Here is a 72,089-nt window from a genome sequence, read left to right on the forward strand (position 1 = left end):
TATATTGTTAAGATTTAAACTTTAAGTCAGAGACTTGTAGATCATCTAATCGTGTTGCCATCATGGAAAAGTAATGTTTCTTCCCAATGAAGAGGCATATCTGTGAGAATTAAAAGATTTGTTGTTTGGTGAAAGTGAAATCCACATACGTGAGTGGGAGAGACGTGAAGTGGCTGGTGAGCGAAGAGAGTCATCTGTATGAAAATGTGCTACAGAAATAAATGTTTTGTTGTTGTGGAAGCTCCACAAGGCTTATTCTCAACTGAACCAACCTGGTAGCACTGTGAGGATTCTGTTTTTTGATTTCTTCACTGCCTTCAATACCATCCAGCTACCTCTGTTAAGTTATAAACTCATGAGCCTATGGTGTCCTGGATAATGGACTAGATCTGTCAGTCAGACCGCAGTTTGTGAGGCTCAATGAACTGTGATTCTGATCCGGATGTGAGCAACACTGGAGCAGCACAAGGAGCAGTCCTGTCTCCTTTTCTCCTTATAATACCAGGTCATGTCAGTTGCAGAAATTCTCAGGTGATTCTGCACTTATGGGATGTATTGGGGTGTATTAAGTGGTATGAGACAAAGTATAGGAGTCAGGTGGAGAATTTGTTTTTTTGTGCAAAAAGAATTGTCTGTACTGTACCTTAAGATCAGCAAAACCATAGAACTGATTGTTGACTTTCGTTGCACCAAAGAGCCTCTATGTCCAGTCACTATTCAGGAAGTGGATGAAGAGGTGGTGTACTGCTACAAGAATTTGGAGGTCCACATTAATGACAGGTTTGACTGGTCACAGAACACAAAGGAACTATAGAAAAAAGGACAGAGCAGGCTCCTTTTTCTTAGGTAATTGCATTCCTTTACTAGAGTAGTGACATCCTTCACATCTTCTTTAACTCTGTGATGGTCAGTGCAATTTTCTACACTGTGGTGTGCTGTGCTGGCAACATCAGTTCAAGAGAAGTCCACGGAAACAGCAAATTAATTAAAAGGGCAGGCTCAGTTATAGGATGCACTCTGGACCCCCGGAGGTCATAGCAAAGGAGATAATTAAACCAAAACTGAGTCCCATTATGAACAATGCTGCACATCCTCTCTGTGTCACACCAACACTGAGGACTTTCAAACAATGAATTACTCAGCAGAAGTGTGCCAAGAAATGCAAGTGGGGCTCCTTTATGTTAACAGCAATACACCTGCATGATGACTCACTGGGACTGGGACAGCCAAGTCAGAAGGTTTCTTGTTTTATAGTCATTCTGGTGTGTATCTATCTATCTATCTATCTATCTATCTATCTATCTATCTATCTATCTATCTATCTATCTATCTATCTATCTATCTATCTATCTATCTATCTATCTATCTATCTATCTATCTATTTTAAAGAGTTAGTCAAACAGCACCAGTTCATCTCAGACGAAGATGCAATTGTAAGGAACTCGAGAAAGCAATGTACAACAACAGAATATGAAATTGGTAAAGAAGGTTACACTTCCAATCTTTAATGCCTTAAAGCACCTTAGTGGATGACCATAGATTAATTTTTAAGCAAATACTGATCTCACTATCTCTATGTGAAAAACTGCATGATTCTGTCTTTGACATGTTTTAAAGCACTTTGAGTTACATTATTAATTGTGCTAAAGAAATAAATGTTTCTGTTGCTAATTCTCCATAAAGCTTAGTTTAGTACTATTTGAGACAACCACATTTTATTCAACAGCTCATAATGTGGATCATATTAACTAACCTTTATAAAGACATCAGAACGATGAATAACAACTCATTATGTTGCTGAACATGTCTGTTGTTACAGGTTGTATTTTTTGTTTGATGATTAAGTGCTTTTTGTGTTTGCTTAGGATAGCAAGAAGTGATGGATTTATGAGTCAGGACTCCACATAGGTGTACTGAGGAAACCACAGAAATGCGTGCATATAATGTCAAAGCTTAGGAGTAGCTAAGACTTGAAGAGCCAATGCACAAGATCAGCAACAACAACAACAAAAATATTTATTTATATAGCACATTTTCATACAAATGATGTAGCTCAAAGTGCTTTACAGGAAGAAAAAAGAGAAAAAAAAGACAAAATATAAGAATAAAATTAGGCAATACTAATTAACATAGAATAAAAGTAAGGTCCGATGGCCAGGGAGGACAGAAAAAACAAAACAACAAAAAAAAACTCCAGAGGGCTGGAGATAAAAAAAGCAAATCTGCAGGTGGTCCGAGGCTACAAGACCACCCGACCCCCACTGGGCATTCTACCTAACATCAATGACCTCAATCAGTCCTCATGGTTTTCAGGCTTCTCATGGAAGAATTTGATGATGATGGTCATGTGGACATCTGGCCTTCAATCCATCAATGTAGGGACATCATGATACTGTGATGGGGTGGTGGTGCCACAGATCGCCACCACAGAAAACCGGAAAAAGAACAGCAAAGAAATTAGGGGTTAATATGGATTTGCATGTAGTGGGAAAGTAGGTAAGAGGGGTAAGGATAGTCAGAGACAAACAAAAAAGAACACCGAAACAGCATCTGAGATTAGCAGTGATAAAGAAAAGATAAAGAGTGTGTTATGTCAAAGCTTAAAATTACACTTGATAGCCATCAGAGCACAATATGCCATGTCAGATATTAAAAACAATGACAGCCTGAGCCTTCAACTGTCGATTTTAACAGAAGGAGAGAGAGAAGAAAAATATCTTAAAACATTATTCTATCACCTAATTATTTTCACAACATCAAGTATTTTCAGCTGTTAAGGTAAAACTAAGAAAAAAGGAAAACAAAAATAAATTTTATAAAAATTAAATGAAATAAAAATAAAAACAAACTCTATCAGCAAATTTCGGTTTTGATCACTTTGTCAGTTATGGATACTTTTGTTAAGTTACCAATATACTTTACTTGTAAAGCTACTGCCAATGTGGCACTATGATCACATTTTTGGGATAATGTTTTGGTTTTCTTTTCATTCATTACCTATGGTAAAGTTCTTCTGGGTTGCTTTAAACTAAAGGATAAGTTCAGTATTTTGCAAGTTGAAGTTATTTCTTCACAAACATTTCCCATGCAAAGTTATGTTTCAAAGTCCAGGATTTTCCTGCGTTCGCTTCCCGGGTCCTCCCTGCGTGGTTTCCTTCAGGTGCTCCGGTTTCCTTCCACAGTCCAAAGACATGCAGGTTAGGTGCATTGGTGATTCTAAATTGTCCCTAGTGTGTGCTTGGTGTTTGTGTGTGTGTGTGTGTGTGTGCCCTGCGGTGGGCTGGCGCCCTGCCTGGGATTTGTTCCTGCCTTGTGTCCTGTGCTGGCTGGGATTGGCTCCAGCAGACCCCCATGACCCTGTGTTAGGATATAGCGGGTTAGACAATGACTGACTGACTGACTGACAGTCCAGGATTTTGTATAAATTTTAAAAAATATCTTGCCCACAATGGCACTTTAAAATGGAGGCAATGGGGCATTAAGCACCATGAGAAAATAAAAGCCTCAGGTTTAGTAAACACATCCCTCTTTGAGATTCGATAAAAGGAAATATGCCTTCCATGTTTGTAACAAGAATAGGGATATGAAAATAATCATTTTATCTCTTATTCCTGATACTATTTTTCTCAAGGTAAGGATACTTTTTTCATTTGTTTGTGTGAGTTGGCATATAAATATGGAAGTAAATTAAAACAAAACCATTTGGTCTGATTTGGAGGAAACCACAAGTGCCGACCTATCATGCACCACATTTTTTTTTGTTCAAAAACGACATATACAGTAGAAGGTTTTTTTACAATGTGTGTGTAATTGCAACATGCAGTTCAATACTCAGGAAAAATGAATGTATTCTGTGAACTTTAGGGCTTCTGTTTTCTGGCTATACCCCTGACCCATTAACTCCAATGTTAAATACCAATGCTAGCAAGATATTTTTAAAACGTATAATGACTTTGGAACACAATGCACATAACAAATGCATATAATACCATGTTTGTGAAGAAATAACTTTGACTTGTAAAATACCAAACCTATTCTTGAAATCAAGAGAATAAAACATTCCTGTGGCAACCAGTAGAGGGAGCAGTATGGCACAGTTACAAATGAGTGTCGTGACACAGAAAGGCAGCGCAATTTCACTGTCTCAGTTATTTCCTGATTGCAGGTGGGTGAAATAGGGTTTAGTCACACTAATTGTCATGAACACACATGGTGACACTTTGAAATAAAGTTATTAATAGTTATAGTGCAAAATTGCCTATTTTGTCCCATCGATGAATTCCAAGGTTACACTTTATTTTGTTAAAGGACTCAGACTTTCCCGGTGTTAGCAGTGCGTGGCTTTCTTGCCTACAGACAGTATTTCATATGTGTAAATTACTGTATATTTGTATCCTGTAACACTCAAATCTTAACAGTTTAATAATTCAATAGCTTTTAAATTAATGTGTTCTGTATTAAACATTTTTTAGTCAGATATATCTTAAAAAGTGGAAAGGTTCATGGTAATGGCTAAAGATGAAACATTTCATGAAATTGTTTCACAGCTTCTGTATATACAGAACATACTGTTTCATTGCTGTATTGCCCTGTGGTAATGTGCCTAGCGAGGCACTGCCAAAGTAAAAGAAAAATAGACAATTTTTTTTTTTAAAGTCAGGAAAGGAGAACAGAAAAGAAAGAAAGGCATTTGCCTTTTATGCTCAGCAGAACAAAAGGCAAGAAGATGCTTCCTCTAGCGTTTTAGTGCTGCTTCACTGGTGCAACACGACGAAAAGATGGCAGTCTGGGGGCAGTGTTGCCATTGAGGCCTATATGGCCTTGCACGTAGTCTGGTTCAAACTATAGTGGCCACTGAAGTAAGTAAAAGAATTCCCAAGCACTTATTTGAGGTTACCATGGAAAGTAAAAGGGATCCCAAAGGTTATTCTAAACAGAGATTTAGGAAGAGAGAGGTATCAATTTAACTTCAGCACAGAGTCAGAAAGTGCTCAAGCCTGATTCCTGATTGTGCTCACGCACTCCCACCAAGCTGCTTGTATTTTAATTGAGGCCTTGCATAAGGCGGGATGCAATGTAAAGCGTGGACATGCCCGGGTCACCTGTGATTGGCTAGAGGGAGATTTGGAGCTCCAGGATTGGTGCAGAACATAAAAGGCACTTCCTTGCCTGCAGAGGTCGTCTTTCGTCCAAGTTGTAGTGGTGAGTGTTTGGCGTTTCTCAGCCTTTAATGTACATCAAGCATAGCAGTGTGACATTGCGGGTTCCGCTTCATGCTCCCATCTCCATTTTGTGAACTCTTGAACCTGACACCATTGATAATGTAACCGGATGAGCTAGATAGTGAAGACACAACGAAGCAAGGAGATGGTGCAAAGTGCAGATGTACTTTTGTTAAAAACAACCAAAAGCAAAAACAGTGAGTAAAGTGCAGTGCAATCAAAATGTCAATAAATAAATAATCCATTAAAAAACTGTGAAAAAGTGGAGGTTACAATCCAAAGTAGATCCTTTAAAAACCGAGGTTAAAACAATGGCAGGAAGCAGTCCTTTTAAAAACAGAAACCTGGTGCCTTCTTTCTACTGGTGGCTCCCCTACTTCTCCCATCCAGACTTTGCACCAGGGGAGTCGCCCTACCTGCAGCTGTCCTTCTTCACGTCCGGTTGCCTTTTGGTCCCTGGCTCCATCAGACCGAGACTTAGGTTCCCCAACAGCCTGGCGCTCACTCTGAGGTTCACTCTCCAAAGTCTTCCTGACTCCCACTGGCCTTATGCGGAGAGCCAACCACCTTCCGGGTCACTCCAGCTCCTTGATCGCTCAGCTGGAGCAACCGCTTCCTTCAGCCCCACCAAGTGTTGGCCAAACACCCTTTCCAGGGGGCTCTCTTTCCAGCTGCCTGCAAAACACCAGCGACTCTGCTCTCGATCAGCTCACTCTCTCTCTGTCTCACACCGGCTCTTTACTTCTCCAGCCTTGCTTGTCTTCCTCCTCCCAACCCCTCTGTTCACTCCAATTCTTTTTTCCTCTTTTCCCCTTCCGCACTTGTGCTCCTACTATATATAATGAGGACGTGGCTCAGGTGTGTGGTGATTAGTAGCTCCCGGCATCAATTACGGATGTGGACGATTCCTCACCTGTGCAATTAATCTTGGAAACACCCGAATCACAAAGTGCCCGAGAACCGCTCTGGCCACACTACCACACCCCATCTTTAAGCCGCGAGTGCGGCGATTATTTATTTAAAACTGGCCTTTTCTTCTGAGCCATGGACCTGCTATACCACAAGCAGCTTGTGTCTTATTTGTGAATATATTTTCTTTCTATGCATATAGATAAATTTCTCCTAGTAATAGGATGGTTTTGGTGAAGTTATTTATGTGAATTGGGTTTGTGCATGTTTTTGTCCATTTTGTCTTTACCCTGATTTTAGTTTCTTTGTAAGTATTTTTGTTGGACCCATTTGACTGACTGTGTTCTTGTAGGATCTTTCTGTCAGCATTTTTATTGTGGAACACTGCCAGTTTTTGTGTATATACATTTATTATTCTTATTTCTTTCTTATTTGGGGGCTTGCTATGCTCACTGTAAATATTGTACAGTTTCATTAGTACTAGGGTGTTGTACCATTATGGATGTAGTGAAAAGTTAAGCAAAATGACCCCTTTTATTGGCTAACTAAAACGATAACAGTATGCAAGCTTTTGAGGTAACTCAGGCTCCTTCTTCAGGCAAGATTTAACACAGAAACTGGAGTTCCCTGTGTTTATATACACACAACGACATGAAACAGCATTGGTAAATCTTTAAGTGAGAAATCTTAAATATAAAAGATTAATAGATCTCTCCAGGCTAGGATTCATTTAGCAAGAGAGGAGAACAATGTATGGTCAAAGTCTTTTGATAAGATAACTGTCCAATAAAGTCTTTTGAAGTTTCTGATGAGTTTTTCCATACAGTGTGGGTCTGTAGACAGGTTGTCTGGGTCAGTCTGAGAGATGCAAACAATCCTCATATCTAGCCATAAAACTCTTGTCTCTATTTAAACCATGTTGTAATGTGTTAAATTTTAGCATGAGTTTAACTTCCCATTCTTTTCTCTCTTGCTGTGTTTTGAAGTTGCCCATAAGCACTGTGACTTTAAAGTCCCTCTCACAGTGTCCATGGCTGCTGAAGTGGGCCACTACAGGAACATCTGTGTGGCCATGTTTAATGTGGAACCTGTGTAAATTCATTCTTTGGCGGAGTGTTTGTCCAGTTTCTGCCCACATAGAGTGCAGTGTCAGGACATTTCATACAGAGAATTAGGTAGACCACATTAGATGATCTGCAGGAAAATGATCCCTTTATGCGATGTTCTAGTCGGCAGTGTGGTATAACTATACGGTCTGTATTATACTCCTTTATTGTAGGCAGGGAGTTGTGCCATTTTCTGTTGGTTCACATAGGGAGCTTCGGACAATTAGTTGCTGCTGGTTTGGTGGTACAGTTTCACTATTTTTTTTGGGTATTACTACTTTGTGTTTAATGTGCACATGTAAATAAAAACCCACTTTAGATTTTGAAAGCCAGCCTTTTTGTGTCTCTGCCTCCCTTTCTAACAGCCCTGATTTCTGATCCCAGTTGGTCTCAAATTACAAGATGCCCAGAGTGTAGTCTGTTACCATCTTTCCCACTACACGGGGTGACACATGCCCGGGGTGTCCGCAGCTGGCATTACCTCCTTGAACCCAGGTCATTGATAATCATACATCAAGATAACGAACAGGTACACACAGCAACAAGAGGCTGGTGCAAACAATGAATTGTGCATTTCATTCAAACAACCGCTTAAAATATACAAAGTGTCACACGCGTGCACATGGGAGGCAGGTAAAGGGCCTTAATGAGAGTAATTCCATGCCAGACCAGGGGGTGGCGGAGTGCACTATCTCTTTCTCTCACTTCTCTGTAGACCAGTTATGGGAAATTCCACCTGGCCCCAATGACGTCACTTCTGGTTCTGGCCTCAATGACAACACTTATGTTTTCCGGCCCCAGTGATGACATCACATCCAGTCCCGATACCACTTCCAGCCCCAGTGATGATACCATACCATACCATACCATTTTTATTTGTTAAGCGCTTAAAAACACAGCATTACAACTGACCGAAGTGCTGTACAGTTAAAACAAGCAAGACTAAAAGCAAAATATTAAAAACAAACATTAAGAGAGAATTAAAACAGAGACACTAAAAAACAGGTCAGGGGACCCAATAAAACAGAGAAATAGCAAAAAGCAAGTGGGAATAAGACAGGTTAAGAATTAAAAGCCAATGTGAAGAAGTGAGTTTTTAGGTGTGATTTGAATGTGGTGACTGAAGTGGCTTGCCTAACCACTAAAGGTAAGGAGTTCCAGAGCTTGGGTGCACAGACAGAAAAAGCCCTTTCACCACGAACTTTAAAATGTGCCTTGGGAACGGTTAGGAGCAGCTGATCTGCGGATCTAAGAACACGAGGGGGATTGTGACGATGGAGCAAGATGATGTCACTTCCTCCGCTCTCCCTTAAAGCCGCTATCTTTGTGCCAGCAAATCAGTTCAGTTATGGACTCGAACCTTTACAAATCATTACCTTACAAGTATCCATTGCAGCCAGAAACAATAGACAGGTGGCTGCCCCAAACCTCTTTTTTTGTGTGGCTCTTTGTCGTGCTTATGACAAATGCAATTTGATTCTTTAATAAATAAATAAATAATAAACCCAGTGTGCAAGATAAAATTCAGTAAATAATTTCAATAAATATATCCATTTAAAACACATCTCCTCATTGCCTTTTCTCTGTCTCGCTTTATCTCTCTTTCAATTTCTGATATCCCCTGCTCAATTTTCAAGGGTTTTGCAAGCGGGCTGAGATGACAGCAAACACAGCTAACCTTTTGGCTCTCCCTCATCCCAGCCACCTCAATCGGTACCCACTGGGATCTTCTTACTCCCATCCTTCAGAGTCTGCAGGCTTACTCAGTTCCCAATCTCTCTTGCTTCTCAACTCAGCAGAGGTGATTCGGTCCTGGAGCTCCGCCACAGTGTCTCCTGACCTCATCACATCCAGTCCTTCTGTCCTGCATTCAGCCCGATCCTGTTCTCTACCTTTTCCTCCTTTTTAGCCTTCTCTGTTCTTTTTATTTCTCTTTCTTCATCTCTGTCCTATTCAGGCTCCTTTTATCCTCTGAGGGTGCAGCTGAACTCCACCTAACGATCCACAGGACCTCAATTAGGAAACTCGCCGGGTCGATTGCAATTTCACGTGCAGAAGTGACCTCCTTAACGATTCTGGGGCCACACAGTGTCACATCTGCATGCAGCTACACCCACAGAGCCTGAGCTGTACTGTTGTGTTAAGTTTTGTCTTCTTTTGTTCCTGCTTTTTTTTTTAGGATTCTAATTTTTTTCTCTATTCTTTCTTTTCTTTTTTTTCTAGTTTGACAATTAAGTCATTTGTTGAAAAAGTTTGACTGCATTGTATGTAATGTTATTTTCTTCAAATAAAGAAATAAAATTAAAAACAAAACTTACACACACTTACTCTCTTTGCCATAATTGTGTTCTGTTTCAAAAGTTGGTCGGCTTATTTCTGTACAGTTTAATAAATGCTGACAATATAATAAGTACAGAAAGACAATTTACATTATTACTGTTATACTAGTTGTCAAGGCCGGATTAAGACCCCCACAGGCCACTGGGTGACTAAGCTCCATAACTGAGAGTCAATCATACTTATACAAATGCAGCAGAAGGATACCAGTATTTCTCACTGGTGATGGCAGCGTGAGACTCGATCACCTCATTGAGCAGATCCCCTTGGTCATTCCAATCACGGCATTGAACAAGATCGGGGCAACCTGCTCGGTCATTTTAACTCGCAGATACATGATCATTTCATCAAGGCTCTCGTGGGCTTAGGTCCCCATTGCTCACTATGGACACAGATATTACAGCGCAGTCTAAAATTCTGTTAGGGATCATGTATACATGATAAATATGCCTTGTGCCCTGGAAATCAATGAATGGCAGCTTAACGTTACCCAGCACTTTCATCACACTGTGCGTGTTCAGAAGTGGTATCAGAATTTACTGTGCCCTCCATAAAGCTTGAGACAGAGACACATTTTACTTTGATTTATCCCTCTGCTCCACAGTTAAAAACTACAAATCAAACAATTCAGGCGTGATTAAAATGCACATTACAGAAATACATTTAAGGGTATTTGCAGACATTTTAGTCACCCCATGTAGAAATGGCAACCATTTCAGGTATGTTTCATTGCTTCATTAGTGCAGACATAAGATACCTAAGCTTGCTTCTACCTACAGAGAGTATTGACACATACCACAGAAGACATTATGAACAGAAATACAGAGGCCACACTGCAAGATGCAAACCACCAGTTAGCCACAAAAACAGGATGGACAGACTACAGTTGTTATGCATATGTAAGAATTTAATACTAAATATAAGGTCTATTTAATGTTTCAAATAATTGCATTGAATGTGTGATGTGCCTGCACCCTGGTATTAAGGTGCACGTTATAGCTGGAACTTGTTTTATACATAAAATGGTGGAAGTTTGGTAATTGCTGTATTTGTGTCTGTCTTTATTAACTTACTATTATACTGTTGGTTTAAGTGTAAAAACACAACAACAGTCTGAGAAAAAGAATTCTAAAGAGCCTGCAGAATTCGGGAAAAAAGTCTTGTGGACAGTCGAGACAAAGATAAACCTGCATCAAAGTGATAGCAAGAACAAAATGTGGAGACAAAAAAGAGCTGCCCATGATTCAACGTGTACCATCTCATCTGTTAAACTTGGTTATGGGGATGTTATGGCTTAGGCCTGTATGGCTGACACCAGTATCGGCACACTTCTCTTGATTGTCAAAGAACGGTGAATTCTGAGGTGTATAGAAACATCTGCTCAAGTTCCAGTAAATGCCTCCAAAGTCATTGGACGGTGCTTTGTCCTACAACAAGATACTGCTAAGGCAACACAAGAGTTTTTCAATGCTAAAAAATGTAAAATTTATGAATGGCTAAATTGAGCATAAGATGAAGAAGGCCTGAAGAGAAAATGTAAGCCTCTGATAAAAGCAAGAGCTGCAGATGACTGTATTGGTGGCTTGGAAGAGCATCACTAGAGAAGATCCTCAGCACCTTGTGATGTGTATGAACCGCAGATGTCACGCAGTCATTGCATGAAAGGGATATGCGAAGAAGTTCTAAAAATGACTGCTTTAATAAATCTGCCATTGCTGTGTCCAAACGTTATGGGGCCTTGAAACGGGAGGGGGGCCTTATAGAACAACTGTTGTCTTTTCAACATTGTGTGACCACAATATGTGCAAATACTCTAAAATGAAAGTCTGCAATGTGCACTTTAATCACGTCTGATGTTTCATTAGTAATTTTAAACTGTAGAGCAGAGAGGTTGTAAGAGCCATTTGCTAGTTATTTAAGCTTTATTAAACTGCTTGCCTAAATATTAGTGTACTAGTCATTACAATAACGGGCGCTAAAACAGTAGTGCACAAACATTAGTAGGAACAGTCTATATTAAATGACATGGGACCTTGACCTCATTCTTTTTGTTGGTCGTATTTTTCTTTGTCTTTCAGTCTTTCTTTTGTTGATGTTTATTTGCTGAGCTGGCCGTTCTTCATGGGCTGCCGCCATGTATTGTGTGTCTTTAATTTTCTGTGCCAGTAATACTGTCTTGTACGTCTGCTGGCTTGAACGTCCATAATATACCTTTAATTTTCTCTGGCGGTAATACAGGCGTGTGCGTCGGTAATATGCCTTTAATCTCCTCTGACAGTAATACTGGCTTGTATGTGGCTGTAATATGCGTCACTGTATTGTGTACCTTTAATTTCCTCTCGCAGTAATACTGGTTTGTATTTCCATAAAACGCCTGTAACTTTCTCTGACAGTAACATCGCGCATCACACCGTGCCCCGCGCATGCGCACTTCAACAGAAGACACCCACACACACGGACACCTGGACGCACACAGGGATTTTATTAAAGAGGATAGTCTATGGGAGGTTTTTATAACCTCCTTTATTTGAATTGAATTGGCATATTCTAACTACTTTTTGCCCCTCTGACTATACAATAGCCTCAGTTAGTGACCTGCCTTGCTGTGTGTAAGGCATGGAGGGCACGCGGTTTTAAACCGTGCCTTATGTGCTCAATAGTATGAAAGTTAATGCGCTCTATTAAATGTGCAGTGCCGTATGTTAGAACGTACTGAATACGAAATAAAGCATCATTAAGTATAGAAACTACTGAGGTTTGACAAGAAAAGATAAGTATATAGAAAAAACACTTTTTCTCATTTTTTTTTTGTTTTTTATTCTACGTGTGTAACTACCTTTTTTCTTTATTCTTGTGTGGACTATTTGCTTTGAATTTTCACTAAATCTTTTCAAACAAACTTTTGGAATGAGAGATTTCTTGCTTTTGTGCTTGATCCTGCCTTATGCACCCGTAGCTACAGAGGTAAATCAAGGAAAAAACGTGTCTTTGTCCAAATCATTATGGAGGATTCTGTGCATCACACTGAAAACAGCACTCCTCAAGTGCAGAGACAAGAGCCATTTTTTACTGTTGCTTATTCAAGACACGTGCCTTCAATTTTCTAATGCTTGGCATAAACCAAAAATGTCACCAGGAAATACAGCATATTATAAAACCAGGTACTCTTATTAAGGGGCTAGGATGACAACAAAAAAGGCACTGAAGATAACAAAATGTCCAGGCCTACCACAGAATGTATTCTAGTCTAACAGAGCCAATAATTCTCATATTCTGGGGAAATACTTTGAAACAAAATATACATAATTGTTATAGAAAAGATGCCTTTTTGTATGGGGAATAGCTGGCAGGCTCTCACAGAGGGCATGTTTCTCTGCGTTCAGTAGTCCTCCTTTTGGCTTGCTGGAGGTAGGATGAGAATCTGTTGGGCTTTGTACACGTTTTTTGCTTTAGATTTTATTTAAATAGGATTAAATGAACAGTCCACTGTTAATAACATACATATGTTTTCACCACGTCTTCCATCCCACTGTGTACTGTAATGCAAACTGCACGTGCAGCATATAGAAACACACATTTATGGATCTTTTCTCTTGCAGGCAGTTTAATTGTAGCCCCCACTGAGATGCACAGAAGCTTTGGTTTATTAATTGTGTTTTACTTTCTCTGGTATTGTGTACATATTGTGATGGAGAAGCAGCAGTTCAAAATCGGGGGATGCTTTGGTTCCAAAGAAAATATACTTTCTGCCAAACTTAAGTTAGAAAAGGGCAGCATCAACTTTGCCAACATACAAGTCTCATATGTCACGGTATTAAGAGTCGGTGTAACTGCTTGATATTCTAATAGAGAAAGGCTTTCCCTGTTGTCTTTGACAGCCATGTCAAATGCAGTGTAGCTGCCCCCTGCGTGAGGACAACTCTGAAGATGACGTCTTTGAGTTTTATTAGGCCTAACAAGACAGAAGTGGAGTCAACGTGTTACTGAAGACTTATTCAGGTTTATTTTGTACTTTTTAACTCCACAGTTGTTCCAAGTTTGGAATAAAGTGACCTTTGGAAAAGGACCATTTATCATTTTTATTTGTGCAAGGCAGAGTCCAGATTGTGTCAACATATATTTGAATATATCATTTTTATGACTGATTGCAATTAGCATCATGTGAAAAATGTTATGGAAGATTAAATGCACTTTTGTATATAATATTTTTCTACAGTTCAACAACAACAACATTTATTAATATAGCACATTTTCATATAATGTAGCTCAAAGTGCTTTACCTGATGAAGAAAAGACCAAGTAAGAATTAAAATAAGACAACACTAATTAACATAGAATAAGAGTAAGGTCTGATGGCCAGGGAGGACAGAAAAAACAAAAAAAAACTCCAGATGGCTGGAAAAAAAAATAAAATCTGCAGGGTTCCAGACCATGAGACCACCCAGCCCCCTCTGGGCATTCTACCTAACATGAATGAACAGTCCTCTTTGTATTTTAGGGTTCTCATGGAAGAACTTGGTGATGATGGTCATGTAGACTTCTGCCTTTTAATCCATCAATGTTGGGACATCACGGTGCTTTGATTAGGTGGTGGTGGCGCAGGTCGCCACCACAGAAAACCGGGAAAAGAAACAGAAGAGAGAGTAGGGGTTAGTACGGATTTTAGAGCCACCATGAATAGTTATGATAATTAATTGAATATACAGAGCATCAGGATTAAACTAAATTGAAGTTATGAGAAAGCCATGTTAAAGTAATGTGTTTTCAGCCATTTTTTAAAGTGCTCCACTGTATTAGCCTGGCGAATTCCTACTGGCAGGCTATTCCAGATTTTAGGTGCATAACAGCAGAAGGCCGCCTCACCACTTCTTTTAAGTTTAGCTCTTGGAATTCTAAGCAGACACTCATTTGAAGATCTAAGGTTATGATTTGGAATATAAGATGTCAGACATTCCGATATATAAGATGGAGTGAGATTATTTAATGCTTTGTAAACCATAAGCAGTATTTTAAAGTCTATTCTGAATGACACAGGTAACCAGTGTAGTGACATCAAAACTGGAGAAATGTGCTCGGATTTTCTTTTCCTAGTTAGGATTCTAGAAGCTGCATTCTGCACTAGTTGCAAACGATTTATGTCTTTTTTGGGTAGTCCTGAGAGGAGCGCATTACAGTAATCTAGTCGACTGAAAACAAAAGTGTGAACTAATTTCTCAGCATCTTTCAATGATATAAGAGGTCTAACTTTTGCTATGTTTCTTAAGTGAAAAAATGCTGTCCTAGTCATTAATATGCGATTTACAGTCAACAGTTACCCCTAAATTCTTTACCTCCATCTTGACTTTTAATCCTAATGCATCAAGTTTGTTTCTAATAATCTCATTATATCCATTATTGCCAATCACTAAAATTTCTGTTTTCTCTTTATTTAGCTTGAGAAAATTACTATTCATCCATACAGAAACACAAGTAAGACATTGTGTTAGTGAAACAACAGAGTCGGGGTCATCAGGTGCTATTGATAAATACAGCTGTGTGTCATCAGCATAGCTGTGGTAGCTCACGTTATGCCCCGAGATTATCTGACCTAACGGAAGCATGTAGATCGAAAAGAGCAGCGGACCCAGGATAGAGCCTTGTGGAACACCATATAGAATATCATGTGTCTTTGAGTTGTATTTACCACAACTAACAAAGAATTTTCTACCTATTAGCGCTTTGAGTACTGAGAAAAGCGCTATATAAATGTAATAAATTATTATTATTATTAAGAGCTTTATTTATATTTGTTAATTGCTGCTTCAGTTTGTAGCTTAAATCTTGGAAGCAACCACAGAGAAGCTCACAAGTTTTGTTTTATGCATTGTGTTTTAGTCTCCCAGGGTATTGTAATAATAATGAAGAAGCATGGTGATTCAAAGAACTTGTTATGGGTGCTAGTCCACAGCATATCTGACTCTTACTGTAATTTAAGAAACAATAACCAAAAGATTATATTTGATGTTTTGTTACTTACAATAACATTTCTAAAACCTTCTGTCAAAGATATGATAAAAGAGTCACAAAAAGATTTGGGGCAGCCACCTGTATAATGATACCTGGCTGCAAAATGTGTAAATTAAGAGTACATTTGTGTACAGATTCGAGTCCAAAACAGAACTGTCTTGATGAGGCAAAGATGGCGGTTTTAAAGCAGAGGATAGGAAGTGATGTCATCAGAATCCGGAAGTGGAAGTGGCGTCATCAGGGCTGGAAGCAGAAGTGGCATCATCAGGGCTGGAAGTGATGTCATTGACACCAAAAACAGAAGTGACGTCATTGGACCCTAGAACCGGAAGTGGCGTCCTCAGGAACAGGTGGGATTTCCCATAATTGGACTGCAGTAGAAAGAGAGAAAAGGTCAGTACACTCCACCACCTTCTGGTCTGGAGTGGAATTACAATCATTCAAACCCTTTAGCTGCCTCCCATGTGCACGTGTGTGACACTTCATATATTTCAATTTAGGTCTGTGGGGTGCCAGAGACTAGCCTAGCATTATTAATTAAAACTACAGCTTTAACCAACAGTTGTTAACAATTGACAGACAAGCATCAGAAAACATTTATAATAATGTCAGGACTAATTAGAAGATAGACAATTCAGCCTAAATCCTTACTGCAAGAAAATTTGATAATCCAGGATCTTAATTGACTATTAAAATAAAATAGCATTATCCATCCATCCATTATATATCCCGCTATATCCTAACTACAGGGTCATGGGGGTCTGCAGGAGCCAATCCCAGCCAACACAGGGTGCAAGGCAGGAAACAAACCCCAGGCAGGACACCAGCCCACCACAGGGCACACACACACACACCAAGCACACACTAGGGACAATTTAGGTTCGCTAATGCACCTAACCTGCATGTCTTTGGACTGTGGAAGGAAACCAGAGCACCCGGAGGAAACCCACGCAGACACGGGGAGAACATGCAAACTCCACGCAGGGAGGACCTGGGAAGCGAACCCAGGTCTCCTAACTGCGAGGCAGCAGTGCTACCCACTGCGCCAAAATAGCATTATTCTTTTGTTAAATTACAGTAATATCTTTGCTTTTCTATAAGACTTGGAAATTCCTTAAATATCCCCTATGTACTTACTCACTTTAAGTAAAGGTTCCCAAAATTTTCAAACTCACAATAGTAATAAAAATAATTTTCAGTCTTAACATCTTAATACAAAGTTACTTTACCAAGTACCAAATAAACTTTTAACATAACTAACTACAAGTTCACTTAGACTTATTGCATTTCAAGCAATGCATTATGAATCTGGAATTAAATATACAAATGGCTTTACAAGGCAATGCATAAGAGAAAGATAAAAAATAAAATAAAAGGATAGTGCAGCTCCACAATTGTGTAGCCTTTGCTTTAGCATTTCAAAACCAGTAGTGTAAAATCTAAATCATGCAACTTAATGGACAACATCAAATTCCTAGTGTGTTCCCTTATTGACTTGTGTTTTTAATGATGATGCCTTATGTGGGTGATTTGTCTTTGCTACTATTGTCTTGTTTCTCTTCAACTGGCTCCTTTCTTTACTGACCACGTCTGAGTTTCGTCCTTGTTATTAGCACCCCACACTGTGAGCAGCATTCATTGTCCATTGTGTTCGTTTGTATGCTGTAAATGACACTTGTCCAACAACATCAAGTAAGCGTTTTCGGCATAAGACCACATACTTGGAAGGGCCCTATCTCTTCCTTTGTGTGTGCCATAACATGAAAAATAAAAAATATTCTGGAAAAATCAAATGACAGTTTGCTTGAATGTTAGCATTAGAAGGGAGAGAAAAAAATGGTATGTGTAGTATGAGTGAGTATACATGAAAAAGTAAAGGCAATTTGAAATGATGTGGTAACTGTAACAGATAGAAGCTGATACATTACAACATATCCATGATGGCTTAAGGGTAATTCAAACTGCCGTTAGTCTAGTTGAAGCAAAGGTCAAATGAACATGGATGCTCTGCTACAGGATTGCACTATTGTTGAACAATGTGCTATAGTGAGATTTCTTTGGGTAGAAAGAGTGAAACCTGCTGAAATTCTGCACAGAACTGCGTGTGTTCAAATTTCCCATAAGCCATCACGAATGCATTGTATTGAGTCCGCTTCTATCAGTTACTGCATCATTTTCAAATTACCTTTACATTCTGATTTCCTCTTGTAAACAGAAACACGCAAGACTTATTACTTCCCAGATAAAGGAAACATATAAAGGCTTTATGGGTGTGTGTGGTTTGGTCTTTGGAATAAGAGCGGGTGATGACATCATAAAGCGAAATGGGCCAATCTAAAACCTGGAGATAAAGGAATCGAGATATTAAAGCAAATCACTGAACTAGAATTGTAATTAAGAATCCTTACTTACTTACTTATGCCCTCCACCCCTGCCAGGGTGTGGGCCGCCAAAGGTAGATCTCCAGAAGTTTCTGTCCTTAGCCATTCTTTCTAGTTGACACCAAGTGTAGCCCATCCTTGTGATGTCTGCCTCGAGGTCGCGTCACCAGGTGTTTCTTGGACGGCCTCTCTTCCGCTTTCCTTGGGGGTTCCATCTGAGAGCCTGTCTGGTGATGCTGGTTTGCGGTTTGCGTAGGGTGTGCCCTATTCATCCCCATCTTCTCTTCCAGATTTCTGCTTCTACTGAATATTGGCAGGTCCTTTCTCATAGATTAGTGTTACTGATGGTGTCTGGCCAGAGAATGTGGAGGATCTTTCTGAGACAGGTGTTGATGAAAGTCTGGATTCTTCGGGTGGTGTTTTTGGTTGTCCTCCAGATTTCGGCCCCGTACTGACTTCACATTTGTGTTGAACAGACGGATCTTGGTGGTCAAGGTCAGTTCTCTGGAAGCCCAGATATTCTTGAGCTGGATAAAGGTGGCTCTTGCTTTGCCAATCCTTCCCTTGACAAGTAGTAAATTCAGGAACCAGCAGAGGTAAAACAACAGTGTGAGAGACTTTTTGGAGTTTTATCCACAGATTTGAATAGCATGGTTACTGAACTTCAATGTTATGAAGTGTTATGCGTGTGATTTTACAAAACATAACCTCCAAGAATACATCCCCAGCAATTGACCCAAATCGCCTTTGATAACATGACCACAAAATAGCAGCAAACCCCAAAATGAAAATGGAGCCACAATATAAACAAATTGTAATGTTAATAAAAATGAGCATGGCTCAAAATTAAAGAACACAAAATAAAAAAAAAATCTGAAGCTACAAGATTTGTAACTTTTTAATAGTACTGTGGAGTGTGGTGAAAAAATATTTTAAGCACAAAAAATATATAAAATCTGTAATGCTGTAACAATCTGACCCCACTAGGACAGCATGAGTGCATGCTTACATAGACTAGCTTCTAAAGAGCAAAAGAAAATACCACCAGATTGAAAATGAAGCAGATCAAAACGTGTTAAGAAAAACTCACAATATGCACAAAGACATTAACAATATATTAAGAAGTATATAATTTTCAAACTTAATCAGAAAGCTGACAGTGGTATCATGCTTTCAGGTGTCCTTTCTTAGGAGGAATAGTCACTGCTACATCACAATGTAATTCACACAGCCATGCCAATCATGCTAGGTAGCCAGTCCTCTGTGATTTTTGGGGAAATCTTTGACCTGAAAGGAAAAGGCAAGATAACTAAAGAGAAACAAAATGTATGAAAAACAAAGGAAATAATCCTGATGTCAGAGTAGACATCTCTTAATTTAAGGCTTTAGTCAGCTGTAGAGCTTGAAAGTTTGTTTCTACTGAAATGGGAGAAAGAATAATCTGTGATTGATATAAAGTGAAGGGACTGTCCAGATCTGTGTACCCTCTCATACCATATGTACTCATGCTAGGTGGGTGCATTTGCCCATCTCCAATGGCCTATGATTTTTGTGAACCTGCACATTGATTGTTGAATTTGTCCATTCCTTATGAAGCTGGAACCCTACACAATTTCCAGCAGTTTAGTGCTAATGTAGAATTCCTCTGGAGATTGCAATGTAAAAGTCCAAGTACGACTGTAATTGAAACTAAATTTATGTGTGCTTTCAGCCAAATTAATATCTGAAAATCCTCATAGTAATTGGTAATTAATTCTCCTTTTACAATTCATTTAATTATTGTAAATAAAATGTAAAAGCAGATTCTCATTCAAACTTTTGTTTCTCTTCTGCCATTGTCAAGGGCTGCATTTCCAGGTGAGTGGTTTTTGGAACTGATAAGCTTGTATTACAGGATCATAATTACAAGTATATTTTGAAGATAGTGCTATTTTTAATAAATATTTGCACTCAACCTGTTACATGCAAATATTACCGTTTTCTGTGTGCTTTCTAATTTATTTTTCATGGTTCACAACTTCAGCTACAGTAGCTGCTGCACTGTATTTCTGTTTCTTAAATAATTAATATTTCAGGTTCACATCAAATAAAGTGTATAGTTGTTTCAAATCTAATTATCAGTACAACGTTAGTTAATTTTTGAAAGACTTGAAAAAAATGTTAAAAAAGAACTTTTTATCTGAACACGTTGTGGTTTAATTACATTAAGGTCTTTATCATTTTCACATATGAAAAAACATACATTTATAGTACATATATTTAAATATAGTGCTTTCAGAAAGTGTTCAGACTCCTACATCTTTTACACATTTTGCTCTATTGTAACCTTATATTATTTTAAATTCTTTTTTTTTTCCTTCATTAGAAAACACTAAATACCTCAGAATGACAAAAAAACAAAACCAGGAATTTTTGCAAATTTATTAAATATAAAAAACTGAAATATTCCATTGGTACAAGTAATCAGGCTCTTTACTCAGCACTTTGTTGAACCATCTTTGGCAGTGATTCCAGCCCGGGGTCTTCTTGGGTATAATCTGACAAGCTTTGCACACATCACTTTGGGGTTTTTCTGCCATTCTTCACTGCAGATCCTGACAGACTCTGTCAGGTTGGATGGTGGCCATCAGTGGGCAGATAATTTCATGTCTCCACAGAAGTTCAGTTGGGTAAAAGCCTGGACTTTGGCAGGCCACCTCAAGGACATTCACAGAGTTGTCCCTAGGCCACTTCTGTGATGTATAGAATGGGAGGCCAAACAGCTCAATCTCAACTTCACCAGACCATGGTCTCTTTTTCCTCACAATCTGAGAATCCTTTAGTTGCCTTTTTTGCAAACTCCAAATGGGCTTACATGTGTCACAAAGCCCAGATTAGTGGAGTTTGGCAGTGATGGTTGTCCTTTTCGAAGTTTCTCTCATCTCTACATTGCTTGGCTGGAGCATAGCCAGAGTGACCAGGTTCTTGGTGACATATCTTACCATTCTCCCATGATTGCTCAGTTTGTCCAAGAAGCCAGATCTAAGAAGAGTTGTGGTTGCCCCAAACTTATTTCATTTAAGAATTATGGAGTCCGCTGTGTTCTGGGGAACCTTTAATGCTGCAGATTTTTTTTGGTAGCCTTTCCAGAACTGTGCCTTAACACAATCCTATCTCTAAGATTACCAGGCAATTCCTTCAACTTCATGGATTTGTTTTTGTCAACTTTGAGACCTTCTAAACACAAATATGTGCCTCTCCTAATCATGTCCAACCGGTTGAACTGACCACATGTGAACTCCAAACTAGCTGTAGAAACATCTCAACAGTAATCAAGAGAGTGGGATGCACAGCTGCCAAATTTAAGGTACCATAGCAAAGAGTTTGAATACTTTGGTCAACATGATATTTCAGTTTATTTTTTATTATATTTCTAAAAGTCAGTTTTTGTTTTGTCATTTTGTGATATTGAGTGTTGCTTAATGAGGGAAAAATGAATTTAAATGATTTTAGTATAAGGATGAAACATAACAAAATATGAAAAAAGTGAAGGAGGAGTGAATACTTTCTGATGGCACTGTATATCACACTTTATGTACCTTTGACTTTCCCGGCTTTTACTTATTCTACTAGTAAGAATAACAAATCCCAAATGACAAGTGATTACTATTGACCAATTTCTAATATCGGCTAACTGCCACAGTTTATAACAACTAAAGATGATGGGCACCGAAATGAAGCAATTTCTCTTGTGATAGGCCTAAAAGTATCTTTACTTTTATGGCACAGTAGTCCAAATGAATTGGAAAAGCTGTGGGTCAGATAGTTCTTGTAGTTAAAGACCATTTTATGAAAGCCTTTGGCTACAACATTTTAGACTGTCAAGGTCAACTTCTGAATGGCTATATACAATAATTTCATTGAACTGTTTGTTGGACTATTAGGTAGGCATGAACCGGTGGGGCATGTCCAAAATGTACAATGCCATAGCTTAGAACAAATTGGCTACTTGTGTCAAGTGAAAAGTTGTGGGAGACAGTCATTAGGAGTCACTAAGACCACCATTTATTGCTGTGGTTACGAGGTGTGAGCAACCATTTTAAAGATAAATGATGTGTAGGTAAATGAAGTTACCAAACCTTGTGGAAGCAAATAGAACTGAGTACTGTGATTCTTTGACAACACACGTAGACGTCTCAGTCAATGGAATGGATTCTTTCTCCAAGTGAAGACTACTACAATTACAATAACTGCATGTCGATGACAAGTGTGTAATACAAGACATTGGTGCTTGCAAGCCTGGAAGTGCAAAACTTTATACAAGATCTCTAAAAGTTATGAAAAACTAGACAGGCTACACACACACACTAACCTATTTAGAAATGAAATTACTAGTGGCTTTTTATGAATGCTCAAGAGGAAAAAAAAATGTGGTTCTTTGACTTTTTGAAAGTGACATTGCTCTCTTTGGAAAGCTGCAGGTGTAATAATTTTGACAGGCTGTATGGTTTGTTATAGAAAATCCTGTCACATGGCACCAAAAGTTTGAGCAAATGCATTATTTTTCCCTTTTAAAATGTTTCTACCACAGTTTTTGCAGTATGTCAAATGATTTATCCACTAGTTTTAACACCATGTATAAAATATTACAACATAATAATTCCATCACCTACATTGACAAATATTTCAAAATAATGAACTATTTTAACAATTTCTTTCTGATGGAAACCTGGCTAATAATTCTTTTTGTTGAAATAGCAAATTGCAGGCACTATGTGATCCATTTGCATTGGCAATTGGAAGGTTGCCAGGTTTGAATCCCATAAACACCCAAAGTGACTCCACTCCACCCTTGAGCCCTTAACCTGCAATTGCTTCATCCTGGGTGTGACGTTAATCTGCGTCCAGCACTACAAGCAGGTCCTCCAAGTTACAGGGAAAACTTGGGGTGGTGGCAGGATTGGCACTCCAGCCAATGTAAAAAAAACTCGTACTGTTCCAGTGTGGTGCTGAGGTGTCACCCATCACACTCAGGTCCCAATCCAGGTGGTTTGTCATGTGGTAGGATGCGGCAGCGTGCTATCAGCACATACTCCCAACCTCTATGATCCATGGCTTTGTTTTTTCAAACTTGGCCGCTATGGACAGGCTTTCCAAAAATTCACCCAAAGATCAGATTTTTTTTAGTACTCAGAGAAATCACAAAGTGCCCAAAAGCTACATCCAGGTATCTACAGACCTCTGTAAACATGGTAAACGTTACAGGTCATGACTGTCGTATTAGAAAAAGGCTGAACAAGCAGGACATTCACAGTTTTACAAATTTGGACCCCGTTAAAATGTTTTCTTATTTAAATTATTTTTTCCTTTTGCTCTATTGTGGGTTTTCTGGAAAGTTTTAACTTAGAGGAATATCACTACATGTGTGGTGAGTTTTAATAACTTAGTTATAAATCAGTATGAAATACTTTCATCATATAATTTCAAGTATGTGACGTTGCCATTTTGTCACTGTGTTGCTAGGAAAGTTACACTTTTGCTAGGGCCTGCAAACCAAAATAAAATGTGTGCCACTTCACCAATGTTTAACTTTAAAATCCTATGTGGCATTTAGTGTGATGTCCAAGATTGTGGATTCATCCCTTACACAACTTCAATTCTTGTGTTCTTTATGGTTTTAGTGACAATATCTCCTCTAGTTAACTACACCTGACAATATTTGTTTCAGCTTTGGTTCCGATTTAGCTCATTGATTTTTGGAAGTGGTCTCTCTAATTTTAAGGCCATTGACTCTCATTAGAGCTCCTTGAACATATGCACATCTCCTAGTCAGGTTAACACTGTTCTCACTGTTATTCACATTTCTTTTTGCTATATTGTTAGACATGGACACTATCCAGTGACCTGAGCCGAAGACTGGACTACTTTGGTACTGTGTCTCTCCAGAAAATCCTTGGGTACCGTTGGTTTGACTTTGTTGCTCATGAAGTTGCTTTGAAGCTCATGGCGGTTGCTCATGAAGTTCTGAATGAGGCACATTACCTGCATTGTGAAGGATCATCAGTTACGGCACTACGGCCATGTGGCCTGTTTCCCCGAGGGTGATCCGACTTGTAAGATCTTCATTGTTGGGGACCCAAGTGGCTGAACTAGGCCAAGGGGTCGCCAACGTAACACCTGGCTGCGGCAGATAGAGGGTCATTTCCGGAGGGTGCCTGGAGAGTTGCCAACCGGGATCCCAAGTTGTCTCATTGTGTAGTGGGTGCGGCAACGCACTGTACCAATGCATGCCCCCCAACTTTACTTGACTTGACTTGCAGGAAATTCAGGAAGATCAGCTGGAACTGAAAAAAAGTCGCTAGACCTATGCTGTGGTCTCGCTGATCCTCTTTGGATACTCGCAACTGACACAACACCGAGATATTGAAGGAGAGTCATTTCAAAGTTCCGTCTAACTAAAAAAAAATGATAAGTTGAATTTGAAGGAACAATATGTCTTGTAAAAATCAAACACAATGTATCACCATAAATACCTCATAACAATAATCGAGTTCTGTGGTGGAGGGTGATGATTTGGACCTACTTTGAAGTCAGAGGCTGTGGACGCCTATAATTCCATCAGAACTTTCTAAGAAAAATGTAAAGTAATATGTCTGAATTCCAGAAGAATTGACAAAATCTTGAAATAAATTGACAGGCATAATCAAACCTATTAGAATTTGGAAATTTGTGTAAATTAAAAAATTCTACCAACCCACTGGTATATACAAGGTGAAAAATAGGATTTTTCTTCTCATCTACTGTTTGACGGTTGTGGCTGACAGTAACTACACATCATATAAGACAGCCACATTGTGCCATCTGTAAGCTTCCAATTAAGGAAAAGAAAGCACGGGAGCCTGTGAAGTGTTAATAAATATGCCTTGTTGAAACATCATTTAATGCTTACCAAACTTTTTTTAAATTGTACTCCACATGTAGTATATTGTACATGCCTTGGTAGGAATACATAATAATTTTATTTCTGGCATTTTGAAAATATGTGCATACTTAAATATCTTTTGAGATCGATAACTCATATAAACTAACATGTCAAGTGCTTAGGGCTAGAATTTTTATCTGTAATATAACTTAATGGCAGTACTGGCTAATGTGCAATTATTTAAAATAAAATGAAGCCTTGGAAAAAAAAACTTATGTCAATAAAATATTTTAATTAATGAAGTATTCAGAAAGTATATTGAATAAATGGCAGATTATGACAATAAATGTAAATGAAAAATTGATCCAAACAAGGAAAAATGGAACAGAGGATTGTATTTCTGCCTTAACAATAAAAAGTCTAACATAAGAAAAAAAAAATAGGTTTAAGAATAACTGATTATATTAAGGAGATCATGTGATAAGTGCACATGTTTAGCCAGAACTGCCTGAGGTAGGAAATCAGACAAAGGGCACTGCCCACATGGCAAATAACAGAAGGCATCCAGGAAGAAGGAGAAGGCTACACTGCCTGCAGATGACGTCCTGGAGCAGCAGCTAAAGCGAGGCACACCCTTCATGGTGAATCACATGCTCACGGACACCAGTGGAAGTGAGCTAAGACTGGAACCGGGAAGCACTTGTTTACGCAGAGTTGTGGGAATTTATAATAAAATACTAAGACATGTAGCTGAAGCTAAGCAAGTTTCTCTTTTCTCTGTGATTTCACTTCGGCAACACAGTCGCTTTCTTTGAGCTTCATGCTGTAGCCTCACACTTCTGGGCAGGACAGACAGAAACACACACTTCAACGCGTAGATGTTTATATATAAGATATTGAGACATGTAACTGAAGCAGAAACCTTGACAATCTTTAAGGTCTCCTCTTGTGTGTCAGATTTCTTATGTTCTTATGTGTGTGTACCATGGAAGAGCAACAGACACCAACACCAATATGAGAAACGAAAGGAGCTTCAATCTGGATGGAAGTATGCTGTGGCTCTTCTGAATACTAAATGGCAGGCTATACAGCAGGCAATAGAGATTACTGAACAATATAATGTAGCACGTCCTCCATTGGGCTGTAATGAGTTGAAAACTCACAGAAAGGAAAATGGCACTGTTTATAAGAAATAGGAAATCCTGAGAGAAGTGAGTGCCTTGTGCTAATATGGAAAGCACAATATGAAATCTGTATAAGCCGGCTGGGAGAGACAATGAGGTAGAAAGAGAATTGTCAGGGAGCGGATGTGGAGGTGGTTCACTGCTACGGACACTTGGGGGTCCACATTAATGACCAGCTGAACTTGTCTAGTAATGCACAAGAATTATATTAGAAAGGACAAAGCAGATTCTTTTTTTTCTTGGGAGACTGTGATTCTTTAAATTGGTAGTGACATCCTTTACAGATTCTACAACTGTGAAAGTCTTTGTGTTCTTCTACACTTTGGGATGCTGTGCAGGTAGCACGACTGCATGAGAGGCCCACCAAATTAACAGGCAAATTAAAAAGGCACGCTCAGTTATTGGTGGCACTCTCAGCTACTTCCAAAGGAGTGAGTATCGAAGGACAGTATGAGTATCGAGTATCGAGGCACTATGAACAATGCTGCACATCCTCTCTATGACACACTAGTGTTAAATAATGTTAGCGAACGCATGATTCAATAGGAGAGTGTATGGGGCTCATTCATATCTACAGCAAAACTTCTTCATAATGCCGGCCTGTGTCTGTGCATTTATCTTTAGCCAAGTCAGAAGATTTTTTTTTCTTTTTTGTAATTTTTGTGTGTAAAATCTAAATTTCCTCTTTAGTCATATTGTTAATTATTCCAAGCTCTCCTCTAGTCTACATCTCTTCTCAGTATCCTGCAGGGACACTTGGTGCCACTGCTATATTCCAACCTGTGACTCCTGACCGTGGACCCCCAGAGGTTTGCTCTCTCAGATATGCTTTAGAAGGTAGTTTTATTTTCCTCACCTTTGTAGTTAGCTGGCCATTTTCTGGCCATGTTAATCATACTTAAATTGTAAAGTTGAGCAGTTTAGTGCTGTTGCATTATGGCTGTATATCTGTGAAAGTATTCAGAGTCTGTACTCAGTGAAAAATGCTATTTATTCAAAAATGAATTGAACTAAATGAGTTGAATTATTCAAGGTGAGGACGAATGCTTATCACAGTATATAGTCAAGATAGATAGACAGATACTTTATTAATCCCAAGGGGAAATTCACAAAAAGGATCAATTAATTTTAATAATAAAGTAATTATTAAAATTATTAAAATAAAATAATAAAATTAATTAAATTAATATTATTATAAAATTAAATAAATTAATTGTCAAAACAGATAAATTAACCCAACATGTTGTTACAAAAAAAGGTAAAAAATACTGAAGCATGAAAAAGACACTCAGAGAACAGAAAACTGAAATCACTTTGTCACCCAGAAGGCAACAGCCATACAGAACATATTACCTAGCCATGTTGCCGAAACAACTAGATGAGAAACAGCAGTGGCTTATTGTTAGAAGTCAGGATCATTTAGTCTGCGTTAATGCTTTCTTATATTATTATAAAAAAAAAATTATGAACAATCCCTGGACTGAAGGTTTATAGAATGTGGTGTACAGTGTGCATCTACTGTACATTTTATACACACCCTTCACATGTCCAGTTTCCTGATAATTAAATGGATGAATATTTAATGGAATTGTCATAAACCTACATTTCTGTTTTTATTGTTCACTTGCTTAATCTGAGTTGCATGGTGTGGTACGATGCCTTAAAAAGTATTCACCCACTTGGAAGTTTTCACATTTTATTTTTATACAACATGGAATATTGTATAAAATATTTTTAAAATACTGTAAATAAAGAGTTTAAGGTCCAAGATGACACAAAGGTTACATTAGGGCAGCTGAACCCATGATACTCAGCTGTGTACGCACTTCTGCTACTCATCATTAATTGACAGACCCCTGGGGTCTTTACTAATACAATCTGATTGTACTCTATCTCACATACAGTCATATGAAAAAGTTTGGGGACCCCTCTCGGCCTGCATAATAATTTACTCTACTTTCAACAAAAAAGATATCATTTCCTAGTAACATTTGAGTACTGGGGTGTTTTCCGAAAAAAGATTTTTAGTGAAGCAGTATTTAGTTGTATAAAATTAAATCAAATGTGAAAAACTGGCTGTCCAAAAATGTGGGTCCCCTTGTAATTTTGCAATTTTGCAAATTGGTTGGATTAGCTCATTAAGCATTGAACTTCATAGACAGGTGTGTCCAATCATGAGATAAGGTATTTAAGGTGGTCGATTGCAAGTTGTGGTTCCCTTTGACTCTCCTCTGAAGAGTGACAGCATGGGATCCTCAAAGCAACTCTCAAAAGATCTGAAAACAAAGATTGTTCAGTCTCATGGTTTAGGGGAAGGCTACAAAAAGCTGTCTCAGAGGTTTAAACTGTCAGTTTCAACTGTAAGGAATGTAATCAGGAAATGGAAGGTCACAGGCACAGTTGCTGTTAAACCCAGGTCTGGCAGGCCAAGAAAAATACAGGAGCGGCATATGTGCAGGATTGTCAGAATGGTTAAAGACAACCCACAGATCACCTCCAAAGACCTGCAAGAACATCTTGCTGCAGATGCTGTATCTGTACATCATTCTACAATTCAGCACTATTTGCACAAAGAACATTTGTATAGCAGGGTGATGAGAAAGAAGCCCTTTCTGCACTCACGCCACAAACAGAGTCGCTTGTTGTATGCAAATGCTCATTTAGACAAGCCAGATTAATTTTAGAACAAAGTGCTTTGGACTGATGAGACAAAAATTGAGTTATCTGGTCATAACAAAAAGTGCTTTGCATGGCGGAAGAAGAACACCGCATTCCAAGAAAAACACCTGCTACCTATTGTCAAATTTGGTAGAGGTTCCATCATGCTGTGGGGCTGTGTGACTAGTTCAGGGACAGGGGCCCTTGTTAAAGTCGAGGGTCGAATGAATTCAATCCAATATCAACAAATTCTTCAGGATAAAATTTCAAGCATCAGTCACAAAGTTGATGTTATGCAGGGGTTGGATATTCCAACAAGACAATGACCCAAAACACAGATCGAAATCTACAAAGGCATTCATGCAGAGGGAGAAGTACAATGTTCTGGAATGACTGTCACAGTCCCCTGACTTGAATGTCATCGAAAATCTATGGGATGATTTGAAGCAGGCTGTCCATGCTTGGCAGCCATCAAATTTATCTGAAATGGAGAGATTTTGTATGGAAGAATGATCAAAAATACCTCCATCCAGAATCCAGACACTCATCTAAGGCTATAGGAGGTGTCTAGAGGCTGTTATATTTGCAAAAGGAGGCTCAACTAAGTATTGATGTAATATCTCTGTTGGAGTGCCCAAATTTATGCAGCTGTCTAATTTTGTTATGATGCATATTGCATATTTTCTGTTAATCCAATAAACTTAATGTCACTTCTGAAATCCTACTGTTTCCATAAGGCATGTCATATATTAAGAGGAAGTTGCTACTTTGAAAGTTCAGCCAATGATAACCAAAAATCCAAAGAATTAAGCGGGGTTCCCAAACGTTTTCATGACTTTATCCCCGAGCTCTTGGTAAATTTAAAAGGCAGAACCATTTTTGTCAAATTAGAAGCCTGACCTGTAATTCCACCACACAATGGAGAGCTAAGACTGGCATTTTTGAAAATTGACCAAACCGGCAAACAAATGAAACAAACATACAATGTCAATGAAACATATTCACTCTCTTGAAAGTTTCTCATTTAATTATCATAGCACATTGAACCATGATGGATTTGATTTGGCTTTTTTGACACTGATCAAAAGAAAAAGACTTTTTAATGTCAAAGTGAAAAGAGAGAACATGGTTTGTGTGATTAATTAGTTTGTGATTTACGAGGTCGGTCAGTCATTTTCCAACCCGCTATATCGTAGCACAGGGTCACGGGGGTCTACGTGTGATCAAAAAATACGGTGAATGTTTTAAAAAAGAAACGTTTATTGCAGTAAAAGATTTACAACTGCTAGTCACCCTCAAAATACTCTCCTCCACTTCAAATGCACTTATCCCAACGCTCCTGCCACTTTGTGAAGCAGTTCTGGAAGTTTTCTTTTAAGAGTGTCTTTAGTTGGGCTATCATGGCTGCCTGGATGTCCTCAATGGATTGAAATCATTTGCCTTTCATGGTCATTTTCAATTTAAGGAACAGCCAGAAGTCGCATGGTGCCAGATCTGGCGAATAAAGTAGATGCGGACACAGCGTAATGTTTTTATTCAACAGAAATTGTCGTATTAGAAGGGATGTGTGACAAGGAGTGCTGTCAAGATGAAGAATGAAACTGTTTCAACATTTTCCTCGGTTATTGATGTTGAAGGACGTCCTGATCTTTTTCTCGTCTTCAACCGAGTCAGATCCATTATGAAATCGATCAAACCACTTGTAAACAGTCTTAATTAATTGTCGGTGTAGTGTCGCCATAAACCGATTTTAATATCTGATGGGTTTCCAGAGCTTTTTGCAATTTGAAACAAAATTTCATGTAAATTTCTTTGCTCGATATCCATTATTAATGACAAACTTCAAAAACACATTTGAACCCAACAGTGGCTCACCAATGACTGACAGCATCATACAAGTTGAAATTTGTCACAAACTCGGCTCTAGGATGGACATGTCAGAACCGGCATTGAATTGTTTTGCGTTGCTCTTGGATGGTGCTCTGCATCAACATTCACCGTACTTTTTGATCATACCTCGTATATATGGAATTTATTTAAATTACTTTCTCTCTGTATGTGATTAATTATTTTGTGATTTATATTTGGAATCTATTTAGAGTAATCACCTCCTTTAGTTTGGTTCTCTAGTCCTCTGTCATAAAGTATCAATAATCCAGAGGTCTTGAAAGAAAATCATTGTTTTTTTTTTTTTATTTGGCCAACTGGATCATTCCATGCTATACATGTTTTCAGTATCCCAATACATTATGTGCAAAGAGGCAAGTGTAATTTTAAATAGAGATGAGAAGATGAAATGTAAGTCTTCAAACAAGCTAAGGTCTTAAACTGTGGATCAGTCCTGTACTTGGTTGCAACCAGTTCACTAAACAAAAACGTGGTCAAATAATCATTGCAAACTTTCAAAAGTAAGACGACTGACTAACTAATAACAAGCCTTTGTGAAGTTTGAAGTTTATGTGCATGATCTCAGATAATCGAGAGGTGTGTGACTGCAACCTTTAAGCCATCATGGGTTACAACTTCCTCTGGTCCTGCTAGGAAGATTGTCCAAATGCGCATAAAATTACGGCAGCCATGAAAAACAAAATGGCATCATCCATTTTAACAACTGTTTAAACCTTAAATATGTATTTTTCATATTCCAAAACACCCAAAAAGTCACAAAGAACATTAAATAAATACCAAATGAATCAGTAAAAAATTAAGAAAAAGAATTATAACGATTATACGCTTGGACACATCTTCATTGCAGTTGGAGCTACCTGACTCCTTCAGCGGGATGCTTGGGAGTTAAGGGTGGTTAGAGTCACAAATATCCCTAGAAGCGAATTTGCGTTGGAGTATAAATTTCCTCTTCTAAACTGATTTTAAATTATTTTTTTAAAGCAAACAATTAAATTCATGTTTTGTACAGAAAAAAAACAACAAACAGCACAAGGGACAAAGGAAAGAAGTCATTACAGGTTGAGAGGGATTTAGCTAATTTAAAATTAAACAAGGCATCTACTGTATAATAATGTTCATAATTTATTCTCTTGTTCATCAATTTTGATCAAAATAATATTTGTATTTTCTTACATTATATAGTGTGTGCAGACATACAGAGACATACAGACGACAAAAGCGTGTTATTCTGTACCACAGTACAGTAGGCCTGCCAGCACTTAAAGCTATTACAGCTCTGACAACGGACAGCTGAATTCCAAGCATCAGCATCCAATTTAAAGGAACAGCAAATGTGGAAGACCTCAGTAACTGGTGATAAAAGCTGTGTAAAATGCATTTTTTGCAAGACATTTAAGCAAAAGTGCATAAGTAACATTATTTGCAACTAAAAGTGACACAGTGATTCAAAAGCAATGTGAAATTTCAGGTCAAAAAATGGAACAGCAATTTTTCTTTTTTTCATTTTGGTTTTATGGCTACTTTAGACATCCTCACATTTACGGCTTTTCTTTTTCATGCCAAGAGCAAAACAAAGCTCCATATTTTAAGTGGAAGTGACTTGTGGTTTTGTGACAGGGCAGCAGAAGCTTTTTTGCCGTCAGAATCAAATTGTTCTACTGGTCAGTTCTAATACAGCAATCGAGGGTAAAGCTACATTGTTACTTTATTTTTAATTTATGGTTTTAATATTAGAGTGCCTATAAAAGTATTCACACACTCAGAAGTTTTCATATGGTATTGTTTTACAACATTAACTCACTGTGGATTTAATCTGTCTTTTTTGACGCTGATCAACAGAAAAAGACTTGTCTAAAACTGAACATATGGTATAAAATGGATTCACCCCCTTCAAAGTTTCACATTTTATTATCGCAGCACATTGAATCAAAGTGGATTTAGTTTGCCATTTTTTAACATTGAATAACAGAAAAAAGACTCTTTAAAGTCAAAGTGAATATTGATTTTTGTGAAGGGGTTTAAATAAAACACAAAATAATAATTAAGTATTCATAACCCCTTTAATACAAAAAGTCCTGGACAAGCTTCAGACCTGAAGAAACACCTGGAAAATGCAGTTTAATGGAGAAGAGCACAAAGTGCTGCACATGGAGAGAAGGAGCATCAGTTATAAGTGCAAGATGGGAGACACTGTCAGACAGGAAGCAAACTCTGAGAAGGATTTAGGTGTTTATATTGAGACAACGTTTGCCATCGACTAAGCAATGCAATTAAAAAGGCAAATAAAATGTTAGGCTATATGTTAAAAACTTTTGAATTTAAATTTAGGAACGTTGTGCTCAAACTATATAAAGCACTAGCAAAGCAGTACTGTGTGTAGGTCTGGTCACCACAGTACAAGAAAGACATAGCAGCACTTGAAGCTGTGCAGAGGAGAGTAACCAGATGCTTCCCAGGACGTGTCCTACTGTGAAAGGCTCAGAGAATTAAACCTGTTTAGTCTCAAGCATAGGAGACAGTGTGAGGACCTAACCCAGGTCTTTAAAATCCTCCAAGGCATTAATAAAGTAGATCCTGTAACATTCTTTCAGCTTAAGGGCGAATCACATACTCAAGGACATCAGTAGAAATTAAGGGGAAGTGCATTTAGAAGTACTTCTTTACACAAAGAGTTGTGGGACCCTGGAACAAACTATTGAGACATGGAGTTGAAGCAGAAACCTCAACAGCCTTTAAGGAGAATCTGGATGAGCTATTGGGACGACTCAGCTGTCAGCTAAACAAACGAGCCTGATGGACTGAACAATCTCCTCTTGTTTGTCAAATGTTCTAACAGTTAATAGAAAAGTATTTTATAGTAGAAAATGAGCTCTAGTTGTAAAACGTAGAAAAGTGAAACACATCAGCAGAATAAACATCCAGGGATTCTTGTTTGCACCTTACATGCAGCACAATGCACGCACAATGGATATATTCATCATAAGTTAAACATGAATGTAAGTGCTCAGGACACATCTGGACTGTGTAATGTAAATAAAACACTTAAATATTTTTATGTTAAAATGCATAATATAATCAATGACCTTATCTTATATACCAAAGGCAGCATAATCACATGGAGCAAAGACTATAAACTTAAAAAATTACAGGTTACAGTGCATGTAGAAAATCATTATACCCTGCCCAAATCCTTACCTTTTCTCACAATAAACTTTGGAAATGAAAATAATATAAATAAAGCTATCACCAGCCACATTTACACATTATAACTCTCTACATCAAAGTGAAAATAGCATTTTAAAAATCCTAAAACATTATTCAGATTTAATTGGAGAAACACCTGGTTTGGATAACTCATCAGCCCCTTACAGGAGCCACGATCAGCTTGTTCAGGTACAGCCAATCACCTTCCAGCTCAAGCTAATTGATGGCTAATTGGCTGGTTCTGACCACTTATGAATGAATCCACTGCTAGAAGTGCATGGCAACACAAAAACTTCACCATGCCTGAAAAGGTGCTTTCAGAAGGGCTCCGGGATAAATTTATGGAAAGGTATCAGTAATGAGAAGGATACGAAAAGATCTCTAAGGCTTTAATTATCCCTCCAAGTACTGTTCAGAGCATTACTAAGAAGTGGAAAGTGTATGGCACAACCAACACTGTGCCTAGATCATGTCGTCCATCCAACTGCATGACCAAGCCAGAAGGATATTGATCAGAGAAATTACCATCAGGCCAGTGGCAACTCTGAAGGACTTACAAGCGTTCATGGCTGAGTGCATGTGTCAACAGTCTTATAAGCTTTACACAAGGCTGGCCTATATATCAGGGTGGCAAGAAAGAAAATGTACCACATTTGTGCTTTGGAAAAAAAAATACTTGTAAGATTCTAATGAAATGTACCAAAAGGTTTTAAAGTTTTAAAGTCAAATGAGACAAAGATTACATTTTTAGGACTGAACCTCAAGCACTATGTTTGGTGAAAACCAAAGACCGCACACCACCCAATACACGCCATATGTTCTGTGAAGCATGGTGGTGGCAACTTCATTTTGTGGTGGTGTTTCTGTTCTGCAGGTATTGGGCAGGGTTGATGGGAAAATTTATGCTGTAAATTACACCCAGATACTGTACCTCTAGCTATGTACCAGACAGCTGGAGATGGGCAGGTGATTCACCTTCCAGCATGACAATGACCCCTCAAACACACTTTCAAAAAGCAATGCAAAGACTTAAGGATAGAAAGATGAATGTCCTAGAGTGGCCAAGTTAGTGGATGGACTTGAAGAGAGCAGTCCATCACTGCTCACCACATAAAATGACTGAATTCAAACAATTCTGCAAGAAATAATAGGAAAATATTGCAGAATTCTTGGTACCCAAAGCTGGAAGAGACATAATCAAACAGACTGAAGTCTGTCATTAAAGGCTATATCAAATATTAAATCAGCAGACTGATCACTTCTCCTCCTGTGTGTTCTCATTTTTTATTGATTTTTAGAATTGATGCCCTTTTCTCATTGCTTGAAAGCTGTAAGGGAAAATGTGTAAATAAAGCTCATGTCATGCATGCCCCTCACCAGAGGATCACCTAAGGTATGTGGCACCACCCCGTGATGAGAGGGGGCACTGTCGCTAACAGTCTTCTTTCTTTTGACAATGGAGCCAAACAAGCCCTGCCCCTTCCAGTCCATCCAGTATAAAATAGAGGCCTCCCAGTATGGTGGCGTCTCATTTGGACCTGACTATACTGGACAGAAAGTCTTTGAGAATGCCACCAGAGCGATTCAGAATTGTGGCACCATCAAGCATATGTTTTGTTTTGAAGCTTTTTTTTTTGTTCAAAATACCGCATATACTTGCGTTTAAGTTCTCCTGTGGATAAGTCAGGGCTTGATTTTACCATATAATTTCCGGTATTTTATAATGTCGGTCATATAAGTCGAATGCGGAAAACTCACGCTATTGGTCCAAGAGATTATGATATGCCAATGCCCACCTGAGAGAGTAACCACTGCCTTTTATTTCTATGTATTGTGCCTACGTGACCATACGGTAATACCCAAACTATTCTGAAGTGATGTTTGCACTGTTTTGTGTTTTTTGTATCTCACACCCTCATACACTTTTATCCTAACAGCATCCCTTATCTACGATGAAGCGTTCGATCAGAAGAAAATATGAAGCTGGTTTTAAATTAAAAGTCATTTAAGTGGTAAAAGAAATTGGTAACTGCACTGCTGCAACAAAATTCAATGTGTCTGAGAAACCGGTGTGTGATTGAAGGAAGCAAAAAGAAAAAAAAGTATTTTTGCACGGGCGTATAAGTCGGGGTCTGATTTTATAATTGATTTTTCGGGTTTCAAGACCCGACTTATACACGAGTATATACGGTAAATGGAGTTTGCCCAGTTGGCACTTTAACTATTTTTGGACTTGCCCTGCTATACTGGATAAAGATATTTTTAAAGGGTTATGATGTCAGGCTCTAACACAATAGATGTGACTATTTCAAAGGGGCATGATGATTTTTTATATGCAGTCAACACTTGTGTTAGACGAACCATATTTATGTGAATTTAACATTTTGTGGGGCAGCAGCACAACATGAAAGCAAGAAAGGAAAATCATGCAAAAAGTGAGCATGACATGCCTTCCTTCTCATATCATGCAAGAAGGAGTGAGACATTCATCTTCTGTTTTTCCTCTTGAATGGTATGTGAAATACTAAAATATGAATCTTCTGCATTCACTCTGTCTCAGCCACTAAGTGCAACCAAAGGCCTTAAGGCTGATTGTGATCTTTGTGTGATGGATGCTGTTAGATTACTGTATTTGTATTGTATTACGGATGTGAGCAACATTGGAGCACCACAAGGAACAGTCCTGTCTCCATTTATATTCACTCTGTACACCTCAGATTATAAATATAACACCAGGTAATGTCACTTGGACAAATTCTCAGATGATTCTGCACTTATGGGGTGTATGGATTACAGGGATGAGACAGAGGAGACGAGTCAGGTGAAGAACTTTATTTCTGGTGCAAAGAGAATTGTCTGCATCTTAACATCAGCAAAACCAAGGGACTGCTTATTGACTTTCGCTTTTCCAAAGAGCCTCTATACCCAGTCACTATTCAGAGAGTGGGTGTAGAGGTGGTCCACTCCTACAGGTACTTGGGATTCACATCAATTTGCAGGTTGGACTGGTCTTGGAACACAATGGAACTACATCAGAAAGGGCAGAGTAGGTTCTTCTTCCTTAGAAAATTGTGTTCCTTTAATGTGGGAAGTGCCATCTTTCACATTTTCTACAACTCCGTGATATCCAGTGTAATTTTTCTATGCTATTATATGGTGGGTTGGTAACATCCAGAGGTGTGACCACGGGGGGGCTGGGGTGGGCACTGCCCCCCCAGAGACCAGCCATTTTCTCCCTGCGAAATGCTCTGTCTGTCCAATGAAAGCTCTGGAGAAGAATAACATTTGATTTTCAAAACTGAGTTGCTTTTCAATCGGCCTGTTTGAATTTGGGGCGTATCCGTCAGTGTCTCCTCCACTAGACTGGCACCGTGCTGCTCACAGTTCACTTCGCCGCACATTTTTCAGCACATTTTGAACTTGTTGACCGCATTCTTTAATTAAAACAGCGTATACGTTCCATTCTTCTTTTATTTTCTGGTTGGTAACACCAAAGTCTATGCATAGACAGATATCTTCAACCTCTGTCCCTCCGCAAGGTGCTGGCTCCATGGTTGAGCCCAGCACCGCTGCTACCAACATGGTGCACAGCGCACCTACGTCAAGAACTGAAACTCGAAAAGATGTAGATAAGCCTACACATTCCTCCAGCTCTGTGCCCGTGACGGGTACTCGAAACCTCTGCCTTCAACAAAATATACAGTCCGGTCTGCCTGACTTAAATATGGATAGCCCATCCCAGCCTGTTTTAATTAATTATCCCAAGTGCGCATTCGGAAAGACACTCAGATGTTTTAGTGCAAGCTGGTATCAGTCTCGACCATGGCTTGAATATTCTGTTGTTTGTGATGGCAGCTTTTGCTTTGCCTGCCACAAATTTAGTGTTTCCAATTCGGACCGCAAGGACATATTCACCAAACACGGCTACACTAATTGGAAAAAAGCTCTAGAAAAAGATGGTGTCGGCTTCCACAAACATGTGTCTAGTATCCCACACGTCAGAGCCATGTCTGCATCACAGCACTCATCATTGGTGTGTCTTTAGCTGCATGCGAAAGCTCTTTCTCTACTTTGAACCGCATTCTCACTCCACTCCGCCGAACAATGCTGCATTCAAGGAAGAGAAATTTAGCACATGAGAAAAACATCACAGAAAATCTAGACATGAATGAATTTATTTCAGAATTTGCCAAGAGTAACCACAGACTGGTCCTGTAGATAATATCCAGGTTAAACGCTGGAAACTGATGTCCTATAGCCTCCCATGACTACAATAAGCCACGTTTCTGTTCTTGCTCTCATATGTTGTATACATTTGACTTTATTGATATTTACCTTGTAGATGTAGTTTTATATTTGTTCACAAAAAATAATAATACAAGTTTCATTGCCTCTGTTAATTTTATTGAACAATAGGTTATGATTTATGCCACAATTTTTGCTTTAATATGTTATATTAAACTATGTTGTTATTATTATTTGACCCCCCTACAAAAATGGGGATGGATGGATGGATGGATATTTTTTGCCCCCCCAGACAAGCCAAATGCCCACCCACACATGATGTTCTGGTCACACCTCTGGTAACATTACTTCAAGAGCAGCCCACTAAACAAACAAGCTAATTAAAAAGGACAACCTCAATTATGGGAGGCACTCTGGTGCCCCTGGAGGTCGTAACAAAGGAAGAGGAGGAGAGGTTAGGAGCAGGCGCTGATACAGCGCATTGCCGCACCCACCACATGACAAACCAACTCAGGATCTGAGTGCAGCCATTTTACGGGTGACACCTCAGTATCACACTAGTTCAGATGGAGTGGAACCAGTGTGAGGTTTTTATTTATGGTGGCTGGAGTGCCAATTCAGGAGAGAATTAAAACAAAATTTGAGGGCCATTATGAATAATGCTGCATATCTGGTGCTAGGTTATTTTTCACCTATAGGCCAAGTGTGCCAACCGACTGTTCGGTAGCTAACGTATGCAGCTGGTCTCCCCCACCCAGTATGATTTGTGCCATAGGCACATTCCTAATTCACCTTAATGGTGGTGCTGGTCCTGTACACATCCTCTCTCTGACACTCTAACACTGAGCAGAAGTGTATCAGGAAACGCTGGAGGGGCTCCTTTGCACCAAAAGCAATATGCTTGCACAATGCCTCAATGTGACTGTGAATTTTTTTTAATTTCTTTCCTTTTAGTCATTCTGGTGTGTGTTCAGACCACAACGTATGTGTATTTTTATTTATTTATGTATTTATTTAGTTAAAGAGCTTCTTAAAAAGCACAGTTTCCCCCTAGGGACAATGTTTATGTGAATTTCCCCTTGGGATTAATAAAGTATCTATCTATCTATCTATCTATCTATCTATCTATCTATCTATCTATCTATCTATCTATCTATCTATCTAAATAAAGTTCTACTTAGTTTTGCTTACCTTTGCTTCCAAATGCAAGCCACAAGAATTAAGCCAGGTAAACAGCACACAATGGCTGTCCTGGACCTACTAAAATGTACAACATCTGCTTCTGCTGTAGCCACATAAACAGGGCATGAATCGTCTGCTCAAAATCACCACACATTCGTACGTTGTATTTCTAGATATGGAAGAAGATTTGTATTTGTGCACCAATACAGAGCTCACATATTTCTGGACACAGGAGTGCACTTTAGTGGGAATGCCAGGAATTGTCTGGGCACATTTCACTATATGTGGTGCTGAGAAATGTACAAGATTCTGCTATATAATAATAATAATTAAAAAAAAACAATATATCAGTGTGTGAAAACTGATGTCCCTTTAAATAGTTAACACAAAGAAATGTTTGAAATGTTCAGCTTTTTTTCTAAAATAATGGGAAGTGGTGTTAGTTATGAATGATAATTGATTTGATTTGCACTATTTGAAGATTTCTCATTAAGTACATTAGAAAGTAAAAACCTTATAATGAGGAAGAAAATGTAAAAAAGAGACAGAGCAACACAAAAGCTATGTTGCCATTTGCTTGCTTTTTTGGAATATGCAAAATACCCATTTGGAAAATTACACGTCTTCTTCTTTGTTTTAGTCTTCATTTTCTGTCAGAAACCCGAACACAAAGCGATATTTTTCAGCAGGGGTCTATAACGCAGTATCTTAAATTTGTTCTCAATTTTGATCTCCTTCACAGGGAGGCACATTAACGTGTGGCAATTTCAAAGCTTGCACTCAACTGTAAAAATCACTGAGAGGAGCAATATAGAGCAAACCTGGGAGTGCAGCCATCTTTGAAGAATACAAAGTTCCCATTAGTAAATCTGAAAGAAATGACATAAAACATGCAAATGTTTTCAAATTCTATTATAAAGGAAAGACGCATAAATTGACATTCTGAGGTACCTGGTTGAGCATTATACTTAAAAAAATGAAAAACATCAAAGTGCCCATTCAGAAGCAGAATCCATTAGAGATGCACAGTGAAATTAATATCATGCTTTAATTATTGGTGGGGGAAGAGTACTTGTTCTTATACTACACATTTGTAAGAAATATATTTTTCCATAAACTGACTGAAAGGGCTGATTTATTGCTGTGCGAGACACGCAGACCTTAACAGGAATGAGACACAAGCCATCCTGCTCTAAGGTGATTTTTTTATATTTATTTATTTATTTACAACATCAGAATAGACTTTTCCTAATAATGTATGAATCACTGCCTGCTGTTTTGCCTGCCACCTATGAACTAATGGTGTATCTTTTATATATGATAAGAAGAGACGGATGGATTATTTCAAGGCTTTGTGCACATTTATTCTGATTTTAACTTGGACATGTTCTTCATATGCATAGTCCAGTGTGTGTACCAGGAATCTCGTTTCAACCCCATGATAAGATGCCTTCATATCTTCTTCACATTCACAAGCCTTTAAGCCCAAAGTCAGAATACATACCTTAATTTTGATTTCAATTGATTCACTGGCTTCCTTTTCAGAGCAGATTTCCACCTTGAACCATTTGCTGTCTACACATTTAGTTTTCAACAGATGTGAACATTATATAAATTGATAAGTTTATGGTGTCCACAAATAATAGGATGATCATTAAACAAATCCCAAAAATCCCTGAGATCGGTCGATACTGTAACACGGGAGCAGGGTGTAGCTATCGAATACGCTGCTGTGTCTTGTATGTCTGTGGTCTGACAGTCTGCTTAGGGGCATCATGCTGTGTTGATTGACTTTTTCTTCTGTTTATTCTACTACCATGGCAAATTTTCAATTTTAATCCCGTTTTTTGACACTGACAGACTTATGCATAAAGACCTTAGTTCCTTGTGAACAGGTTATTAATTACTAACATTACATTGAACTGCTGAGGCATATGTGGGAAAGCATCAGGAAAAAAATGTCCAGAGAAGTGGTGCACCTAAATCTGGATTTGGCACCATGATAACGCGCCTGCACACGTTGTGTTGTTAAAGTGCTTTTGCATCTCCTACTGCATATTCACCAGATCTCGGTCCCTGTGACTTCTGTATGTTCCAAAAATTAAAGGTGAGAATGAAGGGAAGATTTGCTACCATGAAAGAAATCCAGAAAATTATGCAGGGGCATAAGAAGATGAGCATAAGAAAGGTGTCCAGGAATGGAGGGAGTGCTGGGACAAACATATTACATCCTAAAGAGAGTATTTTCAAGGTGACTAAAAGAGAGCTGACCTAAGTTTAATATAATAAAGGTTTTTAATAAGTCCCTACTGTTGTTTCTTATTGTTGCTATACTATGTAACCAGTAACCCCATGACAACTCACTCTCTATACTATCATGGATAGCAATTAGTATTCCTAATTTCCCATCACTAAAGTAAATGAACAATAAAATGCCATTATGTAGTTGAGCGAATAAATTAGACCAAGGATGGGCAATGTCGGTCCTGGAGAGACGCAGTGGCTGCAGGTTTCTCTTCCAACCCACCTTCTTACTGAGAAGTCAGTTTTTGCTGATGAAGCACTTATTGCTTAAGTGACATTTTGATTCTTCATTTTAGTGGTCTTACTTGTTAAGGGTCCCCAACCTTAATTGTTTATGTCAATCTTAAAACAGCTGCATTCACTGTTTTAATGGCTCCTTATTAGCAATAAAATGTAAATGGCAAAGCAGCCAGCAGTTTTCCATCTAACTTGTTTCCATTTACATCTGTGTGTGTTCATCATGCAATGTCTGATTTAATAAAAAAAGTTAATAGAAAAATGTGACAGAGTGAAACTTATACATTTTTAGGCTTCAAATCATTTGGATGATATCTTTGGAAAGGAAAAAATCTATGATATTAGAACCTTACATTGCAGACTAACAAGCCATAAAATAAATAAGGTCTGCAATTGGCAAGGATTGCTTTCTAATTAAACAATTGGGTTGGAATGAAAACCTGTAGCCACTGTGGCTCTCCAGGACTGACATCACCCACCCTTGAACTAAACTAAACATCTAGTAGTACCTGGTGGTATGGTGTGCATTGCCACACTTTATTTTGCTTTTGTTTATGGCACTATTTAAATACATCTTAAAAATTAAAGATTGCTTCCCAGCCTACATATTTGCTCTGTTTTAACCACTGAGAGCTTAGAGCCACGTTCCTTTCTCAGCTAGGTCAATCGGGGTGAAGGAGGGAGCTCACTCCCAATACGAAGACTACAGTGACAGTTATACCTGGATCAAGTCAGATAAAATACTCACAGAAGGTAGTGGGCCGTAGTCTTGTGCACAAGTGCATTGCAACTGTGAACTGGCTGGTAGGCGTAAGAATAAGCAAACTAAAGTAGTGATAGAGAATGAAACTTTATACGGTGGCTCCATATTATAAAGAATCTTTGCACTTACTGTAATAAAAGGGATTTATGTCTTAAGGATTGCTATGTCCCAAAAGATAAAACAAGGTAAAAAAGGACAAGCCTCAATAATATGGAAAGAATATGAAGACTACACAGCTGCACATCTCGAACACAAGTCTCTAGGCCTCATTCTGATAAGCATAATGTCCTATATAATCAATTCTGGTATTAATCTGCAGACACCTTTAAGGGAGTAAATGGCACTGGGTTTTTTGTAGCACTTTGCTGGTTTGCACTGCATTGCTTTTAGTAGTGTGGTGGACAGCTGGGATCCATGCCCAGCCGGGAGGCCCCTTTGACACTGGATTCGGGGGGAGCAGCCATGGGATGCACACTACATCCCCCGGAACACTTGATAGATAGATAGATAGATAGATAGATAGATAGATAGATAGATAGATAGATAGATAGATAGATAGATAGATAGATAGATAGATAGATAGATAGATAGATAGATATGGCAGCCCCCCTGGGTTGCATCGGGGCCACAATTGTGTTACACCGGAGCTCATCCCTGTTGGGCTCTGTGGCCACCGCCAGGGGGAGCTGCACAGCTTCCTGAACCTGTCTGGGCTGTGACGCAGCCACACCCGGAAGTGCAGCCTAATTTAGTTCATCTGGAGCGCTTCCGGGTGGGTTATAAGAGAAGCCGACACCCACCACTCAAGAAGCCAGAGTCGGAAGGAGGGAGACGAAGCTGCCAAGAGGAGTGGAGGAAAGAAAAGTGTTTTTGTTTTGGTGTTTCTGTTTGTGCTTTTGGGACTGTGTTGTGTCTGTGGGTATAGGGAAGACGTAGCCCATAGACGAAGAAAATAAAACATTTATTTGTTTGTATTAGTGTGCCTCCCGTGTCTGTCTGTGTCAGGTCAGAGCTGATGAAGCGCTTATTGTCACAGTAGGAAAAGCCCAACATGGAAGTTGTGAAAGAAACAGCCGGGCACACAACAAAGGTTTGAGGCAGTCACCCGTATAGTTTCCCTGGCTGCAAAAGGCTTTAAAGTAGCGTACAATGTGTACAGGTTAGAATCCAAAACAGAACTGTTCAAGTAAGGAGGATGAGGGGTTTTAATAAGTGGTTCACAGAAAGTGATGTCCTCGGGGACGGGAAGGATTTCTTCGTGTTTGGTCTGCAGAGAGAAAAGAGAGAGCTTCAGTGCAACCCGCCGCCCCCTGGCCTGGCATGGAACTGGTGTTTTCTGGTCCCTTTAGCTGACTCCCAAGCGCACGTGTGTGATAAAGTGTAAATATGAACAATAAAAAAAAAATGATTATTATAAATAGTCAAGCAGAAGAACAAGGTGGAGGACAGCAGACGAGAGCTGCTCCCACCACTCAGTAAGGAGCTTTCCCAAAGCAAAAAGAGGAGGTGGAAAGACACTCATCTTGCTCAGTATTACTTAAACACCTCATTAAGCAAAAATATAGTGTCCCAGAAACAATGGTACAGTTCTTCCTCAGAAAAGCCTCACAGAATCAAGAAAATACAAGAGCCTAAAGAACTGCTGCTTGGAAAATGATGCACAGCTGTACAAAAAAAAAAGCATCAGAAACGCATTCTGGTGCACTTTATAACTAAAGGGCTGCTGATTGAGTGAGCATCAGTGGGTGCTTGTACACATGTGAGAGCACATGGAACGTGCTAATGTAGTCGTGAATGTTAAAAGACACATAGAATCATGCAAAAATGTTAAAGTGGAGCAGAAACTCATCCAGCACCCTGAAAATATTAACAAAGAGATGTATCTCCAATTGAAAGAAGAGTTTAAAATTAATTTATAACAAGGTTTAAATTAAAAGATAATCAAAGTAATAAAGTGTAGCTGATTAGAAGGTATTCAAACAGCTTTCCTCATGATAAAAAGAACAATGAAAGAAATAGAATGAAAGAAATTACCAGAGTAACCATAGGAGGACACAGAAAGCATGAAAGGAAGATTAAGGAAGACACATTGAAAGTTTCTCTCTAGGGGGTCTCCTAAGTAACCAAGGAACTAAATCACATTTTAAAAACGGCTTGAAAACTAAATAAGGTTTGTTATTATTATCATGTGCTTTTTGTGATACAATTCAGTGCTTAGGTTGACAATTTGACGCCACTTTTCTGGTTAATGTTGATATTCTGATCATTTTTCTATGCTTCTTGCAGTCAACATGGTACTCTAAGTCAATAGAACCCTTACTGGCAATGGACAAGTAAAAAATAATCATAATAATAATATGTTATATTTATATAGCTCCTTTCCCATGCTCAAAGCCTTTCACAGAAATTCAGAAAGAACAACAGGGCACATACAACATTGGTCACAAATAATACGTGCATAAACACTGAATAAAGCTAAATGCAAGATATACAAAACATTAAATTATAATAAGAGACAACAAACCAAAATAAAATACAAAAATACGAATACTACAAGAAAACCCTAAAAAATAACAGAATTTGTGGGGGAAACAGTGGGTAAGCAGAATGAAGGGTCAGAAAGTCAGGGTAATTTAAAAGGCTTCCTGAACAAAAGTTAAATATTCTAGCATAAACCACATTGTCCAAAAAATTTTTAATAAAAATGTTAAAAATAAATTATCACTAATATAAGAAATGTAAACGACAAAGGGCACATGGGTAAAGCCACTGCCTGCTTAAGAAGTGCAACAGAAATTGTTGAAACCATGTCTAAAAGATCCAACATTACAAAAGTCAAGATATTTTCTAAATATCTGCAGCAGACAGCCATCTCACCTTCCAGTTTGTAAAGTCTTTTATCAGGTCCTTGAAATCTAACTTTTTTGCAAGCTCATACTCAATGGAAAAACCGTATTGGAACAGAAAAGTAGAAAAAATTGCAAATGTAAAAATAAACTTCTGTCAATAGAGTTGTAAACCTAAAAATGCAATGAAACAGTACACTAAATTTATTTTGTACCCAGGAAAATTAAGAGGCAAAACCGTATTGGAACGCAATGGCAGCCCTGGTAGCCAACACGAAATGTAATAAAAATATGGACAAGTGTCTCAGCTTTGGAAAAGAAGAGAAACAAATGAACATGGATATGTTACGGTGCTGGAAGTTGGAAAGCTTCATAATGTGATTAATGTGGATAGAATAATAAAGGGAGGAATCAGAAATGACACCAACAATCCTAACAGAAGAAGAACATCTGATGATATCATCACCAAGGGTGACTGAGAATAAGCTCATGTTCTTAAGCTGAGATTTAGTGATAATTAGCAGTTTTGTTGCAGTTTAATTCTAAATACAGGTAGAATTCAGTTACAACGAATATCTGTACAACAAAATTTTCATTACAACGAAGTATTTTTATGGTTCCGACAGTTTCCCCATATGACATGAGTCTATAGAAGTCTCATTACTATGAAGTACATTCAGCAGATACTTTCATTACAACGAAGTGACCTTGAAATGCTTGAATGAATCATCCACAGAGCAGTTAGATTTGTGGTCACAGCTCAATTGTGCACAACGATCTCCATACAGAAACATTGTAATTTTTTTTCTTTCTTCGGACTTTCCTCGTACTGTTTTTTTTTTTTGCTGTGTATTGTTTTCTGTAGTTTTCAGTGATACCTTCTGCTTATTGCTCGTCAACATTTGAAAAACATCCATTGGAATTTAACTCATTGTCACCCTCCTATAGAAACAGCAGACATAAGAAAACGATAACAGTTCATATTAGAAAAAAAAACTTTACATTTTTGCAGCTCTCGATTGCGGCAAAAAGAAAAAAGACGTTGCCAGTGAATTTGGAATTTCACCATCGATACTGTCAACTTTCTTGAAAGACCAAGCAAAAAAAGAAGAAAAATCTCGGGTTGCAAATGTATGCGAACTGCTGCATTTGAAGACGCTGAAAAAGCCGTTTTTTATTTGGTTAAGTGATGCTTGTTCAAGAAACATTCCTATTAATGTGGCACTCAATCAAGAAAATGTGAGGTTTCTTAACTCTCTTGGGACCTCCCCCAACTGGACAACACGCCGAAGAGCGTCCCATAGTGCGATCACCGCGTCTGTGGAAGACTGTTTATCTGTTGCCAGGGCAACAGCAGGCTCACAGCGCTGGGGCGGCTCTTCACTGAAGCAAACAGAAAAGATCTCGATGGGTGATGCAGAGAACATTGTAAATGCAGGGAACAGGATTACCTGGCCACTAACCTGGCCATGAACCTGCCTGACTGCTTTGTCTGTTTATAGGAGAGTGGCAGATCACGTTACAATAAATAACCGTGCTGTTCCTGTTTCAGGCTGAATAAAGCTGGTTTTGCTAAAGTACTGTGACTAAGCCTTGTGTTTTGGGGTGTAAGACAGGGACTTATAGCGCGCCCACGATCTTTTAGATTCGCTTCTGTGGCGCCTCACTGCACCGCTCTGAGCCCGCTGTTGCCCTGCCCTAGCAATGGACAAACAATCTTCCTCAGACGCGGCAATAGCGCTTTGGGACGCACTTCAGCGTGACGTTCCCGTTGGGTGGGGGTGGGGATCCCAAAAGAAATCTCACAATATGAAGAAGAAGAAAAGGGTGATTCTGCTTCTGATTTATAACTGCGCTGCCCACAACAGGCTTCTGCATTTAGATAAAGTTCGGGTTGAATTCCTCCCACCCAATTGCACAGCAGTGCTTCAACCATTGGGTTTGGGCATCATTAGCACCCTGAAAGTGTTTTATTGTAAGGAAATGCTGTGAAAATTTCTTGTCATCATACCTTGTAGACAGGAGAAGATTAAAATTAACACGAAAGAAGCTATTGAAATGATTGCAAACGCCTAGACGCAAGTTAAAGAAAGCACTATAGGAACAAATACAGAATCTCATCACAACAAAATATTTTTTAGGTCCCTAGAAGTTCATTGTAATGGAATTTTACCTGTAGTTTTATTCCATCCACTGAGGAAAGAAGGCTGGGAGCTGAGAAAACTCTGATGAACTTTTACATTTAACGCTGAAATAGATTTGAGTATCATCTGCATATAAATGATAACCCTGTCCAGAGTTGCAAATAATATGAATAAGGGGAAGCATGAAGATACAGAAGAGCAGAGGGCTGAGGACAGAGCCTTGTGGAACTTCTTATATTACTGGCACTGAGCTGAACTTGCTGTTGCTAAGACTAACAAATTCTTGCCTTAGTAAACTATATATGCATACAATTATCATACTCTTCAATGAACTTGCAATCTTTATTAATCTTTACTTTTCTCTATTTTCTTTTCTTGTTCTTTGGTAGTCGCATTCTGCACCATCAGCAACTGACCAAAGTCCTGTGAGGCCACCTGTGATGTTTGAATGCTTGAATTAAAGAAGATAATTCAACCTGCCCCGGGACCCAGTGTTGAATCCTCTAAGATGAAGCCTGAAAACAAACAGTAAAGAACTATTAAAGAACATTTAAGTTAGGTAGAATGTCCAGTGGGGTTTTTTTTTCTCCAGCTTTTACTGGAGTTTTTAATTTTTTTTCTGTCCACCCTTGCCAACTAATCTTATCATCAGACTGTCATTTAGAGACTTAAACAAAACATTCTATATATAAGCACTCTTTTTCTCTTGATTATATTTTGAAGACGGGTGAAAGAAACACAGGGCAAGTCAGAGAAGTATTGAGGTGCCATCCAGGGGTGCCAGTCAGGTCACCCATTTTAATTGTAACAGTAGCTGTTAATCAAAACAAGGGCACAAAACCTAATAGAACATAAATAGCCTTCCTGGCTTCTCAAAGATGTTGGCTCTTAAGAGCAGGTCTGACTTGCAGAGCTCTAACCTTGACTAAGTCTTGGTCCAAATTTGATGCCCACATTTGGGCGCTTTGGGTTTTTACAGGTCTCTGAACGAAAGGGGTGGAGTCAGTTGTCCTCAAGGTGCTGTGGGAAAGAAAAGAGAAGATACCATTAGCAACAGTGCCTGCACTCACCCAAGTTGGGTATTGCTTACCTTAGATGAGCTGAGTTCCTTTGACAAGCATGTAAGACAATATCCATCTTAAGTGTGCATTATTTTGTTCTTGTACACTATTTATGCATTATTTTTTTCTAATTTTAATTTGTTTTTCCTTGCATGTAACTATTTCTTCGACATCTTGTAAAATACTTTCAGCTACACTGTTTGTATGAAAACCTACTATAGAAATAAATGTTGCTGTTGTTGCTGCCTATCAGTCGGATAGGCAGTGCAGGGCAGTGCCAAAGATATCCAGAATGTTCTCCATTATGAACAGTAGAATATCATGCTTGACAGTATCAAATGCTGCAGAACGGTCTATCAGAATTAATATGCTGACTTGCTCAGAGTCTGCTGCCATAAGCAAATCATTTGGTACTTCACAGCCGTGCTGCACCCTTAAACCAGACTGAAAGGGTTCCATCAGCTTATTGCAAGTTAAGTATTTGATAGATAGATAGATAGATAGATAGATAGATAGATAGATAGATAGATAGATAGATAGATAGATAGATAGATAGATAGATAGATAGATAGATAGATACTATATTAATCTGAAGGGGAAATTCACAATTGGTGAGATCGGAGGCCACAACACGCTCAAGAACTTCAGAAAGGTAAGTGTTGAGATTATCAGCATCAACACCAAAGTTTTCTAATGTTGGGGTTACAGAAGCGATTTTCTAAGTAGCTAGCTAGCAAAGTAGCTAGCTGGTGTCAAGGGATGCATTTATTATTGTCTTCACCCAAATTCTATACTTTGCTTTATTCTCGTTGTGTCCATTTTACTTAGCTTTCATACTGTCAGAGAATTTGCATTTTCTCTTAGTAGAAACCATATTAATCAAAAGGTCACAAAATTAATAGCAAAAACAAACCACAGATGCCGCTTATCATCATTTTGACAGAAGAAACATGTAACTATACTCAGATCATAGACTAAAAGTGCCCAGAAAATATAGTTGGAATAAAAAGAAATAAATAAGAAAACTACAGATTACATGTCAGTATAGTGTGTGTGAGCATATAATGTCGAAAGTTAAAATTAAAACAGTCACAAAATAAAAATAACGGATACTATAAATATATGCAAAAGCCAGACATTTTTCAGGGTTTTAGCTTTGCTTGCTGGATGAAGGATGTGTGGTAAAAAAAGATGACATGTCCTCACATATGGCAACCCTACACAAAAACCGCGGGGTTACACATACTTAAGTGATGCAAAAAATAAAAAAAAACAAATACCATTATTTACTAAAGAAATCAAAGGAAAAAATGGTGATCTGGAACACTGCACACCTTTAAGAAAATAAGCAAAAAACATTGTCATAATTGTAACATTAAAAAAAGGGGGTGATGTAAGAGCCATTTGATAAGTTATTTAAGATATATTAAATGTTTGCGTATATATTAGTGCATAGTCTAAGGGAGGTTCCTACAACCCCCATAAGTTGAACTGAATTGGTATATTCTAACTATTTCTAGCCCAGGGGTCTCCAACTCCAGTCCTGGAGAGCTACTGTGGCTGCAAGTTTTCATTCTAACTCTTTTCTTAATTAGTGACCAGTTTTTGCTGCTAATTAACTATTTCCCTTTATTTTAATTGACCTTTCTTGAGACTCTGACCACTGAATTGATTCTTTGTTCCTTAAACGGCACCTAAACATAAATTTGATGTGAAGTGAGCCAACAGATGACCAACTAAGTTGGGGCCTCCAACCAACTTCACTTCATTCAGTTTTGTTAACTTGAAGCCAATTCTCGTTGCTAATTAACCCCGTTATTTAATTCCATGGCACTCATTCAGCCATGGCAGACATTTAAAAAAGAAAATCAGCAGTTTTGGAAGAGCGCTGTCAAAGTGTTTTGTGGACCTGAGCAGATTAACAATACTGAGGCCTTCACCTTTCTGTATTTTCAGTTATTGTGTGATGGACGCAGGTTGTTGTTTATGTGTTGGTTCATTTTGTGTCTTAATATTGTATGGTTGCTAATTAAGTAAAAAAGAAATTATTAAGGGGTCTGAGTTTTAAGTTGTGCATCAATTAAAATTAAGGCAAAGAGTTAATTAGTAGCAAAATCTGGTCACTAATTAAAAAAGGGTTACAATGAAAACCTGCAGCCACAGTAGCTCTCCAGGACTGGAGTTGGAGACCCCTGTTCTAGCCTCTCTGACTATACAGTATATGTACTCAGTTAGTGACCTGCTTTGCTGTGCGTAAGGCGTGGAGGGCACACGGTTTTAAACTGTGCCTTATGTGTCAAGTAACATGAAAGACAATGTGCAATGCCGTACGTTTAAAGCGTGCTGAAGAAGTAAAGCAATTTTAAGTATAGAAACAACAAAAGTTTGACAAGAAAAGCTAAGTTTAGAGAAGAGATATTTTTTCTATTTTTTTGCCTTGTATTCTATGTGTAACAACCTTTTTTCTTTATTCTTGTGTGAACTTTTTGCCTTGAATTTTCACTAAATCTTTTAAAACACACTTTTGGACTGAGAGATTTCGTTCGGCACACCTTTTACCCGTGCTTGATCCTGCCTTACACAACTGCAGCTACAGATGGGTAGTGGGAAGTTTTATTTTCACCCTGTAATTGTGCATTACCATCATGATGTCATATTAAAAGTATGAAAACAAAGTACTTCAGTTTTACCAGGCACACGTGAAAATAAAGATGTGGGTGTAAAGATTTTCATTAGAAATTCTGAAATGAAGTTAAATGTGCAGAGATTATTGCTTGTGGTAGGTGTATTTTAAAAAAGTGGTAGGTGTATAATAAAAAATAACAAATTAAGAAATTATAAATGTAATGAATATGTAGGCACTGGCACAGAAACATGATAAATGTAAACTGTTTAAGAAAGAAGTTACAATGATGACAAATCATAAAGTATTAATGAGAGACTTTAATTGTCCTAGGAGTGAAAAAGCATCTAGCAAAAGAAAAAAATATAAATTTTAATGCAAAGCTGGTAAGCCGTTGATTGGTTTAATTAAACAATTGGAGAAAACGAGATAAAGATATATATGGAAAATATAGGACTGAATCCATTCGGAATGAATCAAAGTACACACCAGAAAGTGCTGGCTGCATCCAGGTCTTTTCTCTGGTCATAGTATTTTGATTGCAAAACTGGAAAAAATGTAACCAAAATAAATAAATCAATAAATAAATTAGAAATAAATTAACTTGTAAAATTAAAACTTCTTAGAAACTACGAATAGAAACACACAGAATGAAATACATTAAAACAGTGATTCTTAAACATGTTTTTCTAACACCCCAATTTTGCCTATTGTGTGTTTTCGTGATCCATAATCGCCCCCTTGGATAATCGCCTCAGATCGTCGTCCTGCTTCCCCTTGGAGAATCAATGGTGATTGCTGCCTGAGGGGTTTGTTTCCCCTTTGCAAGCAACAACTCATCACAAAAGTTTACACAAACCATTCATGACCCATTCTCATTCATTACCATTGTAATTCAAACTCAACGTATCTCAAGTTGAGGCATCATGTGACCCATAAAAACACTGCATTAAAGGAATAGTGTGAAATGGCTTAGGAGAAAACGATGATCTTCTTTTAGTAGTAATAAGGAAACAATGAATAAATATGAATGAGGGATTTGCCAGGATCATTTCAAAAAGATTTTGAAGTAGAAAAAGTTGGTAAAAGAAAATTTAAATTCTTTGTTAATCGAGAAGGAATTAGCTATAAGCTCATTCTCTTCCGCATTCTACAAAAGCCAGCTGCCTGACTTCCTGCGCTGATATCAACATGGACTAGCTATGGCGTTTTTCACCCGATTGCTTCAAGACATGCCAAGACTTAAGGTAAACAATGTAGGTCGCATTATTCAAACTCTGAGCCAAATGTCAGGAACTAAACTGGAGAAGGGCTTCAAACTGTATGTTTAAAGCTACATACTTTAGGGACTTTCAAAACTCGACTTGATGTTTTTTTGGAAGAAAAAAGTGGATAGGACTGGCGAGCTTTGTTGGGCTGAATGGCCTGTTCTCATCTAGAGTGTTCTAATGTTCTAATCCATAATTACGAAGGTACGATCCGGACATATTAACATGTTTGTGTACCAGCTAAGGCTTACGTAGTGATACAGCTAACGTTATGTGTCTGTGTCAATCACTGTTACAATTTTTTGTCAATCTCAGTTTCGAACAAGGACTCAGATACAAGAGAGGTTACCATTAGGGCTCAGAGCCACAGATCAATGAGGAAAAGTCAAAAGCCTCACAGTTTGTGCGTAAGTGAAAGTTATCCTGCAGGCTCATTCATGAAACACATTCCATTTCATCAAATCAAGTTTCTGTGAATTGTATGACATTACTGTGATCTAATGGCCTGCTGTATACACACTGTAGTAGGCCTATATACAGTATATTTAGTATGATATCACGTAAATAACCTAGTGTGTAAAAATCCGTGAAAGTAATGGGAGTCAACAGAAGCTAGACTGAGTTGTGTACTCATTATGTAGTGCATATGAATTGTAGCTTTTTGCTCATGGTAATTTTTTCAGGCCTTCACAACGTAGTCATTCATTCCATTTAATAATAAAAGTTCACTCATTCATTGTTTATAGAAATAACATTTTGATCTTTATCTGCACTTACTTTATATGTTGTAACAGATTTGTACATTTTCACAGATTTTCCTTTAAGACTCCCATCCTGCCTGTGTGGCAGGTACTGCTTTGCGCAACCATGTGGCAGCACTTTTGTACCAGACGGCTCATTACTGTGAGCTGACACCGAATAGAAGTGGCATAAATCAAGAACCATGGTAACTAACTTTTTAAACATAGTACTGTAATTGATTTTATTGTTTATGTTTACTAACCCTTTTTTATGCAGGGTGCTAAACCTGGTTTGGTAAATGACATGGTATATTTAGACCTAGAAAAAGAAAGCTGGGAGAAGGCATCAAGTTAATATTCTTCAAAAAATTTCTGCAGTAACCATATCCATAAGATATCCTGCTGCTTTATGTTTTAGTATTTACTGTCTGTTCAGTCCAAACCTGATCACTCAAAAAATGTCTTTCAATTACTCCTAAAAATACAAATAATGTGTTCCTTTAATGTGTATTCTGAGGCTATGATGCACTTATGCTTTAGCTTACTTTATGCAAAGAATAAGATGTTTTTCTTTCTATTATTAATTGTCTTTTACACAGGACCAGCTTATATAAGGGAATCGGTTCACCTCTGCCCTCTGCCTCTGGAACTTTCTACACTCCAGGTGAATGAAAAGTACTATGACCTTCCCAGTGATGTGGCTCCATTGATAATAACTATGGCTGTTGCCAGTGATGTACTGTACTTCTGGTTCACTCTGGTTTTGGAAAGGTGCAACAGGGAAGTGTGTTGTCATATCACATGCCAACAAAAAGAGTGCCTGAAACCTATCCACACACAGATGCTCCTTCTCTACCACAGCTGCCATTTCAGGGTTACAGGGTTACAGGCTGGGACCTTCTACCTGTTCTTGTTGTCTGCAACTCCACATCATGTCCACGGAAACATGACACAACACACAAAACTGAGAAGGTACCAACTAAGGCAGTCTTGCACCACCTTCTCCAAACTCAGAGGGGTCTGTCACACCAGCAGGGCAGAGCTCTGCTGAAAATCTAACAAAATGGCTTCTGAGACCCAGCCATCAGACTGCAGAGGTGAGGAGGGGGCTTACATGGAACCTGCAGCAGTTGAGTAGTACTGCAGAGTGAGGAAAGGTAACCCCTATCCCTGTGGGGTCCTTATCCACCCTCACACACCATGGATGGGGTCATCACCTGATGGGATTGTGTATGATCCAAAGAAGCAGCCAGTGTTTGGTCTTTTTGAAATGAAATGCCCAAATGTATCAAGTTATGTGGACTGCCCTTCCACACTGAGAAAAACCCACCCTTGCTTTTGGCAAATACAGAGCCAGTTGTTGATTTCTGAACTTGACCGGTGTGACTTTGTTTCCTACACACAGGAAGATACAGTATGTTTATTAAGACAATACGATAATCAAAATCATAAAAGATAAAAATGATTAATTCCTCTTTTATTTTTACCTCCATGCCTCTCTACAAAAATAGATTTAAAAGACTATTGTAAATATTGTAAATGTTATTGCAAATTGTTAACACATTTCACAATTTCATTCATTCATTTAGTTAGGTACAGTTAATAAGTTACACCTATTATTAAGTTACAAATTTATACTCATTGTAACATCAGTGAAAGGTTGCTATTTCATTTTGCATGAATTTTTCAGTATTACTTCATATGTGAATACATTACTCAAATGTAATTTGTGTGAGTAAATATATATATATTGTAAAAGGAATAGACTCGACACACTTAAAAAGGTTTGGGGCAGCTACCCGTATATAATCCCTGGCTACAAAAAGTTCTTTATATAGAACAGGGATGTTCTCAGTATGGCGTTCAAAATAGAACTGTCGAGGGTTTGTAAAGATGGCGGCTTAAAGGGATCAGACAGGAAGTGACGTAAGGAAACCGGAAGTGATGTTCTTTGGATGTCAGATCGGGTGTCGGAAGTGATATTCTTCTGGGCACCGGAACTGGAAGTGACGTCATCTGCTCTGAATCAGACAGGTTTTCCCGCGGCTGGTCTGCAGACATAACAGGAGAAGGTTTAGTGCACCCCACCACCCCCTGGCCTGGTGTGAAATTACCTTTGCTTGGTCCATACAACATCCTCCTAGTCGCACGTGTATATACACAGAATGAATGTATATTTATCTATATGTAACAATTTTACGCAGTATTAAGGATAAATAATTAGCAATGGAGTGTTCGGTGTCTTATGTAATCTATAGAAATTATTATAGAAAGGTGGGTGAACAGAACTGACAGATGGGTGGAAAAAATATCTGAAAACACAATGCATTGCAATAAACCAATAAACTTGAACAATACAAAACAAATTTAATATAATTGTATACAGATCTTTGCTTTTTACAATATTTACATTTTGTATATACATCCTCTGATAAGCTTTCTGTGGGAGGAAGAAATGGGAGAATAACACCTTCCATCCTCATAAACCCCAGCAGAGGATGTCGTTTTGTAAAAAAGCATTTGCTAGTCACCATCCTGTCTCAGATGCTGGCTTATGAAATCCTCTTTTTTTTAACGGCGGCTATAAACTTGTGTATAGAGACTAATCGTAAAGCTCTGTCTCTGGACAGCGACGATCCATTTTGATTGGGTTTCCGCATCAGAGGGCAACTTATGAAAACCAAGTATTTTGTCATACTCACTGGAAGCTCGGATAAAGGTACTGTAAAAGATAGCTCGGCCACAGACAGACACAACACCAATGTCCAAAACACATATGTTTATTTACACTATGTACAATACAGGTTCCACCAACTCACAGACGACTATTCAGTCCTTTTCCTCTCTTCGGCCGCCTCCACTCCTCTCTCGCAAGCTCCGTCTTCCTCCTCCTGACTCTGGCTCCCTGAATGGAATGAGGCGGCCCCTTTTATAATGCCCCGGATGTGCTCCAGGTGCTCTGAGATGGTCTTCTGGCAGCACTTCCTGGTGTGGGCGGAAGTGCTGCTCTTGCACCCGGAAGCATTCTGGGTGTACACAGTTCCGGAGCAGCAGCACTTCCTGGTGTGGCGGAACTGCTGTCCTCCAGGGCTCGAGAACCATCCAGGCGCTCCCTGGGGTTGGCCACAGACCACCATAGGGTTGAACTTCCCAGCTTCGTATCCATGGTCCTTGATGGAAATCAGTGGGGCTGCCCTCTTGCACCCAGGGAAGATATTGCCCCTCTCCTGGTCCTTCCCTGCTCCAGGCGTCCCGGTGGGGCAAGGTCCCTGGTCGTCTGCCACAGTACACAACAATGTTCAGCTGTAGAGCTATCTGTACTCTGAAACTTAAACTTCTTTTTCTCAGGCATTCTTGCCTCTAAACAAAATTCACAACTGCAATATGGACAACAGAAGTGATTGAGCTGGCTGAGATTTCACTGGAAGTATGTCAGCATTATCTTGTGCCTATAGTCAATTAACATTATTTCAAAGCAGAAAGTGAGAAGGGAGAACAATCCAAAGTTCCTTAGTTTTTAAATTTGCTTAATCCAGTTTGGGATTATGGGGGACTGGAGCCTATTTTAGCAACTAACTGACTAAATAAGCAAAACAACAAAAAGGTTACAATGGGAATGAGAACTGCTCTAGTTTCTCAAATTTTAATTTTGCTGGCATGTTTCCAAGTATAAATTATTTCTTGATGTACGCTACATTCAAAAGGTTCCTTGAAGTCCAGTGCATCCCAAAATGTATCTTTGTTCTAGTGTCTTCAGTAATTCTTCAGTTCCCTCCAGGACTTGGAGTCTTGAGGCTGGTGAGAAACTTTGAACCCACACAGAGCGGATGGTGTCTGCGCTTTCTTCTACACTGTAGAGTGAATTACAGAATATCAAGCTATGTTGAAGAGAACTACACTATATGGACAAAAGTGTTGGGATGCCTGACCGTTACAGCAACAGGGATTTTAATGACATTGCATTCAAAAACATAGACTTTAATGTGGAGTTGATCCCCCCTTTGCAGCTATAACAGCTTCCACTCTTCTTGGAAGGGTTTCCATAAGATTTTGGAGTGTCACTGTAGGAATTTATGCCCATTCATTCCGTAGAGCATTTATGAGGTCAGGCATTGATGTTGGACGAGAAGGCCTGGCTCGCAATTTCTGTTTCAGTTCATCCCAGAGGTGTTTGATGGGGATGACGTCAGGGTATTCTATGGGCCAGTAAAGTTCTTCAACACCGAACTTATCCAACCATGTCTTTATGGACCTTGCTTTGTGCACTGGGGCACAGTAATGCTGGAATAGTTAAGGGTCTTCCCAAAACTGTTTCCACAAAGTTGGAAAAACTGCATTGTCCAAAATGTTTTGGTATGCTGAAGCATTAAGATTGCCCTTCACTGAGAGTAAGGGACCTAGCACAAATCCTGAAAAACAGCTCCTCCACCAAACTTCACAGTTGGAACAAACTCAGTTGGCCAAACCCAGAGTCACCCATCTGACTGCCAAACAGAGAAGCGTGATTCATCACCCCATAGAAGACGTTTCCACTGCTCCACAGTCCAGTGGTGGTGTGCTTTCCACCATTCAGTCCGACGCTTGGCATTGGACTTGGTCATGCAAGGCTTGCATGCAGCTGTTCGGTCATGAAAACCCATTCTGTGAAGCTCTGTATGCTTATATTAATGCCAGTGGAAATCTGTAACTCTTCAGCTATGGAATCAGCAGAGTGTTGGTGACTTTTACGCGCCATGCACCTTAGTTGTCATTGACCTTGATCTGTGACTTTACATGGTCTTCCACTTCCTGGCTCAGTTGTTGCTCCTAAACACTTCCACTTTCCAGTAATATTACTTACAGCTGACTGTAGAATATCCAGCAGGGATGAAATTACACAAATCGTCTTATTGTAAAAGTGGCATCCTATCACAGTACCACGCTTGAAGTCACTGAGCTCTTCAGAATGACCCACTTTGATTCACAATGTTTGTAAATGGAGACTGCAAGGCTAGGTGCTTGATTTTATACACATGTAGCGATGGGTCTGATTGAAACACCAGAATTCAATAATTAAGAGGTGTGTCCCAATACTTGTTCTTGTAGTTTATTACGTGTCTGTATTTTTATTCTGTAAAGCAAATCAGGTTGCCTGAAAATCACCATAATGTTGGCCAAAAACATAATTAGGTTTTGAAACTTCTAAAATTACATGTCATTTCATACAAATTTGCAAAATTAACAATTAATACTCATGAAACTCAATATATACAGTATATATTTTCAAAGACGCACGCTTAGGGGGCAGCCAAGGGATCCAAATGAGCGTGAAATAACCACAGATGGGGGGTTGGAACGGAGTACTAAGCCTTTTTTCCTCTCCCAACAGACCAACCGAAGAAAAATAAATATTTCTCACCTCAGTCCTTGATGACATCACTTCTGGTCCCTGGCTGATGACTTCACTTCCGCCCCACAATGATGATGTCATTTCCGTCCAACATTGATGACATCACTTCCTTCAAAACCACTTCCACTTTGTCTCTGGTTCTAATTTCTTCTTGCTATTTTTCCATAAAAGACCCGTTAATGTATTCTCTAATTGTCAAATGTATTTTTTTCAATTTTGACCATAGTAACAGTCCTTTTTTTTGAATTGTGCCATTTTACAGGGAACTCCTCTTTTTGTGTTTATCTCTCATTTGTTCTTCACGATATAAATATATATATATATATGCAAGTTATTCAGCATCAGACACATTTGCTTTATTCAACATCAGACATCCTCGACCAGCTGTAGCTTATAAAACAGCTTGTGTCCATGTCCTTGGTTGGCTGCTCCTGATCCAAAACCATCTTGAGACTCTTTCAGCATCTTCTGTGATGGTTCTGATGGCTTTTCCTCCAATGTTTACCTCTGATACCCAATAGATTGTAGACCTTGTATGGGAAGTGAGCTACAAATGTCCTGTAGTCAGCTTCAATGGGCACACACCATGCACGCTAGCCATTGTTGTGGCACTCGTGCACAAAGTCTGTATACTTGGCTCTCATCCTCTTTGGCCTTTTCCATCCAGTCTTGTTAAGGCAGGGTAGTTTACCCAAAACTACTTGCCTACATGATTCAGACATTGGTGCGATATCTAGCCTGATGATAGTTCCTGCAATGACATCTGTAAATTTGACTCTCTAGGTCCACCTCCAGCTCCTGGTCATTAGCAGTTTCTAGTTAATTGTTGATGTTGTGGGCTATGACTGTGGTATGCCTTTTGCTCTGATGAAAGTGATGGTTGATTTTACTACGTCAAGATGCTTGATTTTTTGTAATGCCGCTGTCAATGAGTTATGCACGTTCAAGTGATAGTGGCCTTCTGCCAGGGTTTTCTGTTCCTTTAAATTGCCACAGTCGGCATGTTGGTGATTCAGCCTTGCACCAAAAGAATAGGCAGATGGACTGGACCAAGAACTTAATGTTAGAACTCAGACCATGTGATCTATCCTATAGCTGTACAAAAAACAGATATACTGCTTAGGCACACAAAAAGCCTGGAAATGGACCAGGCAATGCAATCTCCTATTCTTTTAAGACAAGGTAAAAAAAAAAAATTTAAGAGAGCAAGCGCAGGCTTCCCTAGAACATTATTTCAATCTGAAATCACTGTTTGAGGTCCCCTTCCAATTCCCATTAAAAAGTTTTTTATTTTAAATTGTACAAAAAGCCTCCCCACAGAATGCCTGCCAAGCATTCTCGTACAGCTGTAAACTGGCGGCCTCTGCGGAGCACTATACAAATTAGTTTCCGAGGTATTTCAGGCTACAGGCAATGTGTAAACCTCTGTTTGATGATTGATAACCATCATGAATTTTGGTCTCGGTTGTGTTTATCAGAGAAATACCAGATACTGGCACGCAGAAAGTGTTTTCTTACATTCCTCATGGGCCTGATTTTCCGTGGGTTTTTGACACGCAGCAGCATTTTTCAAAACAGTTTTTTCCTGCTCGCCCTGCTCTAGGGACAGCACAGCACACTTCATTGTGAGTGATTGGCAAGAACGTTTCCAAGGACAGCTGTTCTGTAGATTCATTTTTAATTTGTCTCTAATCTAATGGCATGCCATTCTGAGATATTAACCTTTGTTTAGCGACATTCAGTTCTGGTGTATGAGGGTCCTGAATGTGCTGAATTTTATAAAACATTCTAAATGTGAGAAAGAGCATGGCGGATTATGACACTTGATTTGTTGGTTTCTGTATTCTGGAAAGTTGCAGCAAAAGGAATTTAATCACAAAAGAGTTATGAAGGAGAAACAGGATCAGTCTTGGCAAACGAAATCAAACCACTCCTCAAAAGTTAATTTCATTATACTTTAATGATCATATTATTATTGATTCAATTATTCAGGATCGAACAGTTAATTCTTTCATTTTTGTAATTTGAAAGACAGCCTTTTCAGGTTTTGGCAACATATAAAGACAGTAGATTTTTCAGCTGTCGCCCGCTGCATGGTAGCACTTGAGTCCTAATTTGAGATAGCCCATCCGAGTAGGTACATGGAATGTCTTGGAATGTCTTGTACCTCAGGCATGATGATCACCTAGGACTGGCCAAATCTCTGTAGGTGGTTATACCTTTCATTGATCTTGTCACTCTGCCATATTCAGGGAGTAGCTGTTGCTGTGGTTGATCGGCTCCATCCAATGGTGTCCGATATCACACCTTTCAATGAGTGTATTATGAAACTCATGTTAAGGTACTCCCTGGATGCCTTATCTATTGTCTCGGTGTATGATCTGATCACGGTGAGTGATATCTCGGTATGGGAAACATTCTATTCACAAATTCGCTTGGTGGTTGATGTTTGTCCACGAAGTGACACTCCTCTGGTGACTTCAATAACACCACTGGCACAGACAGGGCAGGCAATGAGAATTGTGTTGGTCCCCATGGGTCTGGTGACTGTGGTGAAAGGGGCTTCATGTTCCTTGACTTTGAAAAAGATCAGGGGCTGAGAATCTCTGGATCCTGGTTCCAGCACCCTGAACCGCACCATTGGACTTGGTACTCCAATACTGGTGGTGTAGTGAAGGAGACTGATCACATCATCAGGGGCAAACATTGGAGGTGCCTACAGAATTGCAGGGTCCACAGATGTGACCATTTTGTGAATTCTGACCACAGACTTGTTGCTGCTACGCTGAAGATTCAGCTTAGGTTCAGGATACTACTGCCTACTAGGAGAATGAGGCTGGACCTGTTCAGACTCCAAGATCGAGCTGTATATAATGACTTTGCTGCAGCTTGTTTGAGGAACTTGCAGACTTGGGTGTGACTACTGTTTCTAATGTGATGTGGGAGGCCTTTTGTGACAGGACCGTGAAGGTTGCTGAGGGTTATTCCTAGAAGTTATTTAATCTCACAGGACAACCTGGATATTTTTGAGAGTAGTCGCAGCACACGGCTTAATAATGAGGCATTTATTACAGAAATCAGTGAGCAAGTGACACACCATCTATGGTCTAGTGACCCACATTGTGGTTACAAAAGAATCGAAGCATTATGCACATGTGAATCTGTTCTTCAGAGAGTTGCAATCAGGGTGTATGAAGGAACGGTCCTTATGGATGATGCTGCAGATGTGACCTTCTGGGCTGGCTACTTTGAGCAGCTGTTTAAAGCTGATCCTCCGCCTGGGACATTGGACATCTCTGGGTCCACAGGTCTTGAGGGTAAACCTCCAGTTAGATGTGAACCACCCAATCTCATTGAGATTGCACAGGTGGTGAACCAGCTGAGGGTAGTCTTTTGGCTTGGAACCCCTGGCCATCTGACCTAATCATCAGACCATCATTTAGAGACTTATTTAAGGACTCTGCTTAACTAATATATCTTTCTTCTGTAAGTGTGCATTATTTATTTACCTTTTGTATACTGTTTATTGATTATTATTCTTGTCTATTTCAATTTGTTTTTCTTTGCATGTGTCTACTTCTTTGACGTGCTGTAAAGCACTTTGAGATACAGCCTTTGCATGAAAATGTGCTATACATGAAATACATGTTGTTGCTGCTGGTTAAGGGCAAATTTCACTCAAATGTTAGAAAAGGTTTTATTCATAAAGAACTATAGAATAAGAATATTAAAACAAATACAATATAATGAAGTGGAGACTGGGATTTGATGGTATTTTTAATGGTTTGTTGAACAGGAATTGACAAACTTACTTTACTTTGGTGAATATTCTTCAGTGGTTGAGTACACATGTATTAATAGTTAAGCATTTAGACTATTAACATGAAACAGAAGCATCATCTACTGGGAAACAATCCACTGAAAGTCTGAACAAATTTGAATTGTAATTAGAGTCAGCATTTAGTCTTCAGAGAATTTTCTTGAACTGTAAAGCAACACTGCCCTGGATAAGTGGGTTAAGAAAATGGATGGATGGATGGATGGATGGATGGAAAAAGAAGCATGAGCACCAGAATGACTAACATCAACATAGAGTGTTTTCTGAAAGACTGAGAGCCTGATGGTTGGTGTGGAGGAGAATAAAAGAGCTGACAAAGCATTGCTTTTAGAACTGTTGGATCACGTGTGACGTGTACCTAACACAACAGCTACCAGTATAACCTCTGTGATGGACGGCCAGCAGCTCATCCCGGCTGACACATCCAGGATGATAGATGGCATCTTCCCTGCAGCCTAAAGGTGCCCCGGATTCCCACAGGGCATCATGGAAGATGGAGTTTGGCTTCACAAACCGGTTGGGTACCGTGGGGGCCACCATGTGATGCTGCAGGGAGACGAGGGCATTTTTGTTTCCCATATAGACCAGAAGTATTCCCAAGTCACGGGGACAGAGGAACCGAAGTACTTCTGGGCTGAAGAAAAATACAATTCTTCATCTGACAAGGAAGTGCTATTAAATCACATGGGCAGAAGGACAGGAGCACTTCCGGGCCAAGGACTATATAAAGGACTATGGAAGACCCAGCAAGCTGAGCCAGTGTTGGGAGAGAGTGTGACGGAGCTGCTGGGAGGAGTGGAGGAAATATTGTATTAACTATTGTGTTTGATTTTGTATATGGTGGTGGAGGTGCTTTGGGGCACTTTGGAGAAGAAAATTAAATTACTTCTTGGTGCTTTTAAACCTGTGTCTGCATCTGTCTTTTGGGTTTCACGGGGCAACAGCGCCCTCAAGCGTCCACGCATTGACACCTCTTAGGTTCTTTTCATAATTAAGGACAGGTAGAAATGTCGAAGACAGCTATATAAGTGTTACCTGTAACCTGTTGGCTGTCTCATTGTCCATATTGTATCCCACATATTCAACCCTAAGGACCTCTAATGGCAGGCTACTTGATCAGTGGGTCTGTCTTTTATTCTCACTGCTTTTCTACAACCCAGTTTACCACCAGTAGAGAACTTTACAAAGTATCCTTTGTGCTCTTAAGGCACCAGAGAAAGACATGGAATGAATAAGCATTCGGCAACCTAGTAATCAATAATCAAACAGAGAAATTGACTTTAAGGTTTTACTTAAAAATAATATTTATTTGTATGATAACCAATAGCAGAAAATACAAGCAATACAAAGAATTATACAAGTTGGGTGGGTTTGTGAACTCTTCATGCGAGGCTGTCCCAGAATCCTGAAGTGATTCCAGGCTTTGGCTAGAACTGATAATGGGAAGTAAAACGGCCAGGATCTGGAGAAAAAAAAATGAAATAAACTGGAGTTGAAAACGAGAGTGCTTTGTAGTAGTACATTAATGCTCAAAATGGTGAGCAGCCCCATTGGGTAGCGAGGGGTTTAAGACCTGGTTAGGTTGGTCTCAGGGAGCCTTACGGGTTTTGGTCACTTTTCTGCGTATTAGTCATTTGAGCTCTCTCTTTTGTGCATATTTTATCGTACATTTTTATCATACAAGGGCAATATTTTGTAATCTTTTGCCACCTTGTTATTATTTCTAAATGTAGAGGGCTGCCACGAGCATTCAGTTCTATCACTAGTAGATAAAAACACACACATATAAAGGGTATTTTATCTCTTACAGTTTTTCACAGTTGCTTGCAATCAAAACTATACATCAAATCATTGACACTATTGTCAGCACAAAATACTACACTTGCAAAATGTAATACACTGGGGAAATAATCAGATAATGGCAGCAAATCCAATAACACAGCCCTCAAAATCAAACTATAACATTTGGGTAGCTCACACTTAAACCATAAGTCTAATTCTTAACAAGCACTAAGTGTATCAGAAAATAATCTCATTTAAAAAAAAAAAAGCTCCCTGTAATGAATTTCCAGATTATTAATTCTGTACAGGAAATCACTGTAAAATATACAACATGCTTTCTGGAAATGAACAAAGGCGCAACAAACAGCTAAATACAAATACTGTGTAAAAGCAAAAAAAAAAGTAACAAATCAGAGTTTCCTGTCAGTTCAGACTAAACTAATGTGACTACAACTATTATAGATACAGTATTCCTCTCAAGTGATTCTGGTACCAATTACTGCAGCACCCAAGAATAATCTTCTTATATAATACGCTACCATGGCTGTCTGTTTATCTGTCCAGGATTTTAAATCACCTGTAGCTCGCAAACCGTTTGACCTGAAATTTGGTACACATATACTACGTGACGTCTACTATCCACTTTTGGGGTGATGATTCACCTCCAAGGTTATTCCTCTTTTTATTTTTATTTTATTTTATTGTAGAATCAACTCTCGGCAGCGTGCAGCAGGGCGGCCATTCTCATTCCCTACCACCTTCGCCGTCACTTCCCCTACCTTTTCATATCGTAAATCATTCTTAAGGCAGATTGAAGACTTAAGTGCCAGTTTAAGCCAAAAATTAAGTAAAACGTACTAAGTAATTACAACACAAACACGGACTTAATCAGTTTTAATGCGAAAAGATGCCGATGGAAGAAGAGAAGAAGCAGAGTGCTAGGGTGGAGAAAAGAAGATCTGCTCAGGAAGCAGCAAGCGCATCAACCTCTGAGCAAACGAATGCTAAACGTACAGAGAAAGAGGATGAAAACTATGAATGTTCAAGTCAAGTGTATTCACTGCACGTTATCGTGCAGTGCACCATTACTGGTATATAAATAAGAGGCCTTGTCCTTAACCATAAATGATATAATTGTGGGTAAGGGATCAAGAATAAATAAAAAAAATGAAAACAAAATGAAAACAGCCACAAGCAAGGGATCTGAGAGCAAAGCAACATTAACAAAAAAAGAAAAACACCAACGAATTCAGCCTGACGTCCTCCCACACATGAGGAGTTGATGCCATTGTACTAACGTACTGTCATCAAGTGGACAAAGGGCTAAGTGTTCAAGGATTCCTCTTTGTGAGTTAATTAAAATACATTTCATCCTAAAAACTTATGACTGTTTTTTTTTTCCTTTTTTGTGTTTTTCTTTCACCTTCAGGAGAGTAAAGGTAACAGAGGCTTTGAGGGTTGCTGAAAATATATTTGTGTTCTCAGTTGGCAGCACACATGGGGTGCAGTGCAGGTAGTGGTAGAAGCTGGCGGCACAATAAGTAAATACTGTATCCATTGCTGTAGCGGCTAATACTAAATGGTAAAAGTAAATGCATTTGTGAGAAGGAATTAAAGTGTAAGTAGAATAACTAGATCAAGCAGTACGCAGCACTAATACCGAGTCGCTAACTGACCAAGCCATCCTTGGCGAGAGCATCCACTTAATTATAGCTCAAATTTAACACATTGGTATCCTGTCTTGAGTCATTGCTGAATCCAGTTTAAAGTTCAGGAGGTATTCGTTTATGAGCTGTAGATGGGGTGATGTTAGTCCTGAGAGGACGCATTTTTGTTAGAGTCAGACGAGTGACACTATCAATTTTGTCTTAGTGACAAAGCCCTTAACTATGACTCTATAGGTATATATACACAATATGTACAGTATCATAACTCTCTCAAAACCACTTAATCCAATTTGAGTTCACACAGGATCTACCGTATAGAGCACTTGGGTGCAAGAAAGGAAAAAGTCTTACAAAGAGGGAGCACTCAGTAAACCTGGATACCAAGGAAAAAACATGAATACAATGAAACTTTGAACCTTTTAGGGCCTTAGTGTTGGACAGCCAGAAGTATAACACACTTTGGAGACAACCATAAGTGATTATGGCTTAAGGGTGGGAACAATTAGACGATTCATTGAGACTGACATTTTTTAAAGTATCCAACGCTTCATAGGGGCAGAGCTCAGCGGATGGGCGTTATATTTTGTGATCTATCATTTACTTATTTAAACAACAAAAAACAAAGGCACTCTTGTTAACCCGGTGTGATTATTATGGATTAACCTTCTTGTCTGAAAAATCTTCTTAAAAAAACCTGTTAAACATATAAATGTGTGTCACGTGTGTGGAGGCGCATTACATGTAGTAAAAACAGGCATAACCCATTGTAAGGGAAAATCCTTCCTGTAAAATCAGTTTATATTTTAGCATTTGAGGACGTCACTGGACTCTTGGAAATAAGCCAGTGATGCATTGCTGCCAGTGCTGGGTGTTGTCTTTGTTGTTCACAGTTACATTGATAGAGTCAGAGTTAATGTACGATTCAAATAATTGGCAGCTACTATATTTTTGATAACATGAACTACAATGTTTGCATTTGAACTAAACAGTTTGCCATAACACCCCATCAAAAGGGGGTTAAAAGAACTGCCAAGTTGACAACGAGGAGCCACAGGAGAGCAAGTTTCAGTACTCATTATACCTAAAACAGTAATTGTATCTAACGACACTGACACCACTCCAGAAGAACAAGGCTGCACAACATCTACCTTCTAACTGTACGTACACACGAATAACTAATCATTTTTAGTGAGTCACATATTTTTATACGAATCATGTATGGTCCCACAAAAGTAGCTTAACTTTACTGTCTACTTAGAAATGCCAAACATGCCATACCAGAATATAATTACATCATTTTAACATATAGTACAGTCAGCCATTTGTATCTATGAGGGATTGGTTCCAGGACTCTTGGCGGATACCAAAAGCCATGGATTCTCAAGTTGCTAATATAAAAATGGAGTAGAATTTGCACAGAACCTACGCATATTCTCACGTATGCTTTAAATCAAATGGCACTTTTCAAATTTTGTAAGATTTTTATTTTCTTTTTGAGAGGTAGTGCTTTACACCTCCTCTTAGCCATTTTTTTAGTGATTGCTTTTTAGGAATCATTTTTTCACAGAAACAAAGGGTGCAAATGTAACCCCCCTTTTACATGGGTGTCTCAATTCCTGGTGTCTGCCGTAATAAGAGGCGAGCGCACATGCGTGTACACTCCAGATGGTGTGCTTTGTGTCGTGTAACTATACCTTATCTTGTTAAATAATGTCAACCACATATCACTGTTCAAATCCCCTTTAAACTTTAATCCCCATTTAAAGTTGCAATTAGGCTGAAAATGCATTACACACATAATTTCATTCATGTGGGTTCAATGAAGTGCTCATCACAAATTCAAGTTTTACTTTTTGGACCTTTCTGGAATTTTTTTTAAATTTTACATTTTTTATATTTTCGATATGCCATTGTCTGAATCCGTGGATGTAGAACTTGTGGCTACAGAGGGCCAACTGTATGTACAACACACAGACCACAATGTTTCACTAAACACTATTCGACACTAAATAGCAGTAAGATTTTGTAATAGCCACTTGATAGAAGCACTTCTCAAACATGTGGGGCCAAACAACAACAGTGATCTGTGTGTGTGTCTCTCTTTTCAGCTGCCATGCTTGTTACAATATATAAATTAATCATTAAGCTTCTGTTAACTTTTGTTACTGAGCTGTTACTGATAAAAGCAAAATTAGCTTTCTATTTTCTCTCAATGGCATCTTTTATTTGTTTTCTTCTCCTCTCTCCCTGTCTTTCCATAGTTATTTTATTTATTTGTCTAATGCACGAGGAGAAAAGGGAAACTGCATCCCCGGCAGTTTAAAGTGCACAGACTGGAGGAAGTTGGGGGTGGGTTTTTAGAAAGAAACCCTGTGGGTGGAGCCTTTTCAGCAGTGAATTTTGCTACTGTTCATGACAACATTTTTAGTGAGTTATCTGCAGACTGAATTCTCAGAGAATCACGTATGGTCCCACAAGACTGTTAGGCTCTACGTAGTGTTGAATGGCAAACATACCCCTGAAATCGATCCCCTTTCATATACAAAGCACACACATTGGCCTTTAATTTTTGTCCATCCTCAAAATGCCTGGAGCAGGCCTTCAAATTGAGTTCTCAAGTTTAAACTTCCCTTTGCAAGCTCTTACCTCTTTTTAAAAGTAAATTATTTTGCATAGCTCTTATGGATGGTCCTTCCAGGACCATCTTGCATTTTTAGGTCATTATTAACTAATATGGTGATGGACTATAAATAATAATGTAACTAGTGGTAATGTGTGCTTCCTAAATCTTTTGCATCAATTGATTAAACACATAATGCCATACTGATAAAAGCGTGTAACGGTCGACCGGAATATGTGTATGTACCTGTAAGTTTGTACCTTTGCCCATACCTGTTTTAGTGGTATGCCTTTATGTTTAGGGCCGGCCCTTTATACAGTGGGAGGGGAGCACCTGGCTTGGGGGGCCAACAGACTGTACAGGGAGGAGATATCCGTATGTAAATAGGTGGCGGGAAAAAAGAAGGGAGAGCTAGGAGAGAGGAGGAGGCCATAACAGGAAAAGGCACGAGGGAAAGGATTAACACCGCTTGGATATCGTCAGGTGAACCTGTCATTGCCAGTCAAATAATTTTTACTTTCGGGAGGAAGGCATATGGGAGAGGACTTGACGGGCCAGCACAAGGAACAGTTAATCAGTACATTTCCCGGAATAAGAGATATGGTCGGCACCTCATTCTCCACTACAGACTGAGCTCAACGCTACCATACAGATAAGACTTAAAAAACTATAAATCCATTGGTTTTTTTTTTTGTGTTTCCATCTGCTCAAATCTTTATTAGTAATGCATGTTTTCAAGTGTTTGTGTCGCGATTTGTGTGGGGAGGGGAAGCGCTGCAGTGCGATATTATGTATATAAGGTTTTTTTTGTTGTTGTCACGGTAATAATGTGTATTGTCTTTCAATAATCATTTTTACCTGACCCTACTTTCACTGGTGTGTCTCCATAATTGAAGTGGTGTAGTAGAAAAGTAGTGTTGATCACTTGCACCCCAGATTATTTCTTTTCTTTTTTTCTTTTGCTGCCTCTCAAAGAGGGCAGTGCGTATTATAATCGTGCCAGACCTGAGAGCGGTACAAGCGATACTAGAAAAACATAGGAAAGTTAAATGAACTTCATCTAAATTGCTTTATTATAAGATTTGCTGAGCTGCATGTCCGGCTAAAAGTGTTAGTGGCGGGTGGGATTTCAGGTCAGCATGAGCAAAAGGTGTAAAAGCACAAGATACACGCTGTGAAACTTTTGTGATGGACAAAATATTGACTAATTGAAGAACTAAAAAGAAAGGTAGGTTCTGGGTGATATTAGAAGGGTGTTGTCCTCTACTATTTTATAGGTCCATTCAGGGTCATCTTAACAGCATTATAGGCCCCCAGGCAAAGCAGTGTACTGGGGCCCCTACCTACACAACCACTCAGCAAGTCACAACATACAAAGATTACCGGCAACTGCCCAGCGTGCCCATACGTTAAGACGGCCCTGAGTCCATTAGCCCAAAAATGCTGCAGGGAACTAGGAAAAACAAATAAATATCATTGCAAAGTGACGGTCTTCATACCACCCCAGGCATTGCAACCAGATGCCTTGCCAAACAGACTGACTAGCTCACTGCATTAAACAAGAAGAGATTCCACCTGAGCGCTAGGCATATTGGGTGTCTAGCTTTAAACAAGAAGCGCTGCTATCCATCCAGGTTGTATTTGGAGTAAATTTCATACCCTTATGTAATCGTTTTGCTTCAATTTTAGGTTCTTTTTAGAAATTAAGATTTATAATCAGTGAATAAAAAGTGTTACTCACTCCCCTTTTTGATTGCTTTCCACTCTGTTTAATGACAAATGGAACATTCAGTCACTCCTGTTTTGACCTGTCTATGATTGGGTCAGTGAATGATATTGCCTCTTGACACCCAATTAATAGATAAACGGGTAGAGAGTAAAATTAAGGATACTAGGGGGCTTTGCTCGCCAACCCCCGTGTTTGGTTTTCCGGATACACACTTTTAAGATTTTTTTTTCTTTGAATTGTTGCTATTTCATTAGTTTCACTTTTATTTCAGAACTCAGAGTCCCAATATGCTGAATCTTTTTAACGCGGTCAGGATAGGTTTCTCTGTTTGGAATTTCAGCACAGACAAAACAATCTACATCATCAGCAGTTAATAATTTTTTTTTACAAAGTAAAAAAGTAAGTAGAGTTCTGCATTGGACTCTGTCTGTACAGTCATGCTATTTTCCTCTCACAGTTCCAAAAGTACATGGGGTTACCAAGGTGACACCCCAGCTTTTGTTTAGGTTTTTGTACAAGGGCTAGACAGTAACGTTTTTGACTCCTGGGGTAAATGTAGCTTTTCAAATAAGCAGACAGATAAATATATATACATGAATAAAGTAAACAATAAATGCATGTGCGGTAAACTCCGTTTTTGAAATTCTCAAGATTCTTTATTTGTCACATGCATAGTTATACAGGACAACACGCAGTGAAATGCATCCTGATCCGCTTATCAAAAACTGTGCAAACTTAGAAGAATATCAGTTAGATTAACAAAAAGTCATAGATTGAAAGATAACAGTATAGTAGAACATAATAAATAAGTACAATTATGTGAATAAAGTAGAATTAAGTGTTAAGGTGCAATAGTGTAGTAATTATTGTGTAAAACCAAAGTTAGACTGGTGCATAGTTAAATGAGGGTGTTTGTTTGTTTGCGCTACTGCGAACTTTACTTTCTTTTTTTATATTTTCTAATTTTCCTACTTTCATATCCTTTAACTTTCTCCACATGTGTATAGTGCCATTTTTTTTTGAGCCTTTCTAATTTCCCTGGTTTCATAGTCTCTAACCTGCTCTGCATGTGTTTAGCATCAACGTTTGTAAACGTCTTTATGAAGTTCTACTTTCTTTTATTCATTGTCTTTTAATTCTTAGCCGGATTGGACGTGCTTTTTTTTAATTCCACTTGTTCAGGGCTGATAATTACTTTCCTTATTTTCTGAATTTGCACCTTGATTATTCTTTTTTACTCTTTTTTCTGTCCAATGCATTTGAGTCTCTTTTGTGCTTTCTTCTTCGCTTAGATGTCGACATTTAATTTATAACGTACCTTATACGCTTTATATGCGCTGAGAGCCCTGGATCTGTGTGTGCTCAAATCCTTCACAAGACTGAATGTTTTGCTGCCTATTGTCCTATTTGATAGATTGTAAGTAGGGCGTCTTTGGTCTTGCGGGTCTTTAAAATGTCTTACGAGAAGATCACGTATCGTAGACTTGCTTTTTGCTTTCCAGGACAGGATTTCTTTCTATAATAGATAGATTATAGATGAGATCAGGTCCCTCTGACACCCACATGAGAAAACATTGAGCACTCTGTATTCATGGCAGACCCTGTAAGGCATCTGCAGTCCTTAATCCCATCACTGGTGGCCTTCACTGTGCTTTCAGTGAGTCTAGCAGGGGGAGGTGGAGTGAACAGTAAATATTGTTATACTCACATATACTTTATATTTTTGTGTGCATACTATATATTTATGAATATATGTAAAGAGGACTTTAATACTCTTTGAAAGCACTTTGTAATTGGATACCCCATAAAATACACTATGACATTAAAACCTGTTT

Source organism: Erpetoichthys calabaricus, chromosome 2 (genome assembly GCF_900747795.2).
Source record: "Erpetoichthys calabaricus chromosome 2, fErpCal1.3, whole genome shotgun sequence".
Classification (NCBI taxonomy): Eukaryota; Metazoa; Chordata; class Cladistia; order Polypteriformes; family Polypteridae; genus Erpetoichthys; species Erpetoichthys calabaricus.